The sequence below is a fragment of the Puma concolor genome, chromosome C1 (assembly GCF_028749965.1).
Source record: "Puma concolor isolate L17-30 chromosome C1, mPumCon1.1.hap2, whole genome shotgun sequence".
Classification (NCBI taxonomy): Eukaryota; Metazoa; Chordata; class Mammalia; order Carnivora; family Felidae; genus Puma; species Puma concolor.
In genome coordinates, this window is record NC_141674.1 from 41,954,087 (window position 1) to 42,026,175 (window position 72,089).

Sequence of the window (72,089 nt, forward strand, 5' to 3'; positions counted from 1 at the left end):
TAAAGGCCATGGTAAAGATTCTTTCTTCTGTGCCTTGGTTTCATTGCATATTTCAAATTCTTCTGTAAAATGGGGATTGTTATATATCTTTTCTTTTTTAAAAGTTTATTTTGAGAAAGTAAGCAAGCAGGGAAGGGGCATAAAGAGAGAGAGAATCCCAAGTAGGCTCTATACTGCTGCGGGGCTTGAACCCATGAACCGTTGAGGTCATGATGTGAGCTGAAACCAAGAGGTGGACGCTCAAACAACTGACCGACCCAGGTGCCCCTATACCTTTCTCATAGGGCTGTTAGGACTATAAACACATGAACTGGGATAACATACACACACAGCACCTAGAAGAGTGCCTGGCACACACTGAGGCCCAAATATTTCCTTATGTTAATACTATTTTCTTGAGGTGGCAAGAAAGGCTTTAAGCAGGGGAGTGACACTGTCACATTTGCATTTTGGAAAGATCACTGGGGAAAGCAAGGAGGATGGACTGTAGGAGAAGAGAATACTGGAGGTAAGTAGACAAGTTAAGAGCCTGTCACAATAAATCATCTACGAAGTAGAAAAAGCCTGCTCTACCTGAAAACAGTGACAGTGAGGAGAGAGGGAATCCAGCTATTTAACTAGCAGAAGACATGAGTTCTGATGCCCATGTGAATGTGGGAGAAGCAGGAGTGGGAAGAGTCCTAGATTAGGCCCTCAAGCCTAGTTTTCTTCCTGAAGTGATCTCCATCCCTCCCTCCATTCTCTAGTAACAAAAAGGCCATCACAACACATTTCCTTTCAAAGTTTTATTAAAGTTTAATGGAACAATTAATATCTTTCAATTTTTTTGTTAACCTCAGTACAAAAATACAGTTGACGACTTGACAAAAATGGCTCCACACAGGGCTTGAAGGTTTCTGTTTCTATAACAGTAACAGGGAAAAGCATGCTTCCAGCTGGGGCTGAGTCCAAGCACACAGCCATTCTTGCACACACATGCGTGCAAACAGGGAAGCCCAAGCAGTAGAAGAGGATGGAAGTTTCTGGGATTCAGGAAGAAGCCCAAGATTATTCCCAGGAAAAAATGAGAAGAAACAGGCTGGTCTCCTTGGTGGGGTAAAATTACTGATTTACATTTAGGTTTGTTGTTTTAAATGATAAACTATTTCTGAAGTTTTACTATTGTAGAAAAGATGCTACTTGTCTCCTTTCACCGCCAAGGTGAATAAAGCTGGAGGAAATGGAAAAAGATTCAAATACTGAAGTGTGAGGAATAAACCTCCAAATGGCTCAAGTTTTGTGTCAAAAGTGTCATCCTTTACATTCAATGACAAATAGACATCTTTAAGAGGGTGCGGGAAAAGGAAGTCTGCCACACTCTGCTGGATCCAAAGCACGGAGACCAGTTTCTGTTAGCAGAAGTCTTCCACAGTGACAGCGCTCCTTCCCATGTAGGCAGGAGCAAGGTTTCCTGGTTGGTTTAATTGTTCTGAGTGATTTCTCAATGTTCCCTCCCCTGCTGCTTTCCTTCCAGAACACTAACTTTGATGAAAGAAGGGATATATTCATGTTACAACTCATCTTCAAGATGTTTCTCTCTGAAGGCATCACCAGTCAGCCTTTCCTGAGCTTCCTTCATCCCCTGAACAACTGTGAAATAAAGGTGGGGGTGGGGGGAGTATGAAGTAGGTTTTTAATATCCGACATTTGACAACTAACACAGATTTTTGTTATAGGAGAAATATGACAGGATCTGGACTCGAGATCTAGTTCTGGATTTTAGGCCTGGAAAGTCATTTACCTCTTTGAATCTGTTTATAGCTTATCTATAAAATGAGCTAACACTACTTACTTCACACAGGCTTATTATAAAAATTAAAGAAATAATAAGAGCTTTATGATTTATGAAATACTACAAAAATATTACTAGTTACTATGGCTTACCATCCAGGATTAGGACTGTATCCCTGTCATAGACTACAGATGTTCACTTGACATTAAAGGAGTAGAAAACACCTTCCTACCATCCCCATCACATCGTTTTGATGAATGCTGCATTTATTTCATGTGCTGTGGAAGTTACAAGCATGTGTGTGCATGTGCTAGAAGGGGGAGTGGTCTTCAATGAAGTAGGTAGTCATTTCTAGTATCACCTATACATAGAAGAAGGCAGGTTCTCAAAGAGTAGACTGGAAGGAGGGCCCTACATAGATGAGACATGAAACTTCGTGTTTATCTCAGGACATCTCTCTTGTAGATTTAACTTCAAGGAGAGCAGGTGTTTTGGTACAGGCTCTCTAATACAGTGACAGGCCAGGAGCTAGATTGAGCCAGAGTCTGTAAATCTCAGAAAGCAAGCCTGTAACCTCATAAGAGCCAGGTAGAATAGTTGGTTACATCCCCTTTGCTTTCCCTAAGCCTTTAGTAAAGCCAAGTTTGAATGTTCCAGTTTCATGTCAGCTGAGCCATGGGGGATTCAGGCAAAGGTTTTGTGTCCACATTTGGACTAATGTGTTAAAAGATGATGGCAGTGTGGAGATGGCAATGGTAAGTTCGATGAAATTCTAAAGGGAATGTGAATCTCAAGGTTCAAGAATTGGGGACCTAAAATCTAGCTGCCCTTCCCATAAGGGAAATTTCCAGCTTTTAGTGATCTGCATTTGGGTAAGGAAGATGACATTCTCCTTACCCATGGGAAGGAGGTAACTTCTCCAGATCTTGTTCCTCTCCCTATTCTAAGAAATAAGAGTTCCAAGGACTCAAAACAAAGTGATCAACAACAACAGCAACAGCATGGCAATGCTGAACACATGGCAACTTAGCAAACAACCCCCTCTTATAGATGACACAGGGGAACTTTGGAAGGAAAACGGGCAGTACGTAGCATGAATTCCATCTCTGCCTCTAGAACGATTGTGCTCAAGGATCAGAGAACAAGAAGGCATGACTGACATGATTTCAACCTTCCTTCACCTGTTTGTGCTGATGCTGTTCTCTTTGCCTGGAACATGCTTTTTGCATTCTTCTGCTGGCTAGGTCTCACTCTTCAAGATTCAATCCAGTCACTGTGTCCTCCAGCAAGCCTTACGTACTCCATGCTGGGCTACACCTCCCACCCCTTGCTTCCATAGCTTGAAATGTCCTCATATCTGTCCATAGAGACAAATTCTTATCTTTCCAGGTCCAATTAGAGATTACGATCTATGAAACCTCTTAGACTTGATCAGCTAACAGCATTCCCCCTCCTCTGAATTCTTACAGGAAGAGTGGCATTAGTGCCGTGGGAAAAAACTTAAGTTCTGGACTGAAATCCTGGCTGTGACTTAATTGTGAGACCACAGGCAAGTGACTATCTCTGTAAGCCTCAATTCTTATTTCCTGTGGTTCAGTTAGCTCCAAACTAGATTTAAGCAGCTAGGGATAGGGCTCAGTCTCATCTTTCTCCTATATTCTATACAGATCCTAGCCAAAAGCTGGTCATGCAGGAGACGCTGAGCTAACATGCTGAATCGAGTCTCCTACCATAGAGCTAGTTAAATTTAGCAGCAATTCTCCTCCTCTCTCTCAACATAACATACCTTGTTCAGCACTGACGTAGAAATACTTGTAGCTGGGGTTTCCATTCTCATTGATGATTTCAGGATGCACCTTGCCACTGGGATCTATTATAGACATAATGCGACAAGGATTGCAGTAATTATAACGGAGAGGTGTTTCAAATGCTATATAGTATATTAGGCCTTCTAGGAAACAATACTTGCCCATCTTTGCAGCCCATTATCTCACCACTCTACCCCTTGTGTTTTATGTTGTAATCACAATGAATTCCTTGCAGCTCCCTGAAGTCAAGTCCCCCATGCCTTGGCATATGCTGTCCTCTTTTCCTGGCAGGTTTCTTTTCTGCTTGATGATGGGGGGATTCTGCATTTCTATTGTCTCCCCCACAGAATCCAGCAGAATGCTGAGCAAAGATTAGATGGTCATTAAATTTAGTATCTTTTATAAGTTGTTTGTGGAAAGACATTTGTTAAGTTATAGTATTCCACTGCCTCAGTTGCACTATGAAGTCAAGGGTAGGAACTATGGCTTCTCTCTGTCCCTGTAGTGCCTAGCACAGGGCTTGACATGTGGCTGATATCCGAATGAATGAATGGATGCTCAGTACTCTGTCATTGCTCACAAAAACAGTTAGTTAATAAAAAAAAATTTTTCTTCCAATTTGAAGTTCTAGCATTTAGAACTCCCCTACTCTCTTGAAACTGGTTTTTGTTTGTTTTTGTTTTTAGCCATCCTACTACAATTTCACTAGATGGAGTAAGTGCCTTGACTCCTTTACCTCTCCTTCCACATCACAGATCCCCAGATTAAGGTCTTTCACCTTACCCAGAAAAAGGATTCGCGGAATATAACCCCCATCAGGGCTGAAATCTTCATCCTTGGGCTCTTCTTCATCCTATTAAGTATAAATCTTAAGTCAGATCATGCATGTCTTTTCTTTCTTCAAAACCTTTCAGTGGCTTCCCCTTTCACTCAGGGTAAAACCCCAAGTCCTTGCATTGGCCTAAGAGGCCTTACATAATCTGCCACCTGGGCACTTCTCTAACTTTATGTCCTTCTACCCCTTGTTCAGTCTTTTTCAACCATGCTAACCTCCTTGTTGTCAAGGCATTAAGCCAGGCATGCACCTCACTCAGGCCTTTGTACTTACTCTTACCCTCTGCCAGGACATGCTTTCTCCATTATCCACAAGGCTCACTCCTTTTGTTTCAAATCTTTGCCCAAATGTCACCTTCTTTTCTATTTAAAATTGCGAAGTATCCCCTCCATCCCTCATTTTAAGCCATAGCATTTACCACCATCTGACATATTTTGTTTCACCTGTCCCACCATATTCAACTCCCCATATATAATTTCAATGAGGGCATAAAGGATACCTAATGAAGAAACAGGAAAGTTGTACATACAAGCCCAGCACAAATGAATCACATTTTGCAGAGATCTGTGTCCTGCATGTGTTACTATACCTTTAGTTCAGCAATACAAAGATGTAAAACATGTCATAATTATAGACTAAGACTGAAGGACCTTACAATGTGGTCTTCTTAGCTAATCTCTCCTCCCCTTCCTCCCACAAGTGGAGGCTGGATGGCCTTTTACATCTGACACAAGCTTTACTATTAGAAGTGAAGAGGAAAACACATACATACAGGATGCCTGCTCTGCTAAATATGATTTTACACCATTAATGATGTTAATTCTAAAACAGCAAAGACTTAAAATCATAGCAGAAAGGAGAAACCCCCAAAGTCTTACCTCAAGATTCACCATAACGAAATTATGGGAAAGTTCTGAAATTTCTGTAGATTCTGCAAATTTGGGCTTTAAAGCTAGGAGGGAAAAAAAGAGTTTGAAATATAAGAAAACATCATTTTCATACCCAAACCTTAATTTGCAGAGTTGATTCAAATAACTGAACTCTTTTTTGTTTTAAACTCCCAAGAACCAGAAATCAGGACGCCTGAATTCTGGCTGTGTTTCTGCTACTTACTCACACAGGTAGGTCACCTGGAGTGAATGACTTTATTTCTCTGAAACTTTTACTTCATTTATAAAATATAGATAATGGCATATAAATGAAAAAATTATTTCTATTTACTTTTTATAGCCACATGTCAGTAACTTCTATTGAAATAACAGAAAACATAGTAACATTACCGTGTGTGTGTGTGTATTTTATATATATATATATATATATATATATATATATATATATATATATATATATACTACACTACTCGCACTAATTTTCTACTCCTTTTCCAACTAGGATTCTGCTGAGTGTAGCATACCAAACAAAAGGAAAAACCTGACCGGGAAGTGGCAAGATGGCAAAGTAGAAAGAATAGGTGCCACAAATAACATTGGGTTCTAAATTTCATTCCCACCTCCTCCAAAAAGACTTCCCTAACCACTTCTCATGTTTCTGTACACTTCAGCTTCCTGTATTTACTGTCTATACAACTACTATAGCACTAATACTATACTCTCCCTAACCATATCTCAATTGCTTTACTCTCCAACCCCTTGCAAAGGTAACTGCAAACTTCTTGAGGGCAGGGAATCTATGTCGTATATATTTCTTTGGTATTCCTTAGAGCAATCAGTACTGCTGGGAAAAGTCTGTGCCAATGTTTTTTATTTATTTTTTTAAAATGTTTATTTCTGACAGAGAGAGAGAGACAGACAGACAGCATGAGCAAGGGAGGGGCAGAGAGAGAGGGAGACACAGAATCCGAAGCAGGCTCCAGATGTGAGCTGTCAGTACAGAGCCTGATGTGGGGCTCAAACTCACGAACCGTGAAATCATGACCTGAGCTGAAGTCAGACACTTAACTGACTGAGCCACCCAGGTACCCCTGTGCTAATTTTTTTAACTACATGTTAATATTTAAGAACACATTTGAGGTTTGATTATTTGTACTTACCTTTGCAAGCTCCACACCAGGACTTATGGATGATCACCATTAGGGGCAAGCCACTTGAAAAGAAAACAAAGGAATTATAATCTAGTAATTCCATTTCTTTAAGTCTACCCTAATAAAATGACCATATATAAAGACAAAGATTAATGTATAAAGACATTCAGGTAGTACGATTTGGATTAAGAAAATTTTTAGGCAACATAAATATTCAATAATAGATTATAATAAAATTATTGGTAAGTTCTGACATTCCTATAAATTCTGCAAATTTGGGCTTTAAAGCTAGGGAGAAAAGACTGTAGAAGAAACATCAAATTACAGTATTTCTAAATGTTATGGTTACATAATCATTGAAAACGTTAAAATTTTTCATTGGTACATCAAATTAAACAGAATGGGGTGCCTGGCTGTCTCAGTCAGTAGATCATGTGACTCCTGATCTCAGGATCATGAATTTAAACCCGTTGGGTGAAGAGCTTACTTTAAAAAAACCAAAAAAACAAAAAACAGAATATAAAATTATCATCTACAGTTTGGATTTAATTGTACAACTATGTACAGAGGAAAGACCCTAAAATGAAATGAAATATACCAAAACATAATAGTTATCCCTAGATAATGGGATTGTGGATTTTACTATACTTTTTCTATATTTTCCATTTTTTCTACAATTAAATGTAATCTTTATAATCAGGGAGGAAAAAACTTTTTCTTTTTTAAAATGATGAGCAACATCATCCACCTGAACCAGTCTTGGCCAAATGAAGTCCTTAAGCTCTCAAGGCTTAAATGCCAACTTGTAGGAAAGTCCTATGTAAGCAGCCATGGCTTTCTCAATCATACAACCCCTGTAACACCACACTACACAATACAATCATTGCATTTACTATATTTACTCTATTACTTACCCATCTCCCTGCAATAGACTCGGGAGTTCCCTAAAGCAAAGAACTCAGCTCTCCCTACATGCCTTACATGTGGCACATAGAATATTATTGATATTATTGAATATATTGATAAATGCATAGCATTTACTATGTATTAGACACTATTCTAAATACACATAATTAATTGTCAAATGAATTATTCAATACCTTATTAGAGGCCTACTACAAATCGGGGTGGATTTGTACCTCTAATAGTCGTAAAAACCGAATAAGCAGGAAAAACTTATGTGAGAAGTGGGATCTAAGTAACCATAATCATAATAATAATAATAATAATAATAATAACCAAAATATGCTACCCATTTATTATACATTGTGCTATGTGCTTTACAGGCATTATCTCATTTAAATCCTCACAACAATCCTAATGTATATACTACTAACGTTCTCATAATAGAAATAAGAAAACTGAGACTCCCAAGAGATTAAATATTTGGCCACATAAAATCTAGGTTCTGTCATTTATGACCTAATTCATTAAGTCTGACTCTAAAACCAATGTTCTTTCTGACCATTACTGTCTACTTCAATTTAGAATCGCAATCCACAACCAATAACTAACTCTGAATCTGAGAACAGAGGTTGGAAAAGGCATTAGAAGTTGCCTAGTCCAAACCTTCCTTTCACACAGGAATTCTAATATATATCATCTAATATAGCATATGTAAATATAATACATCCACTATATCAAATATAACAAAAGGTGGTCCAGACTGCCTAATGAGCAAGAAACCCACCACCAAGGTAGCCCAACCTTTCAATAGCTCCATGCACTTACAGAGTAGTTTGGAATGCCTTGCTCCCTCCTCCCTCTCTAGTAAACTCTTATTTATCCTTCTAGAGCAGAGATCAGCAAACCTCTGCAGACCTGATCCAGGCCACTGCCTGCTTCTGTAGAGCTGTAAGATACAAGCTATTTTTTTTTTTCATGTTTAAATGGTTGAAAACAAATCTAAAAATAGTCCCCCTTGTGATATGTGAAAATTAAATACAATACACATTTTGGTGTAGTTGTATTCAAGCACACTTATACTGAGGTGCCTGGCTGGCTCAGCTGTATTGTATGCAACTCATGGTCTCAGGGTCATGAGTTGGAGCCCTGCTTGGGTGTAGAAATCACTTAAATAAACACAAACACACACACATACGTACTCATATTCAGTTGTATACTTATTGTATATGGTTGCTTTTGTGCTAAAATGTGCTACAGCTAATAAGCTACAACAGAGACCCTATGGCCCACAAGGCTAAAACATTTACTATTTGATGCTTTGCTGACACATGTTCTACAGTAACAGCTCAAATATTAACCCCTCTACAAGCCTTCCCAAAACTATCTTCTCTCAACGGCTAATTAGTCCTTTCCTTTTCTGGGGTCCCAAACCATTCTGTCATTATCCTGTAAACACCGACATTTTTACACCATAATCATGTTTACTTGTATTTCTCACCAAACTATTAATTTCTCAAGGGCAAAGACAGTATCTAATTCATCTTTGAAAATCACAAGTGCTGATTTTTATTTAATAAAATCAGTGAAAGAATGAAAAAGCTTAAAGTGGTATTTGCCTTGAAATAAAGAATGAAGTGCAACACTTATGGAAGTTGTCATCATCACTCTAGGTTAGACCAAGTATCCAGTCTCTCATCAAGCACTGTCAAAGTACTATTTTGGTCAAAGGCATAACAGTGATACATGTGTCTCTAAATGTTACATTAAGTAAATTACATGAAGAACATTAAGTTACACGAAGCAAAAGAGATTCCAGCAGACTTTCTTCTAAAAGATTTTATTAGATGTAAACTCTAATAGTTATGTCTTTTGCTTCCACTAGAACCAAAGCTTCCCAAGGACAGAAACCAGTGGATTTATTGGTGACCCTTGGCCCCAGGACAGACTAGCAAAAAGTAGACACAGTACTTTAAAAACTGTGGTATGAAAGAAAGGCCAGTGCAGATGCAGAACTGTCTCATCTTCAGTTTCCACTCACAATTGTTTAAAAAAAAAATTCATCCATCCAGTCTGCTCTCCTACAATTCAGATGGGGGAAATCCTGGGCGTGTGACACCACAGGTAGAACCCAATCTAAACAAATCCTGTCCACCTGAGCTCTGTCCTGGAGAAAATTGCCAAGATCCTCCAAGCCAGTTCTCCATTTTCTCTAGTCTCAATTTATGCTGTAACTCAAGGCCTGTCACAACAGAGGCACTCAGAAGAAAATGTGAGTAAAATCAGTCACAACAGCTGTAGTACGACACATCAACATGCTCTGTAGACCTTCAGATTACTTTATCAAGAAACACAGAGAGCAGTGGAGGTTAGACAAGGAGCCAGGGCTTTCCCCCCACACCTCCTCTGTTTAGTGCAGGCTCTGGCTCAGATACTGCAGAAACATGTTGGCCAGCTGAGGCAGGTTCTCATTGTTGGGATGCATTTTGGTGTAGGAAATAAACTGGCGTCGGAGGCGACTCAGTTCTGCCATGGTCAAAGGCCGGGTAAACTGCAGGTGCTCCGTGGTGCCAGGAAGCTTAAGCAAGTCTCCAGGGACCGCGCGCTTCTGAGCTTCCATCAGTCCTGCCAACACCTGGCTGGTGACCTGATCCAACTGGTGCAGAAAGCTGCCGGAGGCAAGGGGCTGGGACTGTGTAGACTGATGCGGTGGGGGAGCCTGGTTCTCAAACAAGGCAGCCCGTATCTCTGCCAGGGGTAATGGCTCCTCTAAGCCCACCAAGGTGAACAGGGGCCGGTCCCAGCGGTTCCGAGAGTCGGGAGCCTCAAAGCGCAGCGTTAGTGCCTCCATAAGTTCAGGAGAGTAAAAGGTACTGACCATACGCTTTTCACATGTATCAAATTCTGAAGTCACAGGAGCTGGAAGATCTGGCACCCCGGTTTCCTCCGGCTCCAGTTCCTTAGGTACAACTGCTTGGGTTCTCCCGCTTGCTACAGAGTCCACTGCTTGTGGTTCCCTGAGGACAGGGGTGCCCACCGCCAGAGGTCTCCCTCTTTCCTCAGTGCGCGGCCTCCAACTCACACTGAGGTTCAGGCCTCGGTGGTCCACCGCATCAGCCACCCGAGGTCCCCCGCTCAGACCGCCCGGCCGTACGCAATATACCAGACAGAGCGGAGTGCGCGCCGCCCGCGCCAGGCAGTAGAGCTCGTAGCGGAAGCCCTTGATGTAGTTAAGCGAGTCGAGGATGACTACATCGTGGCGACTGAGGCGCCTCTCCACTGCGGCTCGCAAGGCCCCGCGCAACGCCTTCTCACGGGCCGAATCGCCATACACCGTCGCGTCCTCCGTACCCAGCACCAACGCGTCATCCACTACGTACACCGCGCGGCCCTCGGCCGCTAACGCCCCACGGAGCTCCTCCGCCCGCCGGCTCTTGCCGCTGTATGGCAGCCCGCAAAACACTACGAGCGGCATCCTTACGGGACGCGGCCATGTGCAACCGGGTAGCGTCACTTCCGGGTTGCTGAACTCTCCGGCGCAAACCGGAAGGGCAAAGTGCACTTCCTGTCCCTCTCTACTCTTAAAGGACTTATTGTTGCTGTGGAAACATGAGATCTACCCCAACTAAACCCAGGATCTGCTCTCAGAAAAAAGATGGAAATAAGAATGACATCAGTTATTTATGTCAAATAAGCCTCAAGAGAATGTGATCTGCTAAAGACTGCCCAACCGTTTATAATAGGGCCCTAATGAGCATTAAACATTGCAAAGCAGTGAGCACCATATTTATCATACAAAGACCATTCACAAATGCTAGTTCCCCTTCTTTCCTTACACCCAGTGATTCTCAGTAACTGTTTACTCAATAACCATTTCAATCATTCAACTTCTTCATGATTGGGAATTCAGATGAACATAAAACAGTTCCCCCATAGAAGTCTGAATGGGAAAAATAAAGCACCTTACATGGATAGAATACGTTGTTGGGATATAAAAGTATAAAAGAGAAAAAACAACATACCCCCCAAAGTCACTTAAGACTTCATCTAGGAACAGTCATTTGATTTAGAACTTGAAAAACTGGGGCGCCTGGGTGGCTGTCTGTAAAGCTGGGGACTTCAGCTCAGCTCACCATCTCCCAGTCTGAGTTCCAGCCCAGGGTGGGGCTCTGTGCTGACACGTCAGAGCCTGGAGCCTGCTTCGGATTCTCCCTGTCTCTGCCTCTCCCCTGCTCACGTTCTGTTTCTCTCTCTCTCTCTCTCTCTCTCTCTGTCAACAATAAATAAACATTAAAAAATTAAAAAAAGAAAAAAAGAACTTGAGAAACTAACATAAATTTTTCTCCTGGGTAAGGTTGCTTGATAATATACAGGATGCCTAGTTCAATTTGAATTTCAGATAAGCAACATGTTTTTAATATGTCTCAAATATTGAATGGGCCATATTTAAAATTACTTACAATTTACCCAAAATTCAAATTGAACTGGGCATCCTTATTTTTATTTGCTAAATCTGGCAACCCTATTCTACAGAATGTGTAAGACGCAAAGTCATTAAGCTGTAGGGTCTGTTCTAGCAAAAGCAAGCACTATACAGTTGACCCTTGAAAAACAGGGGTTTGGATTGCACAGGTACACTTATAATGCAGATTTTTTACAGTACAGTACTATAAATGTATTTTCTCTTCCTTATAACTTTCTTAATATTTTTTCTCTAGCTTACTTTGTTGTAAGAATACAATATGCAATACATATAACATACAAAATATGTTAATGGACTGTTTATGTTATCAGTGAGGCTTCCAGTCAACAGTAGATTATTAGTAGTTAAGTTTTTGGGGAGTCAAAAGTTATATGCAGATTTTGACTAAGCAGGTGGTCAGCATCCCTAAGCCCCCATCCCAGCATTGTTTAGGGTCAATTATAATTTTGTAGGTGCAGAAGTGTGAGAGTTTCTGTGCAAGTATGTGTGTGTATAAAGTAGATGCACAGGGGCGCCTGGGTGGCTCAGTTGGTTAAGTGTCCAACTCTTAATTTCAGCTCAGATCATTATCTCACAGTTCATGAATTTGAGCCCCGTGTCAGGCTTTGCACTGACAGCGCGGAACCTGCTTGGTATTCTCTCTCTCCCTTTCTCTCCAACCCTCCCCTGCTCATGCTTGCTCTCTCTCTCTCTCTCTCAAAATAAACATTAAAACATTTTTTTAATAAAGTAGATGCACATATTTTGGGTCTTTGTATCTCTCCAGTACAGTACAATAGAGAACATTCAAGTATTGGCTTTATCACTTAGTAGCTGTGTAATCAATTGACAAATTATTTAATCATTCTGTGTCTCAATTCCTCTCCCATACAATAACAACAGTTCTTATTTCACAGGCTGAACCAACCTCATAGGTTACGAAGATTAAATAAATTAATGTATGTAAAGCACTTAGATCAGTGTTTAGCCTTCCCTCCCCTGCTCTGCCTTTTCTTCTCCTTTGCATCAGTTATTTGCATCAGTGCATAGACTAAACCTAACTGAAACTTGAGACTATTCAACTTGAGACTGTAAGGCAGTGTGGTTTACTGGTGGAGTGCAGGCTCTAATGCCATAGTGCCTGGGTCTGAATCTTGGCTCCACCGCTTACTAGCTACGTGATCTTGAGGAAGTTACTTAACTGCTCTGTGCCTTAGTTTTCTCATCTCTAAAATGAAGGTAACAGCATTAGCCACCTCAAAAGAATTCTTGTGAGAATTAAATGAGTTAATTCACATAATTCAGTGTCTGGTGCATACTAAGCACTTATTAAATGTTAACTAGTAGTGCTTTTTTTTAAATATTTGGTTATTTTTTGAGAGAGAGAGAGAGAGAGAGAGCGAGCAGGGGAGGGGCAGAAAGAGAGAGGGAGAAATCCCAAGCAGGCTCCGCAATGTCAGCACAGAGCCTGATGTGGGGCTCAATCCCAGGAACTGTGAGATCATGACCTGAGGTGAAACCAAGAGTCCGATGCTCAACCAACTATGCCACCCAGGCACCTCGACTAGTATTGTTGTTGTTGTTATCATCAGGCAACTCCCCAGTTTTGGCTCTGTTTTGGCATAATCCTTCACCTGAAATTAATGTTAAGCTGATGGCTGGAAAGTGTTTTACCACCATAAATAACCTGCTGAATGTATTTTATTTTTACAGCAATCTCTAGGTCCAATGTGGGATTGTACTTGTGACACCAAGATCAAGAGTTGCATGCTCTATCTGATGAGCCAGCCAGGCACCCCTTCCACTATAAATAACCTAAAACCATATCTTGTACCTTGCAGCTGCTTCCTTCTTCCCATCTTCTAGTGTCCTCCAATGAATGTGATCTCCAAAACCTGGAAGGAAAGAGCCTTATAAACATTCACCGGTGAATAGAGACAAAGACCCAAAAAAAGAAATGTGGCATGTTCACAAGGTAGCCATAAAAAAGTTTTCCTCTGTCAAGAACATGGTGTTCAAGTCTCAGCTCTACCACTTTCTAGGTGTATGGGACCATGAATGGTCCCATACCTCAAGGCTCAGTTTACTTTCATATATATAAAACAGAGAAAACATGACCTAATTCATAATTTTTAAGAACAGCAAATAATGGTTGTGAAATTCTTTAACAGTGAGTATGCAAATAACACTATAAGCATGAATGAGAACTTTCCACAGGGTAAACACAAAATAGGTCACAACAAATCATTACTAGCTGGAGACAATACAGGAACATAGATTTAGGGTCAGAAATACAAGGGTATGGGATGCCTGGGTGGCTCAGGTCATGATCTCATGGTTTGTGGGTTCGAGTCCTGCCTCGGGCTTTGTGCTGGAGCCTCCTTTGGATTCTGTATCTCCCTCTCTCTCTGCCCCTCCCCTACTCATGCTCTCTCTCTCTCTCTCTCTCTCTCTCAAAAATAAACAAACGTTAAAAAAAAAACAAGGATATGTGACTCCACTTCCTATTAAATGTGTGAATTTTGTAAATGTAGTGAACTCTCCAAGTCCCAATTTATTCATCTTTAAAATCAAGATAATAATACCTACCTCCAAGTGTTGGTGTAAAGATTAAATGAGATAATGTATCCAAAGCTACTCTTATTATTCCCCTAACTTCCACCAAAATCATACCTCTGTTATGTCAAAACCTTTCAGAGGCTCTCCAATTACCTAAAAAGAAAGGTCAAACTCTGGTAGCAGGGCTTACAAAGCCTTTCAAAATATGGCACCTGTCCATCTCCCCAGGCTCACTTTCCACACTTTTTCTAAAATCCTCTACACAAAACTATTTTCATTTCCTTAAACTCGGCATGTACTGTCTCCCCTCCAGCCTTCATAATTACTGCCTCCTCTGCCTTTCCTTCCATCCTCACTTCCAATTTATTCTTCAAATACAAACCCAGAGGGCATCATTACATCTGATAAATCTTCCCTGACTCCCAAAGCAGCCTATTCTTGCTCCATCACAGCATTTCCCAGGCTGAACTATAAATGTTTATGTGCCTGTCTCCCTCACACTAAAGGGAACTACCTTAGGGCTGAGATCATATCTGTCTTATTCCCTCCTGTTTCTCCAGCATTGAGCATTATACATGGCCATAGTAAGTGCTCCATAAAATATTTTTTGAGTAAATGAATCTTATTTAGGCCATATCATGTAAATGACTTAGTTTTATTACTTGAAAAATGTTGAGTGATCACAGTAATACTGTCATTCATTGGCCCCTTTATATGTGCTCATGTTAACTACACGTTATCTCATCTAAATTTGGCCTTGGGGCGCCTGGGTGGCTCAGTGGGTTAAACATCCGACTTTGCCTCAGGTCATGATCTCAGTTTGTGGGTTCGAGCCCTACATTGGGCTCTGTGCTGACAGCTCAGAGCCTGGAGCCTGCTTCGGATTCTGTGTCTTCCTCTCTCTCTGCCCCTCCCCCACTCATGCTCTGTTTCTACCTCAAAAATAAATACATAAAAAAAATTTTTTTAATTTGGCCTTAACAATAACCCTCTCTATATTTCCCTAAACTTCTGTTTTCTCATCAGTAAAATACATAAAATAATAGCTGTATCTCATAAGATTGCTACTGGATATTACATAAGAAATAAGAATATATAGTACCTTAGCACACTGCTTAGCATTTATAAATGATCAGTAAATAGCAGCTTTTGTTATGCTTTTCATTTGAGACTTCTAAGGCTCTGAGAAGTTACATAACCTGTACCAGGTCACATAGCTGGTAAATGGCCAAGCTGGGATTTAAACTTCAATTCTATGACTTTTCAGTTATGATACTATCTTGCAGACCTTCCTTTCCCAGAAGAAATTCAAATTTCCATCAGTGTTACCACAGGGAAATAAACAGCTCATCTAGATTAGTGCACAGAGGCAGTATCCCAACTAATCATCATCATTTTTCATTTCCAACAGTGTGGGTTGCTAGCCAAGAGAAATATGTCACTTGCCTAGGGCCCAAAGTCTAATCCTGAAGGGTTAATGATTAAGTGAGAGTGAAACTGGGAGAACTGGAAGGTGCCTAATGTGACTGATCACCATCATTCTACCTGTCAATACCTAAACTCAGGCAACTTAATCCTGCCTTGGCGGGACTGCCCAAGTAGACAGTTTGGGGCGGTATCCACCTACAAAATAATAAAATCCCAGATAAAACAGACTTTCAAAATGTACTCACTGGGCTAAAGTAAGCTAAAACCAAATAGTGAGCAACAAATAAAAGGGAAAGCTGACCTGAAAGCAAATGTCTATTACAACTGAGCAAAATGGAGATAAATCTGAGATTCCATATTTAAACAATTTAAAAAAAGACTGAAATGATAATACCCCTAGTTTTCCAGATAAGTCAAATTTCAAACCTTTCTAGAGGAAAGTACTCCCCACTTTAGGCCTCCAGAATAGCCAAAGATGAACAGTTCACAATCATAGATTCCCCCAAACACATAAGAAAACAGGCCACCACAAGTAGGAATCAGCAGAGGCAACAAATAGATTTAGACCCCCTACGGACTTCAGATATTAGAATTATCAGCCATAGGACACAAAGATAACTACGTGTGAACATTTAAAGAAATAACACATGGAGGGTGCCTGGGTGGCTCAGTTGGTTAAACGCCCGAGTTGATTTTGGCTCAGGTCATGACCTCATGGTTTGTGCACTGTCAGTGCAGAGCCTGCTTGGGATTCTCTCTTTCCCTCTCTCTCTGCTCCTCCCCCACTCGCTCACTCTTTCTCTCTCAAAATAAACATTTTTTTAAATTAAAAACACATAAAGAAGTAACACATGGGATCACAAAAATGCATGCAACACATGAAATAAATAGGCAAATCTATAAAGGCACCTGGACTTCTAGAAATTAAATATATAGGGGCAGCTGGGTGGCTCAGTTGGTAGAACATTTGATCCTTGGTGTCGGGGTTGTGAGTTCAAGCCCTACCTTGGGCATAGAGCCTACTTAAAAAAAATAATGGTTGAAATATAATATCAATGGATATTCAGTGATAAAAAGAAATGAGCTAGTAAGCCACAAAATGACATGGAGGAAGCTTAAATGCATATTGCTAAGTGAATGACGCCAATCTGAAAATGCTACATAATATATGATTCCAACTACATAACATTCTGGAAGAGGCAAAACTATGGAGATTATAAAAAGATCAGTGGTTGCCAGGGGTTCACGGGGGACGGAGGGATGAGTAGGTGGAACATAGAATTTTTATAGCAGTGAAACTATTCTGTACGATTCTGTAATGGCAGATATATGTTGTTATGAGTTAAATTGTGTCTACCCCACCAAATTGGTATGTTGAAGTCCTAAACCACAATACCTGAGAATAGGACTGTATTTGGACAGTCTTTAAAGAGGTTAATTAAATTAAAATGAGGTCACTAGTATAGGTCCTAATCCATTATAACTGGTGTCCTTCTAAAAAGAGATTAGGACAGACACATATAAAAAAACGAAAGACCATGTGAAGACACAGAAAGACAGCCATCTATAAGAAGAAACCAATCCTGCCAACCACTTGATGTTGAACTTCTAGCTTCCAGATTTGTAAGAAAATAAATTTTTGTTAATTTATTAATTAATTATTAATTTATTTCTACAAGTGTGTAGAATTTGTTATGGCACCTCTAGCAAATTAACATATATGTCATTATACACTTGTCAAAACCCAGAGACTATATAGCACAAATGTAAACCATGGACTTTAGTCAATAATAATGTATCAATACTGGCTCATCAATTGTAACAAATGAACAACATCAATGCAAGATGTTAATGATAGGGAAAACCCGGGGAGGGGGAAAGTGGAGGGGTGACAGCTGACATGGAACTCTATTTTCCACTCAAGTTTTCTACAGACCTTATACTGCTCAAAAAAATAAATTCTATTAATTAAAAAAAATACAACGAGGGGCACCTGGGTGGCTCAGTTGGTCAAGCATCCGACTTTGGCTCAGGTCATGATCTCGTGATTTGTGAGTTCAAGCCCCGTGTCGGGCTCTGTGCTGACAACTCAGAGCTTGGAGATATTTTGAAGGGGCACCTGGATGGCTCAGTCAGAAGAGTGAGTGACTCTTGATCTCAGGATTGTGAGTTTGAGCCCCATGTTGGATGTAGAGATTACTAAAAAAATAAGTAAGTAAACTTTTTATTTTTTAATAAATGTTAAATGTTTTTTAATTAAAAAATAAAAAAATTCAATGACTAGGTTAAAACAGCAAATTAGAGACCAGTGGAGAGACAAATCAGAAGTTATCCAGAATGCAGTATGGAGAGATAAGGGGATAGAAAATGTGAAGAAGAGGCCAAGAAATATTGAGAAGATTAATAGAGCTAGTATAAAAAGAATTGGAGTTTCAGAATGAAAAGATGAGAGAAAAGGATATATTTGAAAAGACAATATCACTGGGATAGGGCACTGGGTGACTGAGGAACAAAAATGGGAAGAAAAAAATACCTTTTGAAATATCAAACCATGTGAATGTATTACTACTTAAAATACATTTGCATCTTTCAAAAAGAAAAAGAAAGAAAGAATGGCTGAGAATTTTCAAGAACTTAGAGAAAACATGAATTTGCAGGTACACAAAGCACAATCTATAGCAACTGAGACAAATTACAAAATCAAAATACATACACTTACACCGTAGTGAAACTGCAGAGCAGCAAAAATATTAAGATCTTTAAAGCATTTCAGAGACAAATGACATATTTCCTACAAAACATCAATAATTAGACTGACAGGAGCAAACTAGAAATCAGAAGAAAGCAGAATACCATCTTCAAAATACTGAAAAGGAAATATCCCTAAATTTAGAATTACGTGCCTAGCAAAACTATCTTTCAAGAACGAGGGCAAGACAGACATCTTCTGAAAAACTAAGAAACTTTTCCACCATCATGTATTCACAACTCATTATTATTTCAATGAATAAATATTTACTATGTAGTATTACATAGTGGTTAAGAGCATGAACTCTGGACCTAGACTCCCTAGGTTGGAATCCTAGTTGCAGCTTACTAGCTGTGTGACTTAGGGCAAGTTTCTTACCCTCAGTTTCTTCACCTGTGGATAACCAAGGATTACAACAGTACTTACCTGTTAGGGTTGCTGTGAGGATTGAAAAAATGAATACGTTAAAGAACTCTGAACAGTGTCTGGGACTGGAGAATTGCTACAAGTACCCACAATTAATATAATATGCAAGGCACTGTTCTAAGTACTTTATGAATATCGATCCTCATAATAACCCTAGAGGTAGGTACTCTTATTAATCCCATTTTACAGATGAGAAAACTGAGGCACAAAGTCTAATTAACTCCCAAGTTTATATCACTAATGAGTATCAGAGCTGGGATCTGAACCTAGGCAATCAAGGTCCAGACTCCCTGCTTTTAATCACTACACAGTGGTGTCCCTAAAACTAGAGGGAGGTAAGAACAAAGAGGGAACAAAGAGGAGGGAACAGACAATGCAGGGCCTGTTAGGCCACTGTAAAGACTCTAGCTTTTACTAGGCTCTTGGGTTTTGATCAGAGTAGTAACACAATGTGGTTTATGTTTTCACAGGATTGCTTTGGCTTCTATGCTGAAAACAAACTATAGGGGGTGTTATGAGTTGAACTGTATCCCTTAAAAAAAGATATGTTGGAGTCCTAACCCCCAGACTTGTGACCTTATTTGGAAATAGGGTCTTTACAGAGGTAATCAAGTTAAAATGAGGTCGGCGAGGTGGGCCCTAACCCAATGTGACTGGTCTCTATCTAAAAAGGGAAATGTGGACACAGATATGCACACAGGAAGAGCATAGCCATCTACAGATCCATCCCTCACTGTTCAGAAGGAACCAATCCTGCCGATTTCAAACTTCCAGCCTCCAGAACTGTGAGACAATAAATTTCTGTTGTTTAAGCCACTCAGTTTGTGGTACTTTGTTACTGCAGCCCTAGTAAACTAATATAGGGGGGAAAAGGAAAAGCAAATGAGACTAGTAAAGTGGCTATTGCAATAATCCAGGCAAACAATGATGATGGTTTGGACTAGCAGAGATGATAGAGGGTATAAGATACTACCGGATTCTGGATATATTTTGAAGGCAAAGTCAAAAGGATTTTGCTATGCATATGGGGTGAGAGAAGTTGAGGACAACTCTTAAGGTTTTTGGCTTGGGCAACTGGAAGAATGGAGTTGCCATTAACAGAACTGGGGAAGGGAGCAATTAGAGTGAGTTTTGGAAAGAAACATTAAGAGATTTGATTTGGGTATGTTCACTTTGAGATGCTTACTAGACATCTAAGTATAGATGCTGAATAAGCAACTAAATGTCTAAGGCTGAAATTCAAGGGACAAGTATCAGAATGTGGATGTTATTAAAGTCATGAGACTGAATAAGATCACCAAGGGAGTGAGTATAGATGAAGAGGGAGTCTAAGAGCCCTGGAGGACTCCTAGGTCAGGGGAGATAAAGAAGAACAAGACAAGGACAAGAGAAGGAACTGCCAAGTGAGACTGGCAGAAAACTAGCAGTGCATGGAGTCCTGGAATCCAAGTGTTTCCAAGATGTTTCAAGAAGGAAGGATGATCAACTGACTCCAATGTTCCTGTTAAATCAGAAATGACCTCAGCATTTAGCAACTGGAGAGCAATGCTGACCTTGATAAGATCAGTTTCAATTAGACGAGTGGGATGAAAGCATGATTAGAGCAAGATCAAGATAGCCCAGGGGAAGAATCAGAGGAGTACCTACAACTCTTGCACAGAATCTTCCCATATGGGGGGTAATTGTTAGGGGGAGCAGTGAGTTGAGGAAGGGTTTTTATTCAATATGGAGGAAAGTATAGAGATGTTGAAAGCTGATAGAAATGATGTAATAAAGGGAGGACAATTGCTGATACAGGACAAGAAAGATGAGTCAAAAATATCTAGAGGAGGTGAAAGGAGAAAGGAGTTAGTACTCCAATAGAGGGATCAGCTTTTGCTAGGAGCACAGATAGTTTATCCAGTAGACAGGGGAGGAAGAATATATGGACACTGGTGCTAGAAGGTGGGTAGATATAGTGGTAACAATTTTTGAAAGGCCTCTTCCAATTGCTTCTGTCTTCTGTTAAAGAGGAAACATGGTCACCAGCTGACAGCAAAGATTGTGGAGAAAGTATTGGAGGTTTGAAGAGACAAAGGGAAATTAAAATAGTCCCCTAGGAGGGAAGAACCAGAAAAACTAAAAGAATAAGTGAAGGTCACATTTCAGGAAGAAAATGATTCCAGAAGAAAGCCTAGATACAAGGAATAGTGAACAAATAAATTGGGAAACATGTGGATAAATCTAATTATTATCTTTACAAAGAATGTTAGTGCTCAATTGGTAGAGTTAAAAACAAACAAACAAACAAACAAAAAAAAAAACACCGAACAACTGCTTATAAGTAAAGAGGAGGTGACTGAAGTTGAAATGTTCTAAGACCCCTTTCCATTGGACGGTTAATATATTAATATTAGATTTTGTAAGTATGTAAGTAAAATTTCAAAAGTAATCACCAAAAGAAAAGAACTAGACTGTCAACTTCTACATTAATAAAGGAGACAAAACAAAATGAGAATAAGAAAATACTAAATCCCTAAAATAAACAAGAAGAAAAAACAGTAGCAATGCAAACCAGATGACAGAAATAAGACCAGCTCTGGCAATAACCACCATAAATATAAGTGGACTAAACTTGCCAGTTAAAGTTAAAAAATAGAAATTGTCAGATTTCACTTAAAAAAAAAAAAAACAAAAAACCTACCTCTATACCATTTAAAAGAGCACCTAAAACAGACAGACTTGAAAAAGTCTAAAGTAAGTTGATTGAAAAGTATGTGTTGGGCAAATGTCACCCAAAAGAAAGTCAAAGAAGCTAGATTAATATCAGGTAAAATTCAATTTCTCCATAAACTGGGGCTACTAAGAAGCTAGCTGACACAGCTAAAGGTCATAGGAGGTTCTGGCTAAGAATAGAGACCCTGTGGCAGCACCATTCAATAGAACTTCCTGCAATGATGGAAATGTTCTAGATCTGCACTATTTAATATGGTAGCCACTAGCCACAAGTGGCTACTGAATACCTGAAATGTGGCTAATGCAACTGAAAAGATGAATTTTTTATTTTGATTAGTTTAAATTTAAGGGTGACATGTGACTAGTACCACTGTATTGGGACAGCACAAACTTAAGAGATTAGTCCAATCCTTTAATACTAGGAAGGCCTAAAAAAAGGAAGAGGCTACCCAAAACCACAAAATCACAACCAGAATTTAGGTCTCCTGATTCCTAATTAACATGCTTTTCCAGTATCCCAACATGTGCCAACCTGCCTTACTGCATCATCCCTAAGAGTCAGTCTAGAGGTATTATTTGAAACAATTCACTACATGTACAAAATTGCTTTGAAAATTTGTATTAAAAAGTACATTGGAGGGCCTTGTGGGTGGCTCAGTTGGTTAAGCATCCAACTTTGGCTCAGGTTATGGTCTCGCGGCTTGGGGGTTCAAGCCCCACATCAGGCTCTCTGCTCTCAGTGCGGAGCCTGCTTCGGATCCTCTGTCCCCCTCTCTCTCTGCCCCTCTTCTGCTCGCACACGCACACTCTCCCTCTCTCAAATATAAATACACTTAAAAAAAAAAAGTACATTGGAGGGGCTACCTGGCTGGCTCAGCCGGTAGAGCATGCACCTCTTAATTGTGGGTTCTAAGTTCAAGCCCCAAGTTGGGTATAGAGAGGACTTAAAAATAAAATTGTTAGGGGCGCCTGGGTGGCGCAGTCGGTTAAGCGTCCGACTTCAGCCAGGTCACGATCTCACGGTCCGTGAGTTCGAGCCCCGCGTCGGGCTCTGGGCTGATGGCTCAGAGCCTGGAGCCTGTTTCCGATTCTGTGTCTCCCTCTCTCTCTGCCCCTCCCCCGTTCATGCTCTGTCTCTCTCTGTCCCAAAAATAAATAAACGTTGAAAAAAAAAATTAAAAAAAAAAAAATAAATAAAATAAAATTGTTAAAAAATAAAAATAAAAAGTACACTGGAATTTTTCATAAGAGTCATAATCACCACCATCATTTTCTGAATGCTTACTTTGTGATGATCACAATAATACAACGATAACAACAATATTAATAATGACTAATACTCACATGGCATTCATTGTATGTCAGGTCCTGTTTTCCATAGTTTTATACATATTAACTTATCTTCACAATAAACTTACAAGGTAGAAACTCTAATTATCCCCATTTTACAGATATGGAAGCTGAAGTCAAACACCTTGCCCAAGGTTGCACTGCCAGTAAATAACAGAACTGGGATTAGAATTTAGGTGGCCAACTTCTATAGTCTGTATTTTAACCACACACTATACTGCCTTTCCAGCAAAGATTAAATGAACAAACGAATGAAAGAATACAGTCTCACCAAAGGAGAATGAAAACACTGACTTCAGATCTGGAAAACCAGGTCCTTTTGTTTCACTTCAAATATAACTTGAAAGGGTACAGTGTTAACTTTGTTATTAAAATCACCTACTCTCCTGACACCCACCCACACTTATACACCCATGCCAACGTGGAACATTTGAAAACAGTCCAACTTCCTGAAGTGTCACATGCACAGCCACCTAATTTATGCCACTATCTGCAAAGTGAGCTGAAGGCTCCCGCATCAGTAGCCCTTTCCCTAAAACATTAATTTTTAAAGTGGGGTTGGGGAGGACCATTTCTAAACACAGCATTTACAGCAGAATTCCAACCCCTTCATCCTGAAAGTGTTTTCATGAATGTATGTGAAAGACATCAGGAAAGTATTATCCACCCACTCCTGCTGTTGAAACAAAAGGTCAAGTGTCAGAGCTGGCAGCCAAGCCTCTAAAACAAGCAACACTGTACCTCAGAGATAGAATAACACAGTAGCTAAGCAAAGTCCAACTACAGTAGAGCAGAACTGGACTGGAATCCCACTTCCACCCTCTTGGCATTTTCACAAATGCAAAATATGGCTAAGAAAAATATCTACCCCATAGGATTCTTGTGAATGTGCGTAGGACACTGACACTTCATGTGTCAGTGCCGAATTTTTATTCCAGAGACTTAACAAAGTCATCTATCTCTGTTTCAGGCAGTGACAGCATCTGAACCACCCCCATTGACAACTTTCTTATTTCTCCTGTGAGTCTTCAAAGGAGTTTCTGCACTCAGAGACAGGAATGGTATACTGGTTAAGAGGACGGGCTCTAGGATTTCTAAACCAGAGAGTCCATATACCAGCTGTGTGACTCCCTTGCCCCATTTTAGATTCTTCATCTGTGAAATGAGGATGATAAGAAAAAATATTATCCATCTCAGAGGGTTATTGTATTAAACTAGTTAATACATGAAAAATGCACAGAACAGTGCCTGGAATATAGTAAATGTACAGAAAATGTTAGTCATTACAATTCTCCCCATAGATGATATATCCCAAATTTTTAGGACGCAGAGAACAACAAAATTATAGTTGACTCCTGAACAACATGGATTTGAACTGCATGCATCTACTTATACATGGATTTTTTTACAGTACTATAAATATATTTCTCTTCCTTGTGATTTTCTTAACATTTCTTTTCTCTAGCTTACTTTATTATATAAAAACAGTATATAATATATAGAACATAATAATATGTGTTCATCAAATATTTATGTTATTGGTAAGGCTACTGATCATCAGTAAAGTTTTGGAGGCGTCAAAAAGTTATATGCTGATTTTTCGACTGTGGGATGTGCAGGTGTCAGCATCCCTAACCCCTGTGCTGCTCAAGAGTCAACTGTATTTGTTAATACCATACTGTTAATACCAACTGTATTTGTTAAAACCACTCCAATACCATACTGTTAGAGCTGAAATGACTCTTAGGAATCAATTCTAGTTCAACACTCTCATTCAATTAATAGTGCCCTGGTAAGACCAGAGCTACATGGTCTGACCAGCATTAAAACCCAGGTTTCCTGGGGCACCTGGGTGGCTCAGTCGGTTAAGCGTCTGACTTCAGGTCATGACTCGGGGTTTGTGAGTTCAAGCCCCGTGTGGGGCTCTGTGCTGACAACTCGGAGCCTGGAGCCTGCTTCAGATTCTGTCTCCCTCTCTCTCTGCCCCTCTGCCACTCATGTTGTCTCTCTTTCTCTCTCTCAAAAATAAACATTAAAAAAAAATTTTTAAACAAAACAAAACAAAAACACCAGGTCTCCTGATTCCTATCCAGTGCTCACACTTCTGTATTTCCTATTTTTAATGAAAATAGTAGGGTCGTTCAGTCTTTTCTCTCTGCAAACCAACAGGCCATCTTCTGGAAAGAGCCAGAGCTCTGAAAACATTTGGGAAGAAATCATACTCATCAAAATTTTCAGGAAATACTGCTTCAGGTAGCACATTTTGGGGGAGGTAGCGTAGGTAGGCTATAATTTATTTCCCAAGAATCCATACCCAAGAGATACAAAAAACAAAAATTTGAAACATTATTAATTCCTTTCAGGAACAATTAAATATTCTTCCTTGGGAGGGCATAATAATAAATATTAACTAAATCCTTTCTAAGTTTATAACACAATATTACATGCCTTTTTTTTTCTAATCCTCAGAGCACAGCCCCCCTTCCTCAAGTTGCCTTCTTACATACTGCTACAGTTACTGGTATTTTCCTTGCTCACCATACATATCACAGCTTATGCAATTGCTTGCTTACTTGCTTTGACAGTCCTCAGACTATAAGCAGAAAAAAGACAGGGATCTCAATGATCAGATACACCATTCATTTCTTCTTTCAACAGATATTCCTGAGCATGAATGAGACAGAAATGGTCCTGGCTTACTGGAGCAGACTATACTTGTAGCAATATCTCATTCCACATGCTTTTCTTACAAAGTGTCCTCAACATTCTTTCCATGGAGGTCCTTCCCCTTGAACACGCCCTTACAGACTACAATGGAAGTGATGCTATGTGACTTATAAGGCTAGATGATAAAAATGCAATGCATTTCCACCTTGGTCTCTTGGGACGGACCCTCTTAAGAGTCTGGCTGTCATACTGAGGAACCCCACACCTGGCCCATGAAGAAAGACCACATGGAAAAGTAACCAGACATGGAACCAAGGGACACACCTTCCCCACGGTGCCTTGTTTGAAATCCTGACTCACAGAATTATGAGCATAATAAAATGAGTTCCTTACACTATTAAATTTTGGGGTGGTTTATTATGCAGTAATGGCAACTGGAACAACCATTAATAAATATATGGCTTAATATCTACCAAGGAGTAAAGATACTGAACACATGACTCTAAGGTATTGCCTACACCTAATGGTAACTGGAACAGAGTAAATTATTTGTTGAGTGTCCAAGGTAGTTATTATTATGCCCATTTTGTAGATGAGGAACTGAGCTTTGAAAGGTGAAGCAACTTGCCCTAAGCCTCTCAGCTGGCCAATAGCAGAATAAATTAAAACTCAGATCTGCACCCACACTCATAACACCATACTCTGTCTCCCTTGGTACTTACATTTTTGTGCTAAATATACAGTAATGTTTCAAAATGAGATTGTCAGTACTGAAAATATTCTGGCCCACTAGAATTCACCATGAAGTTTCATCACTGAGATGGAAATCCACATATCACCTTCTCACAGAAGTCTTCTTTGACCTTCCTAGCTCAAGTAATGCCAGCTCCCTCACCCTCCCCAGCCATTCTTTCTACTCCATCACGATTTCATTTTCTTCACAATACTTATCCCTAGCTGAAATTCTCTTGCTTCTTACATTTGTTCTTGTTCACGTGTCTACTCTCTGTATCTCTGACTTGAATATGAACTCTGTGAGCAGGACCCTTATCTGTCCTGTCTATTCCAAGATCCCCAGTGCCTAGTACAGTGCCTGGAATATGGTAGGTGATCAAAAATTAATTATTTACTGAAGGAGTGACCACCCAACCTCATCACCTGCCAATAAATATGCAAATTGGAAGGATAAAGCAAAGTTTAAAACATCAGGACTGCATCAGAATCACTCCATCCAGTAAGGTTGGTACAAAAAAAGGAGAGGAGAATCCATGCTACCACTCTTCTACTTAGAAAAAGCATAAACCCTGAATTCCAAAGGAGATGTAGGTAAGGGGATGGGGTGGGGGTGGAGGTCACACCGATCTCCCATTCATAACCACTGTCCCCTCAACTCCTCAAAAAAAAAAATCAGTTTCTTCAGACACATTGACTGAAGCACACCAAGGACAACTGTTGGTGACCCTCTAACACCAGACCTTCTATCCTTCACCTGGCCTTTCCTTATATACCAGTCCTGGGATGCAGGTGCTGTTCTCCCCAAGGTCCGGAAGAAGCAGTAACCTAACTCTTCAGGGAGAAGGTGAGTAGGGGGATCTTCATAGCCAGGGAAAGGGTCTCTGCATGTGCAGGTCTCCAAAGACCATATTTCTCCCAAAAGGAAAAATGATTGTTCCTGAGGACCTACCAAGTGCTAGGCACCTATGCTGGCTCTTAAACCTGCTTTAGGGTCGTTCCTTACCTCCAACCCAAGAATTTAGGGAGGCCTCAAGCACAACTTCCTCATCTCACCATTTCCCAGACCCGCTACTCCTCATCCCCTAGAAATCCTCAAAATCCAGGAGCGGTTAGAGAGGATAAAAAGAAACCTGGCGTGGCCTAAGAGACAGAACGGGAGGGGGATCGTGTTAGCATAAGAAGAGGGTTATACTGGGCTGGGGCCCAGTATGAGTAAAGATTAATATAAGAAGGCAGTCTGACCCTTTCCAAGCCCAATATGTCCATCAGAAGAGGTGATGAGAAGCAGGAAACTGAAGCTCAGCAAACAAGTGGCCCCGAGATGAGACCGAAGCTCCATGGTGGTAGGTGCGCGGAGCCACCGGGCTGAGCAGACGGAGGAGGACCCAGAGTCCTAGCAGAAGGTCCGTGCCGTTCCCCAAGTGCGGCTCAGCCCAACCCCTCGCGTTCCCAGATTTTTTTTTTCCTAATCGTGAAGGAAGTGATGTTAGACGGATGTGGGTGGTGCCTCCGGGGTCTGGTTTGAGATGGAGTAAGTTTAAAGGTGCAGATCACGTAGAAGGGTGCGGGAATTGCTCTCCTGCGCGACCTGCTTCCCCTCGATTCTGGATATTCAGTCCGAAGACTGAGAAGGAGAAGGTGGGCCGAGATAGTGGGGGTGGGGAGAGGGCTCAAGAGAACCGTTGCTGGTTGCCTCAGCCTGCAAGCTAGCCCCTCCCCCCAAGAACCGCTGCACTTAATATTCACAACGCGAATTATTGATCGGTGAAGTCAGCTGCTCCCTACAGTGGGCGCGTTGCCCATTGGCCTCCCCTTTCCTCCTCCGCAAAAAAAACCAAACCAAACCAAAACAAAACAAAAAAATCCCAAAAACCTAGACTACGCGATTTCATTCTTAGGTTCCTGCTCTGGTCACGAGGAGACCTGGCAAACCTGTTCTGCAGTGTATTGTCTCGTGCCTTGCAAGAATGCCCCTTCCTGCTGGAGAAGCAGCGCTGGACCTTATTTTTCCTTGCAGCCGCAATTCGTCCACTCTGGGATGATGCAACCAACCGATGCAAGCTCCCAGAAAACCAAATTTCGAATCCCTTATTGCAAAACTAACCCAGATCTTCAGGGAACGAGGACAAAAGTCACTGCAGACATTTAAAGCGTAAAACTTCTTCTGGTTAAATCTACTTGACTTGTTTTTAAACTTTGTGGGTTGAGTATTTCTCCTCAAGTTTTCCTCTCTGATTTACATAACAAACGGTAAAATTTCCCATCTCTCCTCCCAGTAGAAGCTAGTTGAGTCAATACACTAGTGAGTCCGCACTAGTTGACTCCGACAGTGCGTAGTTAATGAGTAGTGAAAGACATGAGACAAAAATACATCCTCAAACAAAAATACACACCTCTTTTTTATTAGTACCCTTACAAAATTGTAGGCACAATGGAATCCTCGGGAGACTGCAGGCTCCAGAATGCAGTGCGGCCACCTGCACCTGCCGCATTTCTATTGGTAGGCGCAGAGCAGGCTGGGTTTTGTAGTTCTATATGCGCTCTCCACGATAGGCTGCTCTGGTGAGAGAGAAAGAGAGGCGGAGCCGGTTGTGTCACGTGGGCCCCGCTCCCGCCGCCGCTGCTGCCGTCGTCTTTCTCTGTCTCGACTGAGGCAGCCATCTTGCTCTTGCCGCGTGCTGTTGTTGGAGGACCCTCCCTGCTTCAGGTGAGACCCCCGGCGGTCCCGCCACTCCACGGCCATAGGCCGCTGCGCACGGTCTCCCCCCGCCCTCTTTTTCCGACACCCGCCAACCATTCGGGCTGCCACTTCCGCCGTGGCGGGCCGAGTGGGGGCGGAGGCGGCTGGTTTGGCTTGTCGGTTACCGGCGGCGCAGCTGGGGGTCGGCACCTGAGGGAAGGTCCCCAGCACCATCGCCCCCTATGGGGGCGAGCGGGGACCCGCGGTGTTGCCTCCCAGATCCAGTCCCAGGAGGCGGGTTACCCCCGCCTCTCTCCTGTTACTCTATTCACAACAACAATGCTGTGACAACAGCCTATCTGTTGTCATCTCGTTTGATCGTCCCACTCTACAGATAGGGAAACTGAGGTTAGCAGCCCCCGGCCCCCAAGCGCTTGGGACTGAATTCCGTTGCAGCTCTGTTCACCTCGCAATGGCAGTATTTACAATTCTGATTCCCTCTCTGAGACATTGCCTTGTCCATCTCGATAGCCCCATCAAACTGCCTGATGCATAGTAGGCTGTCAGGAAACAGATGATTGACCGACGGGCACCCTGTTACACCGCTAGTGAATGGCGGTTTCAACTTCCGTTCCCACGTTCTTTCACTTATACCATAGATGTTCCCTCGGGAGTGGTAACAATAGTTACCAGTTTTTGAATATATACTGTGAGCCATACCCTGTGCTTGTTAACTTAACCTTTAACCTTTAAAACAGCCCTATGAATTGTGTAGTGTTAAACCTTTTCTAATACAGAAGGAACACAAGTTCAGAAAGTAAAATACCTTTCTGAAGTCTTAAGGGGTAGAACCTTGATCCTTTTGATTACAAAACTTGTGCCTCTGTTAGAGGAACCCCACATAATAAAAAGTCAGGACAAAGGATTGAAATTACTTTATCTGTGTAAACAAAAAGAAAGTGCCTAGCATAATGCTTGGAACTTAGGCACTCAATAAATATTGATCAGAACCTCATTATTTACACTTTTCTTGAGTCCTTGAGTAAAGGGCTAACCGATCCTAGGATCCCCAAGGAAGAACGCAGTAATTTATATTCTTAGGAAGTTCTTCCTTTTGGGTCTAGGAAGTGACTTGTCCCTTCTGGACCTTCATTTCCAAATCTGTTAAATTAGGAGGGAGGTGAACTGTTTTATTTGTTCATAATTTTTTAATACCCTGCTGCTGCTTGCAGGTATTTGAGATGGCCTCACATACAAGACAGGAATAATGGGTACAATGAAGTAAAGGTTGGTCGAAGAATAGGGAATTAAGCCAGGTGATCTTTGAGGTCTAGTCCAGATTCTGAGCTTGACACCTCATCTCTCATAGACTGAGTCCAGTCCTCTTTTCTCCTTCAATTCCACATACCCCAACCTGCTAATAGACAAAGGACTGTCTTTCTTTCTCCCCTTACCCCTTGAGAACATCCCTAAAATGCTTTTTCTCTGAGATAATTCTTGGGAACAAGTTTTCTGTTACACTGATTACCTGGAATGGAAATCTGTTCTTTCATCAACACATTGATATAAAGAGTTAATTTTGTTTTTGCTTTTGTTTCAAACAAGTCAAGACTCTTTATCTTGACTTCATTCTCTTGTTTTCCATCTCTTCTCTTGGGGATTGTTACTTCAAAATGCAGAAGAGCCCCTAAGGTTTACATTGTATCTAGTTCTAATATTTTTCACTTCGTCCCTTTTTTGTAAAAAAAAATTCCTTAGGCTCTATACTAAGTTCACTATACTTTCATGGCCACATTCCTTTGAGAAAAGTGAATATTGGTCCTCTTCTATGGATATTGAGTATAGACATTGGGATTTGCATCAGCAAATTTAATTAAGTCTGGCAGAGTTGAGATTGACCTACACCTAAGCCTTCTGGCTTTGTACTCCTCCTGTTAAAGCGTGTTTTTAGCTGCTTGAGCATTGTGATACAGTGCTGAGTAAAGATTGAGGAACTATAAATTCTGAATGTTATTTGGGAACTGGACTTTATTTGGCCTTGAAGCATGTGTATGTGTATATATATATGTGTATATATATATATATATATATATATATATATATATATATATATATATGCATACACACACACACACACACACACACACACACACACACAGGTTAGTGCTCCAGTAGTGTCAGAAAACAGAACAATTAGTACTTATATAATCTTTATTCTCTTTCATCTCTCAAATGAAGACATTATCTTTTTCATGTGAATGATAATTATAAAGAGGTTAGAGAATTGGCCAAAAAAGGTTTGAGAACAGCCTTTATTCCCTCTCTCACATCTTGGTAATGATCTGTTGTTCCACAGAACAAGTAAAACAAGACTTTTAACCTTGGCTTTTATTTGTTTATATAGTGTGGAATGTTACAACCCATTATAAACTTAACTTTTTTTCTCTAGTCAGGAATGTCACTGACCAGATTAGGTTTTATGGCTTTATAATTTTCTTAAGAGTTTTCAAAATCAAAATTGGCCTTAAAAAGGCTATTTCTAAGACTCTCCTCCCCACTAAGCACTCACAAAAATTTAGTATTAATGTAGCAGAGATGTTTTTGTCAAATTGTGCAGTGAGGAATTTTACCTAGTGTGCAAGAATATCTTGACAAGTCTGACATACTATATCAGTGCAAGGTACTGAATGAACTCTGTGGAAAGGGCTGCTGAAGTGCTGAATGTCTGAAAATCTGGCTCTCTTTTCCTGTTATTAACATACCATCTGACCTTGAATAGAAGATGTGACTCCCTCATATCTTGACAGCTAGAGAGCCTACTGTTGAATTTCTTCTTTGTCCTGCTTTTTCTTCTTCTTCTTTTTTTTTGTTTTCTATTTATTTATGGGCACAAGGTTATTTATGGCTCATTTATTATTTGAGAGAAAAAAATCTACTTAAAGGTTGTGCTGGTAACATTTGGTAACTGCTCTCTGTTGTAAAAACCTTTGGGGGAAAAACTGGCTTGTCTATAGAGATTTTCTAATTGGTTAGGTTTTACTGAATGCCCAAGAACTGAATTATGCATTTAAGGAGGGATCCTCAAATAGGTAACTTTGAATCCTATTCTATTTTATGTTTGTGTATTTGACTCCCTGGTGGTTTTATTTAATTTTCATTCTCTTAATATCTGGTTTATGAGCGAGAACAAGTTATTAATATTTATTAAGACTATATAGACAGTATTAATATGATCACAGTGGTAATGCCTATTGCAAGCCTAGTGAACCAGAAGGTACTGTTGCATAAACAGTTATTTTATTTTGGTAAAACAGTGATTTTAACAAATGTATTTTTCCCCCCCTAGATTTACCAACAGCATGAATCAAGAAAAGTTAGCCAAACTTCAGGCTCAGGTCCGGATAGGGGGCAAGGTGAGTGTGGCATAAGAAAAATTGATAGGAAAATGTATTATCAGAAAGTAGTATTATTTTGGATTTGTGGTCATTGAAAATCTAAAATCTTTTCAATAATCAAGATCAAACCACATTCCAATTTGAAAAAACTTGTCTAGATTTAATATAGGTAACTAGAAGACTTCTCTCTCTGGTGGTGCAATGTTAATAGCCACCTTTGTTTGAATCCTCTTAACATCTGGTAGTTATGTGACATGAACAAGTTACCCAACCTTGTTAAGCTTCCATTTTCGCATGTGCAAAATAAAAAAAATCCTGCATAAGATACATCTAAAGATTAGAGTAATACTTACAAAACACCTATCTGGCACAGAATAGATACTTAATAAATGACAGCTGTTATTATGTTAGGCTCATTTACAGGGCATCCCAGATGTTGAGGTTACCTTATCTTGACTGGATACACCTATTTGTACAGTTAGGCTTATAAGTGGTTTAACTGGAGATGCTCAGACTGATTATACTTTTTTCATTGCTGGGTTTTCCTCCCAAATTCCTGTCTGTTCTTTGTTGGTCAATATAAGCATGAACATTCTTATTCCATGTATTTTGAAGCCCAAAGAAAAGCTTGTTCTGAGAATCTTTGATTCCCTTCAGCTTTTGCCCCAGGCTTAAGGAGAATACTCTGCCCTTATCTCTGCCTAGTATAATATTTGTAAAAGGAAAAGAGATAGTACTTAGCTCAGACCTGGAAGGCGGTAGGTAGGACACTATGTAGCAACTCTACCTGTCATTTACTTTGATGATTACCACAACTCCTAAGAATGGAGATAAAAGGGGAAGGAAAGAAGTGACTAGTACTTTCTCCTTCTTCCATAGTGACACAGGTATAGGACTCTGGAGTCATATTAACATACTCATGTAACTAAAGTAGTCACATGGTAGCATCAAGTCTAATGCAATGTACAAATGAAAAAACTAGGGATATTCAGGAACCATAGAATATACCTGGAAGAGCTTGATGCAGCACATGACTGTTACACATTTTAAACCAGATGGTTCACACATTCATTCATTTAACTAGTTTACTGAGCACCTACTATGTGCTTGGCACATAGTAGATAACCTAGTCAGGGTTTTCTTCTCTTGACATAACTAAGCTTGGAAGAGAGACGTGCTCACAGTTACACTACTGGGTAGTAAATGTTAAAATGAAGTACAAGGTGCTTTTGCCTAGGAGGGACAAGGAAGTCATCCCTGAGCCGAGATTTGGAAAACAAACAAGAATTTATAACTAGGTAGACTGGTGAGGGTAAAGGTGTGAGGTGACGAGGGGATTGTTATTCTCATACATGCTAAGGCACCTAAGATGCTGAGATAACATGGTGCTTAATGGAATGGCTTGTTTTAGTTTGGTACAGTTAGAGTTTAGACTATCCAATGGATAAAGAATGGTAGGAAACTAAACAACCAGGTAAGTCAAGGTTATATCGTAGTCTTATATGCCATATTAAGGAGGTTAGGATTTTATCCTATAGGCAAGGGGCAACTATTGAAGGATTTTAAGAAGAATAGTCATGGGGTGCCTGGGTGGCACAGTCGGTTGAGTGTCCGACTTCAGCCAGGTCACGATCTCGCGGTCCGTGAGTTCGAGCCCCGCGTCGGGCTCTGGGCTGATGGCTCAGAGCCTGGAGCCTGTTTCCGATTCTGTGTCTCCCTCTCTCTCTGCCCCTCCCCCGTTCATGCTCTGTCTCTCTCTGTCCCAAAAATAAATAAACGTTGAAAAAAAAAAAATTAAAAAAAAAAAAAAGAAGAATAGTCATTTTAGAAAGGTAGGTGCTAACAACATGGAAAATGGAAATGAAATAGAAGTCTGGCATAGAGGAGAATGATTGAAAGGCTGCTGCTGTAGTATATGGAACACAAATTTAGGAGTTGGAATTGACATGACTCAGAATACAGAGGAGGGATGACCCCCAGATTTCTGGTTTTAAAGACTAAATATATGGTGGTACTACCAGCTACAAATCTAGGAAGAATAGTTTGGTGGACTGGTAAGCTTTTAGACATATTGAATTTGAGGTACTGAGGATCATTTCATTTGAGCAAGCGATTGAGCTTTCCCTGAGTCAGGAATGTTTCACAAATAAACGAGGATCTATGAAAATAGTCCTCCTAGTCCATCCTCCAGCAACTGGATTTTGTCACATCCTCTGCTGCTACTCACAGAGCTCTCTTTCACTCCCATCGGCATTGCTGAGATGGTAGCCCCTGCCTACTGTATAAGGCTGGTTCCCTGAGTACTGCGGGAACTACCCAGAGAATTAAATCTCTCTTCCTTTCCCCTTACTCCTGCCAGGTGTCAGAAAGATTTAGCCCTCAAGACGTAGGCTTCTTTTGGTAATGTTTTATTTTTGCTGTAGGTTACATTTTTGTAAATTGGCCCAGGAATTTAATCCATTATTTTAAATAACTTTTCAATGGAAATCTATATTAAGAGTTTCGAAGTATCCATTTAGAAATGAGCTCTTTCTGTCTTTGTGAATAGTGTAATTTTCAACCTATTTGCTCAGGCCAAATTTCTAAGCATCATTCTAGATTCCTTTTTTCCTCATATCCCACATCCAGTCTATTAGTATGTTGGTTCTTCTGACAGTCTAAGATCTCACCATCTCCACTGCCAGAACCCTCATCTCTCGTCAAGACTGCTACAGTAGCTTCCTGATTGATCTCATTGTAGTCCATTTTCTACAGCAACTTCAGTCATCTGTAAAAATCATAATAAAAATCATAAATGAGATCAAATCATTCCCATGCTTAAAACCTTCCTATTGCAATCGGAATAAAATCCACCTGCTGCCCATGGCATTCTAGGCTACATGATTTGGCCCTTGCCTGTCTTTCTGATTGCATTTTCCTCCTCCTCCTTTGTTCACTCTGCTCTAGCCATAACTGACCTGCTTTCTCTCTGTAGAAACAATAGGTTCACTCTTGTTTCATTCTGCTTGAATCACTCTTCCCCTAGATCTTCCCATGGGTCTCAGCTCATAATGTCACCTCTTCACTGAACATTCTAATAAAATAGTGCTTTGCCTTCACCCAATAAATATTCTTATCACTGTTTTTTTTTTTTCCCTTACTACCCTTATCCCATTTGAAAGGGTCTGATTTGTTTATGTATTTATTGACTTTTCCCTCTCATGTATGCTCCTTGAAGTAAGAACTTTGTCTTTTTCATTGTCAGGGGGTGGTAGGTACTGTAAAAAAACATTCCTTGTAATGTTTGGAAGTTGTTATAAAACACTAAATTACCTTGAAGTTATAAATTATTTTTATTAGAAAACTTTTGAAACATTGAAATGATAAATGGATATTTAGAGAATAAGAACTGGCTAGAACTGACCCTCAGAAATCTGGGTTAGGTTGACAGTCACAATTCTGAAAAGTCTTCTTCGTTGTTACTATTAAGTCAGCAATTTCTTACATGGATTTTAATTAGAATAGGAAGTCATGTGACTGTGGTTACCAGATGCAAGCATCTTAACACTTCTGTTTGGTTATTTTTCAGGGTACAGCTCGCAGAAAGAAGAAGGTGGTACATAGAACAGCTACAGCTGATGACAAAAAACTTCAGAGTTCTCTAAAAAAACTGGCTGTGAATAATATAGCTGGTATTGAAGAGGTACGGTCATTTTGTAAATTGTTAAATTGTGTGGACATATGGCACATTCACAAATATCCACACTTTTTGAATGTAAAATATCAGCTTAGAAGAATCTGATGTTGTCACTTAGGTAGCTTTGAAGAACTAGCTGTTGAATTTGCTGATTGTATAAAAATGGCTGATTGTAAAAAAAATAATTTTAGTGGACGGTTAAGGAATTCATCATACTTTTTGGACTCAGAATTTGCACATAAGACAAAATTATGGAACTGCTCTTGAATTTTCATGCAAAGTAACATTTTTTTCTAATAATATAGAAATAAAGAAACTCCAAGATTTCTTCAAATAAGGTGGACTTTTTTCCCATAAGAGCACCTTTCTACTCAACAATATCTCTTTAATTACCTCAGCCAAGAAGCTCTAGTAATAGCCTTACATGGATTGGATTTCTTATTAGACCCTTTCCAGAAATTATTGGCTACATTTTTTAAATCATTTTATTATATGTTGGTGATACTGCTTTTCTCAAATATGAAACCAAAGACTGATGTTATTTCAAAAGATACTCAAGAAAAATGATGATAACATCAACTATTTGTGATCTGTTACCATCTAGAGTCACTTCTGCCTGATGATTCATTTCCCATAGTAATCAATGTTTAAATTTTCACTGCCATAAATTACGTTGAATGTTTAAATTATACTTAATGATATCATTACTTTGTATGGTACCACCCCACAATTTTTAACAGATTGTTAATGCACACGTGCTGTAAAACAGATCAGAAATAATGTGGAGTCAAGGATCACTAAGAAATAGCAGAGTACCAAAGAAAAGGCAGTGAAATGGCCACATGTTCCTTCTAATATGCATGTATGAATAAATTTTACTACACTATTTAATTCTGCATTGTACTTTCAAAATTAGTATACTGAAGTAGTAGAAAATGTAAGCCACATGTATCTTTTTTTCCTTTTAGCTTGATGTGCCTGTGCATTCTTACTCTGATAAAGATAAGAACTTCATTTGCAAGTCTTGAAATTAAGCATTTTATATGCATTTTTCCTTCTGAGTTATTGAAAACTTTTATATATCTTTATTGACCTAAAATAATTTTCAGAGAGATCATTCTCTTTATCTGGGGTATATATGAGAGAAAAAAAAAATCTCAGCCTCTCTTAAAAAATCTAAAGCTTGGTAAAAAAGAACAATTTGTGGGGTGCCTGGGTGGCTCAGTTGGTTAAGCGTCCAACTCTTGATTTTGGCTCAGGTCATGATCTTACAGTTGTGAGATCAAGGCCCACGTCAGGCTCCGCACTGAGCATGGAATCTGCTTAAGATTCTCTCCTAGGGGCACCTGGGTGGCTCAGTTGGTGGAGCATCTGACTTCAGCTCAGGTCATGATCTCATGGTTTGTGGGTTCGAGCCCCACGTTGGGCTCTGTGCTGACAGCTTGGAGCCTGGAGCCTGCTTTGGATTCTGTGTCTCCCTCTCTCTCTGCCCCTCCCCCACTCATGCTTTGTCTCTCTCTCTCTCTGTCTCTCTCTCTCTCTCAAAAATAAATAAATGTATAAAAAATTTTTTTAATGAAAAAAAAAAAAGATTCTCTCTCCTTCTGCCCCTCTCCCCAGCTTGCTGTCTTTTTTTCTAAAAAAAAAAATACACAATAAGCTGCAATAATAGACAATAACTCTAATAATGCTAAACCTAAACAACTTGAATTTGTAAGTGTTTTGGCAGTCTTACATCTTCACCTACATTTCTACTCTCCAACTACCACCCACCCCACCCCACCACTTCAGCACTACTGATATTTTAAATCAGACAATTCTTTATTGAGGGAACTGTCCTGTGCTTTGGAGGATGTTTAGCAGCATCCCTGGCCTATACCCATTAGATACCAGGAAGCCCCCCCCCAAACCCTCCCCCCAATTATGACAACCAAAAATATCTTCAGACTTTGTCATATTCCCTGGGGGACAAAGTCACCCTTGGTTGAAAAATAACTCTTTAGAGAGGAAAAGATTCCATTTATACCACCATGATGTATAGATTTAACTATGTAATATAATATCTCCAAGGGCATGTTTTTCTTTTTTTTTTTTTTAAGTTTATTTATTTTGAGAGAGAGAGTGTGAGCAGGGGAGGGGCAGAGAGAGAGGGAGAGAGTGAATCCTAAGCAGTCTCCATACTGTCCAGAGCCTGATGCAGGGCTACATCCCACAAACCATGAGATCGTGACCTGAGCTGAAATCTAGAGTCAGATGCTTAACTGACTGAGCCACCCAGGCACCCTCAAGGGCATGTTTTTCTAAATGTTTGTTTTGTTCAGATTTGGGACACTTTATGGTTCTTATAATTAATAAAACTTTTCATGGTTGGATAGCATTAATTTTATAAATGTTTTATAATAAAATAAGGAAATCAGTCAACTAACAGTTTTTGATTTTTTCAGTATGCAGCTAAACTTGTTACAATGCTGTGCTGAGTTGATGGTATTACTGCAGTTGAAATTTTCTTAATAAAATATTTAATGATAGTCAACACTTAGTGAACATCTACTGTGTGCCAAACATTTTGCCAAGGACTTGCTAGGCAGTAGTGGAGCTTATTATGATCTAGTAGGGAAACTAATTGGTTAACTAGACAAATACAAATTATCCCATTTCAGCTTCACAATATCTCTTTGAATCAGTTGTTGTTGGCTACAGATGAGAAAGCTGAGACAGAATTAGGTACCTGCCCAAGATCACATAGCTAGTAAGTATTGGATTCCAGATTTGAACTAAAGTGTGTTAAAACCAGAGTTCATTCTGTTCATAAATTTATCCTGCTTTTGGTCTTTTTAGTTGTACTTTCTTATATCCACTCTTGGCCTTTTCCTCTCCTATCTCCCTGTTCATCAATACCCACCCCCTTCCCACCTTATGCCCTGTAATATTGAGCACCTACCATGGAGAATTCATTAGTTACACCATAACAGATAAATTCCCAACAGTATTTCCAAGGACATTGCTGTTTCTTTTTTTTTCAGGTCTTAATGCAGACATTATTTCTTCCAGAAACCTTCTTGTTAGTACCCATATACACTTGTGTAAAGAAGGGTTAGATGCCTTTCCTATGTGCCTTCGTAACATACTTATATTTTACATAATATACTTTTATTTTATATAATATACTTTCATTATAGCATTTATTAAACTGTAGTGTGAATTCGTTTTTGTTGGTACTACTGATGCAATTCCAACCTTTTGAGGAGTCATAGCTCCAAAACATTTCACAGAAAATTGATGCTACATAATAAGCATTACTACTTTCATTGCACCCCTACCCTGTGTGTGTGTGTGTGTGTGTGTGTGTGATGTATTCCAGCCCTCACAGACTAATTATACAGAGAAAATATGTATAAAAATAATTAACAATGCAAGGTAACAGGTATAAAATTTCTGAGTATTTGAACCTAAGATGGGAAGGAGTTTTACTTTTTTCGTACTTCTCCCTCTTTCTAAAATTGATTTTTTGAGAACTAAGATATTCGTACTTTATATAACACTTTGCAGATTTTGTGTAGGAATATCTAGTATACTATATATAACACGGTTTGCCTCAAACATTATGTTTTTTGTTACTATATTTAGAGTTTTTTTTCAAGAAAATTTTTTAAACAAAATGATGACACATACTGGGTTTAAAAACAGCTCTTCAGAGGGAGAAAAGAAACTACTGCATTCAATGTAAACATGAAGACATGTACAGAAGTTTTCAGAAACACAAAGATGTGAAAAAATATATCTTAGAATAGAAGAAACACATTACTGATTACAATTTTGTTATCTTTAGTTTCTTTAGTTTCAAACAATGTTTGAAACTTGTTTCAAAGTGCTGAACTCCGGGGTGCCTGGCTGGCTTAGTCAGTAGAGCGCGTGACTCGAGCTCCACTTTAGGTGTAGATTTTACTTTATTATTATTTTTTAAGAAGTTTATGTATTTTGAGAGAAAAAGAGAGACAGAGGGGATGAGGGCAGGCAGAGAGAGAATCCTGAGCAGCCTCTGCACTGTCAGCACAGAGCCCAATGCAGGACTTGAACTCATAAACAGTAAACTATAGAGTTTACTATTAAAATAAAAATAATGCAGGGGGGCACCTGGGTGGCTCAGTCTGTTAAGTATCTGATCTGGATTTTGGCTCAGGTCCTGATTTCGTGGTCATGAGAATGAGCCCCATGTCAGAGTCTGTGATGAGAGCACAGAGCCTGTTTGGGATTCTCTCTCTCCCTCTTCCTCTCTCTCTCTCTCTCTCTCTCTCTCTCTCTCTCTCTCAAAATAAACATTAAAAAAAAAGTGCTGAACTGTGAGGAATATGCTGTCTTTTTGTTTTTTGGCAGTTTAAGAAAAGCAGATAAAAACTTTCAAAAAGATAAGACACCACTGCCATTGTTGTAGAACAAAAATAATATTACTATGTTTTCTGTACTTAGACATTCAAAACATCAAACAAGTAGAAAGTACTCAGTTTATTGGGTGGGGAAGAGGAAGATTGACCGTGGGTTCCAAAAACTCATGGAATGTACTTCTGCCAAGTAAAGTTTTAATCTTACTTTCTAAGCTGTTGGTATTGGCGACTTCCCCCCCCCCCCAAAGCTTAATTTATGTCTTTAGAAACTTTAAAAACTGAAGGACTATTTGGATTATGAGTCTCTTGTCTTTTATGTATTCACTAGTTTATTGATTTGGTGTAATAAATTAGTCATCTATAGATCTTTTACATGTTACCAAAGAGAAATACACAGCTGTCAAAAAGTAAGGGGCAGGGGAGTGTCAGAGACTGTCTCATACAAAAACCAAGTAAATAACCAGGTTTTTGGAGGGAATTCCTAGGCAGACTCCAAAAGATTTATAACCCAGAACTAAATTTCTAAAAATGGTTTATATTCTATGACATTTGAAGGTATTTGGATGTGCTTCTTATTTGGTATTCTGGTTGAATATAGTGACCTGTCTTCATCTGATAACCTAAATCTATCAAACAGTGGGATCTGTTGCATTTCTCAGAAATGATTAATTTTATCAGATTTATTTGGTAAGAAACATCACCAAAAATCTGAATTTCAGATTCAGATGGCCTAGTTGCTTTGTAGAGTTTTATGTTCAGAGGACATCTTCTCTTGTACCTAGGATATAATTCTGCCTCTATGAAACTTTTCCTATCTTTCCAGGCATAATTAATCAACCCTTTTCTCTATACTTCCACTGCCCTTACCTTAAATTGCTCTGCTATAATACATTTATTATGACAACCTCATATTGTGGGATATAATGGTTACTTATTAACCACCAATTAGTGTCATCCCCCCCCCCCCCCCCCCCCCCCCCCCAGATTATAAGAGTCTTAACAGCAGGGATTGTGTTTATTTATCATTTTATAGTCTGTAGCATGCTGGCTCCCATGATGAATTTGTTTGGGGTCCATTAAGTTTAAGGGATACTGATTATTTGAGATGGAATTGTTCTCAAGAAGTTAGCCATTGGGGTACCTGGCTGGCTCAGTTGGTGGAGCATGTGACACTTGATCTCAGGGTCGTGACTTCAAGCCCCACGTTGGGCATAGAGATTACTTAAAAAAAATTTTTTTAAAAAGGTAGTCATAGGAAACTGGAGCTCAGGAGAACGCATAAGGCTAAGAAATGTAGATTTTGTAATTGTACATATAAGTGTTACTGTTTATATTTTCTTCTTCCTGAGTCTTACTTTTCCTGAACCACTTCTATCAAAGGAAGACCTAAAGTTCTTGGTGACTCTTCACTACAATTTCTTCTCCCTCCAACTAGAGCCTCAGATACCAATTGGTGGACAGCTCTGAGTACCGGAGAGTAAAAGGGAAGCACCATGTCCCATTCACCTTATTCCATAGCAGCCTTACTTTATCTTTTAAGATCCTGCTTTTTGGGTTTGTGTTTTGTTTTTTACTACTTTTTTTATTATGGTAAAATATAACATAAAATTTGCCACTTTAACCATTTTTAAGTACAATTCAGTGGTACTAATTACAGTCACACTGTTACTCAACTACCATCATTATTTATTTCCAGAATTTTTCATCATCCCAAACAGAAACTCTGTACTCATTAAGCAGTAACTTTCCATCCCCTCTTCCCCAGCCCCTGATAACCTCTAACCTACTTTTTGTCTCTGTGGATTTGCCTCTTGTAGTTATTTCATGTAATACAATATTTGTCCTTTCGTATCTGGCTTACTTCACTTAGCATAATGTTTTCAAGGTTCATCCACATTTTAGCATGTATCAGAACTTCACTCCTTTTATAGCCAAATAATATTCCATTGTTTGGATAATACCACATATATCCATTCATCTGTTGGTGAACATTTTCTGATTTTGAAATAGCTTCCCCCCTCCAATATGAAAATATATTATCATTGTAGAAAATTACAGGTATATAGAAAATATGAAGAATGTTAACATTCAATCATAATCCCACTACCCAGAAGGGACTACTATTAGTTTTACATTTCTTTCCCATCTTTATATGCATATATTTTTAACATATTTGAGACTACAGCTGGAAGCACAATTTGGAATCTTTTTTTCCCAAGTAGCATTATATCATAAAAATTGTTTTGTATCATTAAAAACTCTTCTTAATCATCACTGTAGATGTCTACATATATTCAGTAAATGGATATACCACAATTTAGTATTTCTTAATTTATAGTACATTAAATGCTTTCATAATAAGAGAACCATATGTTGGACTTCAATATACATAATATGTATCTTCAGCTCTGATTTCCTTCAGAGAGAGTCTTGGAAATGTAGTTACTGGCTGAACAAGCATGAACATTTTAGAATTCTTCATCCATGTTGCCAAATTGCTTTTCAAAAAGGTTATGCCATCTTACTCTATAGCATAGCTGTGGAGAATCACATCTCATCAGACTCTTGCCACCAGAACATAAGAGAAAATGATCCTAGCTTATCATACAGTTTAATGACAGCTGTTAGCTTTAGCTCATATCAACAATAGTAGATTATGCTTCATATTACGCTTTAGAAATAAGCAGGTGCTGAGCTTAGAAGCATTGAATGTGAGGGGCGCCTGGGTGGCGCAGTCGGTTAAGCGTCCGACTTCAGCCAGGTCACGATCTCGCGGTCCGTGAGTTCGAGCCCCGCGTCGGGCTCTGGGCTGATGGCTCAGAGCCTGGAGCCTGTTTCTGATTCTGTGTCTCCCTCTCTCTCTGCCCCTCCCCCGTTCATGCTCTGTCTCTCTCTGTCCCAAAAAAATAAATAAACGTTAAAAAAAAAAATTAAAAAAAAAAAAAAAAAGAAGCATTGAATGTGAAAGATACTGATTTATGAGAGTGCGCCCCAAGCCCATAATCTTCAAACTCGTATATCCCTTAGCCTCACAAAACCCCACACTTGTGTGTCCTCTTCTTAAAATGTTTACTATTTCACCTTATTAAGATATAGGAGGAAGGCAATAAAAGGTGAAGTACCTGATAAACATTTAAATGCTACTACAGGGGCAGCTGGCTGGCTCAGTCAGTAAAGCATGCGACTCTTGATCTCTGGGTTCTGAGTTTGAGCCCCATGTTGTATGTGGCAATGACTTGAAATTAAAATCTTAAAAATAAATACATAAATGCTACTACATACAGGAAGGAGTAGCAGAAAAACTTGATTTTTAAGACAATTGTCAATTCTTAGAAGTGCAACTACCTGACCTAGTGGGGACTTGGATAAAAAAAAAAAAGGAAGAATTTAAGCTTCCTTTCTGAACTGTGAGGGCAATTGTCAGCAAGAGATGTAGAGTCAAGTATAACTTTGTGAGCCTCCTAGAACCATAACAATTTACTGCTGTGTAGGAATAAAGCAAGCATCAAATTTACCAGCTAGAAGGGTTGCTGTGATTAATATATGTGCCCTACTCAGAGGTGAGCAAAGGTAGGGGTTGTTAAGATTTTGATAGCAGCATAATGGGGCCACTCAGCAGTTGCTAGGAATTACTTAAAATTCCCCTGAATTCTGTCAGGCATTCAGGCTGATTCTGAAAAGTCAGAACAATAGGAAAAGTCCAGCCAAAGATGCAGCTCAGCGGGTTCTGGGCATTTTCATCAAGACCACTACTGGAGTTATTTCTAAAACTTGAGATGACCCCTCATCTAGCATTTGGGGAGTTCAATTCTGACAGTATCCAAGATTTGAAATTGTATTGGAGGTGTCCATTCATTTGGCAAATGTGAGTGACTATTATGTATTGGACACTTAGGGGCATACTATGTCTAGTAAGGCATGGTCTCTGATGGCAAGATGTTTACCTTCTAGTAAGGTCAAAGACTTGCAAACACAATTATCGTACAAGACAATTCCATATAATTGCAATACCCATGAAGTACAGAAAGTGCATAAACAACCTTAAATTTTCACAAAGAAGCATCTGACTCAAGTCTTGGATAAATGAGAATTTACAAGGTGGAGAAGCATAAAACGGTTCTAAACAGTAAAAACAGCATATGTAAATGTACTAGGCATGAGAGACCATTTTTTAATAACTACAAGACACATCAGTACTGTCCAAGCACCACCCGGTGCCTGGGTGGCTCAGTCAGTTAAGCGTTTGACTTCGGCTCTGGCTCCAGTTGTAATCTCACTGTGAGTTCCAGCCCTGCGTTGGGCTCTCTGCTGTCAGCACGGAGCCTGCTTCAGATCCTCTGTCCCACTCCCCATCCCCCCCCCTCCTTGCACCTCCCCTGCTCGCTCGTATGCTCTCTCTCTCTCAAAAATAAATAAACAAAAAAAAGAAAATTCTACTTCCTCCATAGCTCAAGTAGCATCCTTTACCTTAAACTACCTGTTAAAGTGGAAAAAACATTTTTTTTTCAACGTTTTTATTTATTTTTGGGACAGAGAGAGACAGAGCATGAACGGGCGAGGGGCAGAGAGAGAGGGAGACACAGAATCGGAAACAGGCTCCAGGCTCTGAGCCATCAGCCCAGAGCCCGACGCGGGGCTCGAACTCCCGGACCGCGAGATCGTGACCTGGCTGAAGTCGGACGCTCAACCGACCGCGCCACCCAGGCGCCCCAAGTGGAAAAAACATTTTGACATAAGGGGTTGTTTGATTGAAAAGGGACCTGAGTGCTGGCACAGTAGCTAATTTAATAGTCTTTGTTTCCTTGTCTGCTCCTTATTTTTATACTGTATATAGACTATGTATGACTTATTCTGACTAAGCAGTGGTAACTGGAAAAGGTGAAGTCTCCTTATGAAATGTGTACAATTTGTATTGTGAATTTAACAAGGTCCTTAATCCCTTCTTTTGCTTCTAAAAGGGTAGGGGAAGTGTCTGATCTTCCTCAACCCAACAATTCATCCTTTGATAGTTTCTAATAGCTTGAGTCTAGAAGCCTTATATAATCATGTTATTTGCTCAGTAGAGAGGAAGGAATGGTAGATAGAAATAAAATATCTTGGCCTTCTTTAACTTAAAGTACTTCATTTTCTATTCTAAAATTAACTAAACTTGGGGCGCCTGGGTGGCTCAGTCGGTTAAGCATCCGACTTCAGCTCAGGTCATGATCTCACAGTCTGTGAGTTTGAGCCCCGCATCAGGCTCTTTGCTGACAGCTCAGAGCCTGGAGCCTGCTTCAGATTCTGTGTCTCCCTCTCTCTCTGCCCCTCCCCTGTTCATGCTCGGTCTCTCTCTATCTCAAAAATAAATGAAAACATTAAAAAAATTAAATTAACTAAATTCTTCACCCCTTTCTGGACCTTTCTCTTCATGAAGCTACATCTTTTGTGCAACCCCATTTAAAACAACCATTTATAAATTTATTTCTGTTTTACAGTCTGAGATGGAATTCATCCTGCTTTTCACACTAAACTCAGCATATTTTAAACTACTAAGATATGACTTAATATTTAGCCTTTGATAAAGAAGCTTGAACAGAAGAAAAATCATGGTTTTTTTTTTTTTTTGGCCCTGTGTTAGCTTTTTGTTTTGTAGCTAGCAAGATATATATTATCCATATATCTGTGTCAGTTTTCTTTTACATTCTCCACTTAGCCTATATTCTGAGATAAATAATTGCTGGCAAGCTTTCATGGGGCCAAAGAATTGAATTCTTAAAGGCAAATAAACAATTTTAAGAATGAGAATGACATATCCAGAGGGAGAGAGGCCAACCAAGAAACAGACTTTTAACTATAGAGAGCAAACTGATAGTTACTAGAGAGGTGCATGGGGGAATGGGTTAAATAGTTGATGGGGATTAAGGAGGGCACTTGCTATGATGGACACCAGGTGATGTATGTAAATGTTAAATCACTATGTTGTACACCTGAAACTAATATAACTATGTTAACTTGAATTAAAATAAAGTGAAAACTTTAAAAAATTTTTAAAAAAATAAAAGAATGACATCGTAGGAAGGAAACTAAACAAAGTTGGGAACCCAGGTTCAAGTTCTAGGTTTGCATGTAACTATTTATCCTTGAATATTTGCTTAGCCAAGAGCTCTTGCCTTTAGTATTTATTTCTCTCACGAGATTTGAACTAGAAAACCTCTTAAGTTCAACAAATATACGGCATGACTTTTGGAACAATATTGATTTCAAAATCTCTTATGACTTTAACATCTGTAAATAAAAAATATCTCAAATGCTAATATTTCAGACTTTTCAGTCCTGGAAATATTGTAGAAATCCTTTATTAAAATTATGTGATTTGGTCTTGATTTGGAAAATGGAGTCCTACCCTATCTTTATTCATTTCCCAACTAGAATTATGTGATTCTAGGATAGATACGGAACAACATCCCATTTCATATCCACTATGCCACCTCCTTCTCAAGCCGTTCCTCTTCCAAATTTTCAGCCACTTTAACATTAAAAACTTTTCTACCTAAACTTATACCTTCAGAACTATATAATTTTATCTTTTTCTAAAGTCAGTATAAATTATTTTTAACTCATAATGGTATTTGTTCAGAACAGTTGGATTGAATGCTTACTGTGTGTAATATGCATAATGGAACCTTAAGTACAATACCGATACTGGGAAAGATAAAGAATTCAAATAGTAATTTTTGTCAGAGAAAATTTGGGAAATTATTTGTGGAGCTTAGTTATAATTTTCCAGGGGATATGCCTTTATTTTCTCTGTGTTCCAGGTCTTTCCTGAAATTTAGAAGCCCCTTTGTTCCCCTTCCTTTCTGATGCTATCAGTGGTGATGATCACCTTTGAGGAAGAAAAGCCCACTTCCACTGACCATGGAGAATACACAGCATCTCTGCTTGATTGTGACAAGGGTAGTTTTTGGATGGGTCATGAAATGCTTCTAAATTAGCCAAGAGTTAACTCTCCTAGCCTTTTTATATAATAAGCATGTTACCACCAAGGTAACTTATCCAAGTGGAATCAACTACATAGTGGAATCACATTATTTACACTTTTAACTTATACAAATTTAACACCACTAAAACACAAATAAGAAAGTACATGAGTGAGAGAGAAAAATAATATTTTAAATAGCACATGTTTAACCTTCCTTTTCAGCAAGTCCCAGGCAATGGATAAAATCAAATCTGAAACAGTTGATTCATGTTGGTGAAAGCTACCAAAAGAATGTGAGGATGGTTTTAAAGATTTCCTGGTAATTGATAAAGCATGTTCAGGTGGCCAGGCAAGTTTGGAGAGCTTCTTTGACATTTACAAGGGTTATTAAAGGTTGTTGAGAAGCTACATTTAGGAGTTAGAGGAACTGACAAAATCCTTTTCACAGAATGACATGGTGAGAACAAGTTGAAATTTTTGTAAATTTATTAAGTGTTCAAAGGAGTGAAACACCTGATTAAATTTCTGATGCTCTTTATGGATCTTCCGTGGTTATTTTTACCATACGCCATTACCCCTTTACAACCTGTTGCCTAAGTAAGATGCTACCCCACCAAATGGTATCTGTACCAATTTAGTTTGATAGTGTAAATTGATTAAGATACTGGGTAATTTCATTAACAAGGCAGTTCTTGGCTGATAACTTCCATTATTTTTAAAATATGGTCATAAACTTCTTTTTCATAGTAGAAGTCTTTGAATTTAAAATCTAGATTCTATAATAAAATGTAATCTGTGCCACCTACACCATTTTGTCATTAGGGTCTTTTTCCACCCATATCTACTGCTTACTACCTTGGGATTGTTAAAAAAAAAAACAAAAAACAAATGTAATTGGCTAAATCGTTATTTAAACAGATACTGTTTTAGTTGTACCAACTATGTGATGTACATTTTGCTTCTGTGATCATACAGGTGAACATGATTAAAGATGATGGGACAGTTATCCATTTCAACAATCCCAAAGTCCAAGCTTCCCTTTCTGCTAACACCTTTGCAATTACTGGTCATGCAGAAGCCAAACCAATCACAGAAATGCTTCCTGGAATATTAAGTCAGCTTGGTGCTGACAGCTTAACAAGTCTTAGGAAGTTAGCTGAACAGTTCCCTCGGCAAGGTAGGTATTTCAGTTTAGTGTCTTTCCTTCTCCACCTCTGTTTAAAGAACCTAATGATTTAAAAGGTGTTCCATTTTATACTGGAAGGATTTGCTTGCATGTAAATTTTACTTTTAAAAATGTTGCTTTGCTTATATGCTTCATAATTTTTTGAGTTTGTTTCTTTAATAATTATGCAGTGTAGCATACTGAATATTCAGATACATTTCGGTAGTAATACAGATATGAGAGGTAATTACCTAAAAGGAAGGTGCCAGGATCTGCAGACCACATTTTATGGACAATATTTACTATTCACTTCTGACTAATGACAAGAAGATACTGTTATTACAGAACTATATTTTTGTTTAATATTGTTGATTGTACTATAGGTGCAGCAACCATAAGTTCTGAATTTCCAAGATAGTCCTGGTTTCAAATGTGTCTTCTCACCCCTAAAAATCAAAGAGCCTGTTATTTCAGTAACTAGATACTTTCTTACACCGAAAGAGATGGAAAAGGTCTTGAATATCGACTTTTGACTTGGAGCATATGGAATTTAAAGAATAAATTAACTGTAATGTGTTTTTATTCCAACTCATCCTGAATTATTTCATTTTTCATATAAATTTTACCTTCACTACCCATTGAAATTGCCAGCTATATTTAGTATATGCCTAATGAAGTTAAAGTTTTATTGATTTTACTATTAAGTAAAAAATATGGTATTAGATCAGACAATCTTTAGCTTTTTCCAAACAACTATATAAGATTTAGACACAAAGAATAAATATTACAAGTGTTCTATGAAGGCCTTTATTCTTCAGGACTAATTTTAAAATAAACTTTTCATAGTGTTGGATAGCAAAGCACCAAAACCAGAAGACATTGATGAGGAGGATGATGATGTTCCAGGTAAGTGACATTTCTTTAGCTTTAAGATTTTTAGCAGCCTGTTTATCACATTTAATTCATTGTATAATGAGTTTCAGTTTTTGTTGATGGTAAGCTCATAAATTTAAACTGATTCACGACAATATGGATACATCTAATGAAAAAGAAAAAAAGCCCTCCCATTTAGAACTTAGAATCAGAAATTGTAACACAAAGCTCTGCTACCTGTGTTTATTAAATTAGAATCACTGTGATTAGAAATTTGCTTAGTTATTGTTACATTTCTGTGGGAATTATGATTGGCATATAAAAATGCTGTTCACCTTAGTAGTTTGCATAGACTAAAAAAAGACTTACATTTCGTTAGGATTACTGTTTTAAAAACAGATAAATGAGGGGCACCTGGGTGGCTCAGTCGGTTGAGCATGCAACTCTTAATACCAGCTCAGGTCATGATCCCAGGGTCGTGGGATCGAGCCCCGTGTTGGGCTCCACACTCAGCGTGGAGCCTGCTTGAGATAGAAAAAAAAAAAAAAAAAGCAGATAAAGGAAGCATTATTAATAAGTGAAATGCCACCAGTTCATTTCTGCCTCTTGTCCTATATGTTTTCAGGCTAATTCTAGTAGCAACAATTTTGTTTTTATTAGGATTAGAAGTTAGGAATTTAATTTACCACTTTTTTTTTCTTGTATCTTTTACTCATTTCCTTTTTTATTTTTTTCCAGATCTCGTAGAAAATTTTGATGAGGCATCGAAGAATGAAGCTAACTAAAAAATTTTTTCTGGTGTTTGGAAGCTGGCATGGACTAGATTTAACAAATCAGCTATGTGGTTCCAAAGTTTTACAGACATGGAGAACATCAACTGTTACTAGTTCAGTAATATAAATATTTTGTATATTAATAATGCTGTTTGTTCAGCATTTTTCGGTCATTTGATTTTGCATTTTGCACTTCCTCCCAGGATCTATTCTTTTGGTCAAAATACGAAGTATTGGTGCAGTTTGAGGGTGTTTTGGTGTTTGATTCTCAGTTTTTTGTTTTGTTTTTTGTTGGAGTATTTTTGGTGTGTGTATGTGTATGTATGTGTGTGGGTATGTGTGTATACAGTGGAGAGCAAATTGGAAAACAGTTCTATTTATCCTCCTTCTTCCCCCAGTAGAAATAAAGCAAATCTTTACATTTGTTACTTTTTATTTTTTTCTAATAATGCAGAGAATTAATGAAAAGTGAGTATCTTGGATTTCAGATCTGAGGAGATTTTACCCTTGGAAGTTTGGTTAATTTGCTTGGTTAACATATTTTTCATACATTTCTCTGGGTTTAAAATGTCTTGAGATATTTTGCCACCAGCTCCATGTTGGCATAGTGGATAGCATATCTTTGGTGTGGTTGCCTTAGATTCACTTACCTAGTCAGACCCAGAAGATTTTCTTCTAGCTTTCTTCCTAAATGCCTTTTTCCCTCTCCCTTTGGTCTCCCAGTGGCCTGGTCAGCCTTTGGTAATGCTCTTCCTCATCTTCTACCTAGCCTGAGAAGGATGTTCTCCATATAGAGTTAAGTGAGTGCCTAATCCCCTCTTTTTGTAAAACATTTTCCCCCCATCTTGAGGAACAACAACTCCATCTTCAACTTTTTATTTCCCCATTAATTTTATAGTTTGGTAGATTTCAAACTGGAATAGCTAGCATGTGCTTGCTAAATAATTTTATGCCAGCCTTATCCTGTATACTAGCTGTTCTTAATAGCAGGTGCAAAAATACCTGTTTCCAGCAAGGTTAAAATGAGGAATGTTCTTTTGAGTCAGAACAAGATAGGCCATAGACTCATTCCCCAGCACAAAATGTCATTCTATGAAATGGTACTGGCCCCAGGAGGATTTCTTCAACCACTCTCCTACTATTGGTCTTGAACCTACCTCTGGATTGGATCTTACTGTTGTAGCTGCTCACAGCATCCTCCTGCATGCTTAGAGTAATGCTTTTGGGGGGACACTGGTAAAATACAGTATTTATTTTTTCACCTCCTTTCAGAAGACTTGGAGGTAAGTTGCATTCATTAATTCAAGATTCCCTCTTGCTGTCTGATGATAAAAGCTTGCATTTTGCCATATCAGCATTTGTTATAGCCAATATTTAAGGATAAGATTTAGAAAACCTGTCATTTCCTGGCCTACCAGCAAACTAACTGTGGCTTAACCTTGTAGCATATCAGCTTTTGTTTCAAGCTAGATATCTTTATTTGATATCTAAAGTGCAAGACCAACAACATATCAAGAGATCTATAGACAAGAAGGCAAAGCTCTTGTATTTTTTTCATCCAGACACTTCAATTTATTTTATAAATTTGTTCATTTTTCCTGTTCTGTTTTATATAATATATGGACTTAACTACAAAATAAAGTAACAGTAATAAAATAACAAAAGAGGATAATATTTCCTCTTGTGCTTCTCTTATTATTGTCTACAGAATTTCCTTCTTTTGTATTTCCTCTCTACTCCCCACCCCCAGATGAATTTTAGCCTAGTCATTATTTGACATAATGTTTCATCCATTGTTACATCAGTAGCTCTAAATATTCTACATAGTCCAGAATTCTGTTCTTCTGACTGTCCCTAAGGGGTACATTGTGGGGCAGAGAGGGTTATGGATACTTCCAAGTGGTTAAGGACATATAAGAGATAGTATAGCAAATTTTTAAAAACAGAGCTCTCGTCTGGAAGTCAGGAAACTTGGGTCCTAGTCCAGACTGTGCCATTAACTGTGTGACCTCGGGCAGGTGACCTAACTACTCTGAATTTCATCATCAGGAAAGTGAGATGTTTCTAAATCTTAACGTTTTTTCTGCTCCTGCAGTTTGGTGAATCTCATTTCTGAAAATTCTCAAGGAAGTGATTTTATGTTTTCAGAAATGTCTGTTTTTATCAAGATCCATAAAACTATGTATATACATATATATATATATATATATATATATATATATATATATATATGAAATGGTATTGGCCATTTTTTGTACTATGGTACAGTGGTACTGTACATACAATGGTACTGTGTGTATATATATATATATATATATATATATATATATATGTATGTATACACACACACACACACACACACACACTGCTCTTCTTCCTTTTGATCACATTTTAACTACTGACCCAGAGGAGCTCCAGTCAGTATTTCCTTTTATCCTATTGACAACAACTCTGAATGGCTGGCCTCTCTTGGGTGCAAAGAGCCAATATTCTTTTTTGCTTTATATTTTCAAACCTTCCCCTTTCCTGGACAAAGCATATTGAGATCCTGACTCAATCCAAAGAAATTGTTCCTGCCTTTAGAGTGAGTAGGCATAGGTAAGAGTATGGATGAAACTTTTGTAAGTAGTGTTCTTGGCATAAATACTAGTTCTATAGTTTTTAATATATGAAGCATAACTAAATGTATACTTTTTACTAAGATCATGTATTTATTGCCGCGATAACTATAGAAATATTTTCTGGGGAAATTCACCTTAAAATTTTGGGATAATTAAACGTCTGTAGAAATTCATTCATGGTCTTAATTTTTGTGATTAGTCCTTTCCAATCATGTAAAGCTACTCATTTATCTGTCTTGGGAAGCCCAAAGTAAATTGTTGGGACCCATACTTGTTTTATCCTATTTTTCCTATTAAGTAATGGTTTAAGACTACAAGCAAGGAGTGCCTGGGTGGCTCAGTTGGCCAAATGTCTGCCTCTTGTTTTTGGCTTAGGTCATGATCTCGTAGTTCGTGGGTTTGAGCCCAGCCCTATGATGGGCTCTGCACTGGCAGTGCGGAGCCTGCTTGGGACCCTCCCTCTCTCTCTGCCCCTCCCCTGCTTGTGCTCTCGCTCTCCCTCTCTCTCTCTCTCTCTCTCTCTCTCTCTCAAAATAAATAAACTTAAAAAAATACAACAAGCACTTTGATTTGTTGTCAAGTAACTAGTATTTGTGGGATTCCATTAAACTAATTTTAATATGCTTACCAGGTTCCTGTGAAGACCCATATTGGGGTGTTTTGATTTGTTTCTTTGTTGTAATTCAGTGTTTAACCTAACTATGCAATATACCCATAAATAGTAAGACCTAGTATAGTATAGTATAGTAAACATAACACGAAATGCACAGGTTTTTAGTTGGAGATCAGTTCCATTACCTACCGTGCTGTAACCTTTACAACATGGCTGCTACAATGCACAACTTCAGGGGCCATGATTCATGTTTGTCTTCCAGGGAGGGCCATTTTCATAGAATACAATGTGAATAGTGCCCCTGTAATAGTGCAATAATGGCCTTGATCTCTGAGCCTGTTTTCTCCTCTATAAAGTGATGCCTGAAAAATGGCTGAACAGGGTTCCTTAGAACCCCCTAAATGGTTAAGGTGTGTCGTGTCTCAAGCCATGGGAGAAAGGAGCTCATGTTTCGAGGCACAGCAAGGCTCTATTCTACACTGCTACCCTCCCAGTTCAACCTTTTTTGCTCTGTCACATAGGAGTTTGCCTGAATTATCATAGCCTCCCTATGGAGTCACTCCCTTCAGTTCACAAACTACCTAAATCTCATATCTGAGCATGTCCCATCCTTAACATTTATCTCCAACATGCCATTCTGTTTCAAGCTTCCATTCCTTTACACACATTTTTACTGTAATATTATTTTATTTGTAAATAAATTTTCCCCTTTTTATTTGTAAATTATATTTTCCCCTTCTAGATCATGAACACCCTGATGGCAGGTGGGGTGTCATACATCTTTTATCCCCAATATCTAGCATAGTGCCCAACATGTAGTCTACTCATAATAACTAATACGTATTGAATACAGAGTTATTTAACAGTCCAGTGGGACAGATATTCCAGTCTTATTTTATTTTTTACAAAATTTTTTGTAATGTTTATTTTTGAGAGAGAGAGAGATACAGTGCACCAGCAGGGGAGGGGCAGAGAGAGGGGGGACAGAATCTGAAGTAGGCTCCCAGGCTCTGAGCTGTCAGCACAGAGCTCAACGTGGGGCTCAGACCAATGAACCATGAGATCACGACCTGAGCTGAAGTCGGACGTTCAACCAACTGAGTCACACAGGCACCCCATATTTTAATTTATTTTTTAAGTAAACTACTCCCAACATGGGACTAGAGCACGAATAGTGGGCCATGTGTAAGCTGGGGAAGCTGGCAAGAATGAAGTGGACTTGATAGGTTATATAACCCTAGAGAGAGAGATCAACCTCAGAAAATAGCTTCAACATTCCTGTCCTCATGAAGCCTAGTTACCCTTTTTCTTTCCCTGGGTTGCTTATTTGCCAGTGAGATTTTTTTGTTCTTTAAAAAAAAAAAAAAAAAAAAAAAAAAGTCTACAAAAATAGAACTAATAAATCTGGCAAAGTAACAGGGTACAAGACCAACATACAAAAATCAGTTGTTTTTTTATATACTAACAATGAACAAGCCAAAAAGGAAATTAAGAAAACAACTCCACTTACAATAGCATCAAAAAGAATAATATACTTAGAAACAAACTTCACCAAGGAGGCAAAAGACTGCTACCCTGAAAACTACAAAACTTTGCCGAATCAGGGGTGCTTGGGTGACTCAGTGGGTAAGCCTCTGACTCTTGGTTTCAGCTCAGGTCTGCTCTGTTTCAGCTTCCATTCCTTTGTTGTTAAAATACCTCCCTCTGCCACCATTACTATTTGTTTAAGCTAGCTTGAGTGAGTGTTCCCTTTAACTAAATGATCCTAGAGAGAAGACATTTGCATTTCCTCTATAAGGATCTCCTGATCACAGATGAAAAGGAGTGCTTTGAAGAGCTCTCTGGTCACTGGAGGGCGGCAGATATGTTAAATGAAAGAGCTGGAACAGGGGCGCCTGGGTGGCGCAGTCCGTTAAGCGTCCAACTTCAGCTAGGTCCTGATCTCACGGTCCGTGAGTTCGAGCCCCGTGTCAGGCTCTGGGCTGATGGCTCAGAGCCTGGAGCCTGTTTCCTGTTCTGTGTCTCTCTCTCTCTGCCCCTCCCCCGCTCATGCTCTGTCTCTCTCTGTCCCAAAAAAAAATAAATAAGCGTTGAAAAAAAAAAAAAAAGAGTTGGAACAGATTAAGATATTTTTAGACCACTGTGGACTGCTGCAAGTAGCACGAAGGTAGTAAGGTGTAATGGTAAAGAGGGTTTGAGGTGCTAGCAGTAGTCATATATTCAAATCTGAGCTCCACCAGTCTGTATGTGACTTGGATGTTCTACTTAATTGCCTAATAATCCTCCATTTTTCCATGTGGAGAGTGAGAGATGATAATACCTTGCAGAATTATTGGGGAAAATAAATGTATATGAAGTGTGTGCATATAGTATGGACTCAGTAAATGAGATTTTATTGTTAAAGCATGACTGGGATGCCTGGGTGGCTCAGTCGGGTAACTATCCAACTCTTGGTTTCCACTCAGGTCATGATCTCACAGTTTGTGGATTTGAGCCTTGCATTGGGCTCCACACTGACAGTGCTGAGCCTGCTTAGGATTCTCTCTTTCTCTCTCTGTCTCTCTGTCTCTTTGACCATCCCCTTCTCATGCTCATGCTCACTCTCTCTCTCTCTCTCAAATAAACTTAAAAATAAATCATGACTAATATGGATTGTTCAAATCAAATCATGGTGGTCTTGGCCTAATGTGTAGTATATTTTTAATTAATAGAATTGTTCTCAAGTTTTTCCCCATCTGACCCCTCTTTGTTACTACCTGAATCTTACTTAGCAAATGCCAGGAAGGATAGAAGAATGGATGAATCAAACAGCATACAATAGTAAGAGTAAAATGGACTCTGAGTTACTTGGGAACAGGGGATGGGTTTTATTACATCTTTGTGTCTTTGGTGTCCAGGACAGGGCCTGGAATACAGTAAGCACATATGAGGTAAACTTGAATCAATTTAATTTAGAAATCCATGGATGACCAAATATTTGAATTGACTGGTAGGTAGCCAGAGGTTTCATACCGTGTTGTTGTCTACCCCAGATAGCTCAAGTATCATGGGATTTATTGAGTTATATAGCATTTGCTTATGCCTCAGCCTTGACCTTTCAGAGCCCCTTCTTGCTCTGGGCCCCAGTCAAAGGTACCAACTTGTATCCACTTATAAATGGGTCATAGCAGTATTTTCCAAGTGCAGAATATGCTGCCTCCAAAACCCAAATAGGTCTACCAAACGTGTTTTCTTCTTGGTGGTAAGAGGAACTTTGTGCAATGGCTTGTTCTTTTCTTTGGAGGGAATGTCCTGGAAAATTTCAGATCATTGAACCCCTAAAAACTTTACTGATGTGGTAAGCCTCTAATCTTTGTGTAGTTTCTGCCTCATGTTCTGGAGTACATGTGCCTTACTTACTAAGACATCCAGACCAATTGACATTTACTTCTTATTATGTCTGATTAACATGACGGTATTGGCATACTGGGCCAATATGATGTTTTGCAAAAAGTTTAGTTCCCTTTAGACTATCTTATGGACAGAGAGCATGTGAATTAACATGACAGTGGGTCAAGACCATGAATGTATACTGTTGCCCATCCTATGTGATCATCTTTTCAGATGGGTGTGGAAAAGAATACATTTGCCAGATCAGTGGCTGCACACCATGTACCTGTTAAACTCTTCTAGAAAGCTATCACATCTAGCATAGCAGGTGTAGTTGGAGCCACTTCTTGATCAAATTTGTGTTAGTCTTCTTGTTATCTGCCATGGCCCATCAATTTTTGCAGAGGACAGACTGGTGAATTAAATGTGAATATGACAGGGGTGCCTGGGTGGCTCAGTCAATTAGGCGTCTGACTTCAGCTCAGGTCATGATCTCATGGTTCGTGGGTTCAAGCCCCATGTCGGGCTCTGCCAACGGCCCATATCCTGGACCTTGCTTCAGATTCTGTGTCTCCCTCTCTCTCTGCCCCTTTCCTTACTCTCTCTCTCTCTCTCTCTCTCAAAAATACATTTTTTTCAACGTTTTTTATTTATTTTTGGGACAGAGAGAGACAGAGCATGAATGGGGGAGGGGCAGAGAGAGAGGGAGACACAGAATCGGAAACAGGCTCCAGGCTCCGAGCCATCAGCCCAGAGCCCGACGCGGGGCTCGAACTCACGGACCGCGAGATCGTGACCTGGCTGAAGTCGGACGCTTAACCGACTGCGCCACCCAGGCGCCCCTCAAAAATACATTTTAAAAAATTTTTAAAAATTGTGAATATGACAGTGACCATCATTCTTGCATTCTTTAAAGTTTTGAGGGAGGCACTAAACTCTGCCAGTCCCCTAAAATGTGACAAGTTTTTTTATTTATGTTGGCCATTGTCAAGGAGCTGTTTCAGGGGCTTCCGGTTGGCCTTTCTTACAACTACTTAGTAGCTCATATTCTACAGATCAGAAACTAATGTGAGAGTTCTTTCATTTCTATGTATGTCCATTCAATTATACATTCAGGAACAGGGGAAATAACTGGGTAGGTCTGTATCTAGTAGAACCTGGCCAAAGACTCCATTTATTAACTGATTCACTTATGCTCCTATTTCAATAAAAGAACGATGTTAATGTTTTAGGTCCCCGGGTATCAGTGTTAATTTGGATCCTGTATTCATCAACACTAAAAAGATCTGGGTATTTTTATTCAGATAACTAGAATACTAGAGTTATAGTATATAACATAAATATATAAGTATATATTTAATATTAATTTTATATTATATATTAATATATATTTAATATTATTATATATACATATAAATAATATACAAATGGCCATAGTTCCCTTTGAGGAAGGACTCGGGGAATCACTACCATATTTACTTGCTGTGATTTTGCAGGGTCCTTCGTGATGGGAACCTGGTCTCCTTCAGTTGGTAGCTTCTGAGTCTGACAATAGGCAAAGATTTTCAGCCTTTTCCTCCTCCTCCATTTTTTTAATAATTAAAAAAATTATGGTGAAAAAACAACATAACATTTACTATCTTAACCATGTTTAAGTGTGCAGTTCAGGGGCGCCTGGGTGGCTCAGTCGGTTAAGCGTCCGACTTCAGCTCAGGTCATGATCTCGCGGTCCGTGAGTTCGAGCCCCGCGTCAGGCTCTGGGCTGATGGCTCAGAGCCTGGAGCCTGCTTCCGATTCTGTGTCTCCCTCTCTTTCTGCCCCTCCCCTGTTCATGCTCTGTCTCTCTCTGTCTCAAAAATAAATAAAACGCAAAAAAAAAATTAAAAAGTGTACAGTTCAGTAGTGTTAAGTATATTCACATTGTTGTGCAAGAGATCTCCAGAACTTTTTCATCTTGCAAAACTAAAACTCTATACCTATTAAGTAACTCCCCATCTACCCCTTCCCCAGCCTCTGACAACCACTATTCTATTTTCTGTTTCTATGAATCTGACTACTTTAGATGCCTCATATAAGTAGAATAATATATTAATTGTCTTTTTTGTCTACTTATCCATTCTTGATCTCTTTTAGTTATATATAATAGGCAGTCAATCTATATTGGCTCTGAGAACAACATGTTCTTTGAGCTATCTCCAAAATCTGTCAGCCAGACCTTCCTGGCTACCATTCTGACATTAAGTCCACCCTTCTGAGGGTTAAGTACTGCCATCTGGCCTCTAGTCTGAAGTCTTATCCCCACTGCTACTAGGGAGCCCACTTCCTACCATCAGTCCTGACTTAGAGACAACAGTTGCTACAAGATTCTCAATGATGCTAGTGCTTTCCTTATCTAGTGCATTCCTTGGTGCTTCAATAAATGGAGTATCTTCCAGGCCCTTCCAAAAAAGCACAATCAACTGGTGGATTTTTCAGTCTTAGATAATAGATCCATTATAGCAAGTCTACCTCTTTGAACCTTTTGATTCCTTTAGCCACAGTTTTTCCTGGCAGTTCTGGCATGTCTGTTTGATTTAATGCGGATATGGGTTATCGTTTTTTTCAAGCTTCAAAGAACCATCCCAGTAGTGTAGAACCATCTCTTGGGGTCCTTGCAGAGTATTAAATCCTGTGTCATAGCACAGGATGACTCTCCCTTATCCAGCCTTAAATCCCACACCCATTTATCGAACTCTCAGTTATACTCCCCTACTACTTGCCATTATATGGAAGTCAGGTCCTATAGCTACTCTGGGATATAATCTTGCCTCATTGGGCTATTTGATCCTAGTTATGGATCCGTGACCAGGAGGAGAAATCAGGGCATATCCTCAAGAGGACTTGCATTGTTTTATAAGGTACCTACAAAGTGCGGAGGGATGAGTCTTTATCTTCCTTCCTGAGAGACAGTCACTTATATAGGCCCAGAGTGTCACCAGCTAGACCCCAAGACCTGATGTTTACTGCTCACCTGCTTGTACCCACTGACATTTGTTCCACATTTTCCCTTAAGCTTTTTTTTCTGGCTCATCTCTTAACTCAGACAAAAGACCCTACAGGCATAACATCTCATGATGGAAACTGAAACCATCCCACAGGCAATAACAACTACTCAGAGGAAGAGCTGTGGTGGCCCAGATCACCCGGACCAGTTTGAGCTAACTCCCCAACTTGCGCCTGCGCAGATAAGCCATGGAGTGACCTCTGGAATGACTGACAATTACTTTTACCTCATTATAATACTAAAATCTCCACCCAAGAAGGAGCACAAGCTTCGTTTACATAACATATACCGTATGTACAGGCATGTTTCCTTAAGGAGCATGCATGACCTTATGCCTGCCTCTACATATATGACAAGACTTCCCTATTTAAATATTCATCCTAATCCTAAATGAAAGGAGCCCATTCACCCTTGCTCAGGGAGTCCTGGCTTTGGAAGTTATTCCCCGTGATCTCCTTATTTGCTGCAAATAGTTTCATTCATGCAACAACTCACCTGGTGTAGTTTCTATCCGTGATTCACCAAGAAGCAAACTCATGTTAGTTTGGTTACTAGAGGATTCAGAGGAATCTTGGGATTCAAATTTCTCAAGGACATTTACTTAGATATCTTTGCCTCAGATCTCGGGGTTCTACTTTTTCCCTATCAGGACCCAAGTTTTATGAGGAGACTCCTATACTGAAAATTCAGTCTTTTCTAAAATTCTCCAATTCTCATGTTTGCTTTTGTTTCTCTTGCCTTCCGTGACATGTCTATTGAGAAGTTGCCCTGGCCAAGGTCAAAGAGGTTGCTGCGGGTGTTCTCCTCCAGGAGTTTGATGATTTCCTATCTCACATTTAGGTCTTTCATCCATTTTGAATTTATTTTTGTGTATCGTGTAAGAAAGTGGTCCAGTTTCGTTCTTCTGTGTGTCATCATCCAGTTTTCCCAACACTTTTTGTTGAAAAGACTATCTTTTTTCCACTGGATATTCTTTCCTGCTTTGTTGAACATGAGTTGACCATATAGTTGTGGGTCAATTTCTGGTGTTCTATTCTGTTTTACTGATCTATGTGTCTGTTTTTGTGGCAGTACCATAATGTCTTGATCCCTACATCTTTGTAATATAGCCTGAAATCTGGAATCGTGATGCCTTCAGTTTTGTTTTTCTTTTTCAGGATCACTTTGGCTCTTCAGGGTCTTTTGTGGTTCCATGCAAATTTTAGGGCTGTTTGATTTAGCTCTGCTAAGAATGCTGGTGGTATTTTGATAGGGATTGCATTAAGTGTATAGATTGCTTTGGCTAGTACAGACATTTTAACTATTTTTATTTTTCTAATCCATGACCATGGAATGTTTTTTCATTTCTTTGTGTCTTCTTCAATAGCTTTCATAAGTCTTCTATAGTTTTCAAATTACAGATCTTTTACTTCTTTAGTTAGGTTTATTCCTAGGTATCTTGTTTTTGGTGCAATTGTAAATGGGATTGATTCCTTGATTTATTTTTCTGCTGCCTCTTCATTTGTGTGTAGAAATGCAACCAATTTCTGTGCATTGATTTTACATCCTGTGACTTTGCTGAATTCATGTATCAGTTCTAGTAATTTTTTGGTGGAGTCTTTCAGGTTTTCTAAATAGAGTATCATATCATCTGCAAATGGTGGAAGTTTGACTACTTCCTTGGTGATTTGTATGCCCTTTATTTCTTTTTGTTGTGTGATTGCTGATGCTAAGACTTCCAGTATTATATTAAATAATAATAGTGAGAGTGGACATCCTTGTCTTGTTCCTGACCGTAGGGGAAAGGTTCTCAGTTTTTCACCACTGAAGATGATATTAGCTGTGGGTCTTTTATATATGGCCTTTATGGTATTGAGGTATGTTCCATCTCTTCCTGCTTTGTTGAGGGGTTTTGTCAAAAATGGATGCTATATTTTGTCAAATGCTTTTTCTGCATCTATTGGCAGGATACAGTTCTTATCCTTTCTTTTATTAATGTGATGTATCACATTGCTTGATTTGCAAATATTGAACCAGCCCTGCAGGCCAGGAATAAATCCCACTTGGTCATAGTGAATAATTATTTTAATGTATTGTTGAATGCAATTTTCTAGCATATTGTTGAGAATTTTTGCAGCCAGTTTCATCAGAGATATTGGCCTGTAATTTTCATTTTTGGGAGGGGGGTCTTTATCTATCTATTGGGACTTCATCAATATAAAAAGCTCCTGCACAGCAAAGGAAATAATCAACAAAACTACAAGGCAGCCTACGGAAGAAGATATTGGCAAATGACATATCTGAAAAAGGATTAGTATCCAAAATCTATAATGAATTTATAAACTTGACACCCAAAAAACAAATAACCCAGTTAAGAAATGAGCAGAAGACATGAATAGACACTCTTCCAAAGGAGACATCCAGATGGCTAACAGACACATGAAAAGATACTTAACATCACTCATCATCAGGGAAATACAAATCAAAACCATGATGAGATACCACCTCATACCTGTCAGAATGGCTAAAATTAACAACACAAGAGACAAGAGGTGTTGGTGAGGATGCAGAGAAAGGGGAACCCTCTTGCACTACTGGTGGGAATGCAAACTGGTGCAACCACTCTGAAGAACAGTATGGAAGTTCTTCAAAAAACTAAAAATAGAACTACCCTATGATCCAGCAATTACATTATTATGTATTTACCCAAAGGATACAAAAATACAGATTTGAAGGGGTACATGTACCCTGATGTTTATAACAACATTATAAACAATAACCAAACTATGGAGAGAGCCCAAATTTCCATCGACCAATGAATGGATAAAGAAGATGTGGTATACATATACAATGGAATATTACTCAGCCATCAAAAAAATGAAATCTTGCCATTTGTAATGACATGGATGGAGCTAGAATGTATTATGCTAAGCAAAATAAGTCAACCAAAGAAAGACAAATATATGATTTCATTCATATGTGGAATTTAAGAAATAAAACAGATGAACATATAGGAAGATGGGGAAAAAAAGAGGAGAAAGGGAAACAAACTACAATAGACTTTAAACAATAGGCAACAAACTGAGGGTTGATGGAGGCATGTGGGTGGGAGATGGGCTATATGGGTGATATGTATTAAGAAGGGCATTTGTAGGGGCGCCTGGGTGGCGCAGTCGGTTAAGCGTCCGACTTCAGCCAGGTCACGATCTCGCGGTCCGTGAGTTCGAGCCCCGCGTCAGGCTCTGGGCTGATGGCTCAGAGCCTGGAGCCTGTTTCCGATTCTGTGTCTCCCTCTCTCTCTGCCCCTCCCCCGTTCATGCTCTGTCTCTCTCTATCCCAAAAATAAATAAACGTTGAAAAAAAAAAAATTTTAAAAAAGAAGGGCATTTGTTGTGATGAGCACTGGATGTTGTATGTAAGTGATGAATCACTGAATTCTTCTGAAACCAATATTTTACTGTATATTAAATAATTAAAATATATATAATAAAACAATTCTCCAATTCTCACTATTCTGCTTTATAATTAACTGTCTCTGACCATTGGCTACAAAAGATGAGGGTTTCTTTAAATGCTAACAGTGAGGTCCTTTGCTTTGAATTGTTGATTAACAGATCTGAGCCTGTCATTTTCTTTCATCAGTTAACCAATGGCTCTTAGCAATAGTCACCCACTTCCACAATCCTTATAGTTGTTATTTCCCAAATATCTTACAAATGCCTGAGACATTGTACCTGTTACACTGAGCATCCCCTTCCTTCTACCTGTGTCCCACCCCAATTCACTACAGGCGAAAGACTGCAATTGCATCTACAGTATGCCAGAGAATTTCATGCTCCATCTACCACAGTCTGTATGATCCAACTCCAGAATTCCATCATTTAGTATCCGCTTTTGAGGAGCATTCTTGGCAACAAATGTCTTAGGTTCCCTAGAAGCAGAGCCTGAGATAGGGATTCTAGTTCAAGTGACTTATGGAGGGATTTGCTCTTAGGAAAAGAGGAGAGAGATAAGCAGTAGTAGAGAGGGGAGAAAAACTAAGGAACAGTGTAGATTTTTTTTAGGTTTATTTATCTATTTTGGAGAAAGAGAGAATCCTGAGCAGGCTCCACACTTCCAGCGTGGAGCCTGATAAGGGGCTTGAACTCATGAATGACCTGAGCCAATACCAAGAGGTGGACATTTAACTGACTGAGCCACCTAGGCACCCCAGAACAGTGTAGATTTGAAGACCAGCTTCAATATAATCCCACAGGGAAACTGCGAAACAAGAATTATACTCTAAAATTACTATCTTCAGACGTGGGACTATGTCAGACAGCCATTGACAATTCTCCCCACTTCCTTTGCCCCCGGGAGAGATGGCTCTTGTTTGGTTGAGGACAAGTTTCCAAGAAGGGGAAAAACTGTGAGTTGTTATCAACCAACACTGGTAGTTACTGGAGGTTGGATGCATCAACTGGGAAAAAGGATTTGAATGTGGCACCAATATATCTTTCATCAAAAAAAAAAAATACATATTTTCTTAAACTTTGGAGATCTACCTATATATAGCAGTCATATTATCTTCAAATAATGTTTACAATTCCTTATCCACAAGTCCAAATTCCCAAACTAAATGCAAGATGGTTTGAAAAAAGTGTATTTTCAATAAACTTGGTACAAACTGCAGAAACATAGATGTGTTAGATTATAGAGTACTGCCTTAGACTCAACTGGATTTTACTTATATGACCCATTTCCTATATTACATTTTCTAAATCCAAAAAAAAATCCTAATTCTGAAGTAAATCTGGCTTGGAGTACTTTGGATACAAAATTATGGACCTATAGCTACCACTTGTCAGTGTGTAAACAGTTACATGTGCTAAAAGTAATCCTTAACAACCCTGAAACAGGGATTTACTTTCCTCATTTTTCACATGAGGCATCAGTGGTACAAAAAGGTTAACTAACTCGAGTAATTAACTTACTCAAAGTCACAAGCTAGTGAATGGAAAAGTCAAATCTGTGAGACTTCAAAGGCTGGTCCTTCCCGTTACACCATGCTGTGTCTGCTAGTGAAATCATTTCTTGTTTATGTAATGATATTAGCTCTCAGTAATCTGTGATGTTTTGCAAAGAGCACTGTGACTTCTAGAAGCTCTATTACCTGAACATATTTGAAAATCCCTAGATTTGATAACGTTAATGGTCTTTTCTACCCCCTGGAATTCTGTGTGATTCTGTAATTCTAAGCACACTGCCACTGGTGGGCTACTACAAAAATGACAGCTATTTTACTCATGAGCATTTATTCTTCTCACAGGATAATTTTCATGGGATTTAGAAAGGACTGCTTATAAGTACATCATGCCCAAATAAAATGAAAATGGGTTTGGGAGTTAGACATAAATTCAAATCTGGTTTTTGCTACTTCATTCATTCAATAATATACAAAGGAACTACGTCACTGTGAGACACAAGGAACAAGTTGGTCCTTAGATGTCAGACTTCTATGTTACTGTCAGGTTTCTATTATGACTGACTATCATATGTTGGATTTTAATATTTGTCTTCCTAATGTTAGCAAAATATATACCAAATATATACCAAGTAATAAATCAAAGTTACTTTCTGCAGCTAATAAAAAATGTGAAAGTGTGACATTTTCCTTTCACAAAATGAATATAAGAACATTCATATCTTTTTTTTTAAAGTTCATTTATTTAAATAAGACAAGGACACAGAGAGCGCAAGCAGGGGAGGGGCTGAGAGAGAGAGAGAGAGAGAGAGAGAGAGAATCCCAAGCAGGCTCTGTACTGTCAGCGCAGAGCCTGATGCAGGGCTCAAACTCACAAACCGTGAGATCATGACCTGAGCTGGAATCAAGAGTCAGACACTTAATTGACTGCATCACCCAGGAGTCCCAAGAACATTCATATCTTATGTATTCTTTGTGGAATGACTGACCACCAAGGTCAGGTTATTTTGACTATGACTGAATCCAGGGAGCCAGAATCTAGGTCATTGATAAACTTGCCAATGCTCATATTATCTAATTAGACCTTATAAGGATATTGCCCACCCCCATCTCCTGGAAAAAATGGGACAGCAACTAGGACACATGGCTTCCTCAATGAAACTCCGCTACCCACCACAGGCACTGGTTGTCTGCACCAGGGGCTACTCAGAGGTGACATTCATGAAGGGTACAAGAGGATTCTTACCTTGCCACTTGTATTATTTTGCCTTTTATCTGACTTTTCTTCCTTCCCTTGGAGGCCTGAGGGATGTTTTGGGGTGGTGGTAATAAAAGAGAACAATGAAACTTTCATTTGGCAGTTGCTCCTGAGAGTTATTTCCTTAACCTTATTGCCTGAGCCTAATAAAATAGAACTAAAACCTAAAGATAAGAAGTTTTCCACAGCTTTGATTATGTCCTATCCCCCAGAACATTATCTAATCATGACCTCAAATTTATGAATTCAGATTTACTCTTTATATCACTGATGATCTTGTTCAGTGAATTAGAAGAATTTAATCTTGACTTATTTTTGCTTTCAGTTTTACATATACAGATCTCTAGGCACTTTAAAAGTCCTGTTTTAGAAGCAAAATTGGAAGTGGCACTGAGTTGGAGGCTTGCAAGTCACATTCCTGTGGCCTCAACGGGGAGGTAATCAGAAAAATATTTTGCAATGCATACATACATAGGCAGGGGTCTGCTTTACTTTTTTTGTTTTAATCAGCATCTAAGGTGAGATCAGATAGATTTACACTCATCATTCTATTTAATTCCAACAACTTTGAGATAGGTACTATTGTTACACCTGTTTTGTCAGTGAGGAAAATACGGATCAGAAACTTTGATTAACTTGTCCAAGTGTATTTTCAATAAACTCGGTACAAACTGTCCAAGATCACACAGCTTGCAGGTGTCCTAACTGGAATTTAAACACAAATAGGTTTGTGGAACTCCAAAGCCAAGAGGTTTGTGTTTGGGCTTGAGTTAAGAATAAAGTAAACAAGGGGCACCTGGGTGGCTGAGTCGGTTGCGTGTAAGACTTTGGCTTAGGTCATGATCTCACCCTTCGCGAGTTCAAGCCCCACATCGGGCTTCCTCCTGTCAGTGCAAAGCCTGCTTCAGATCCTCCGTCCCCCTTCTCTCTGCTCTTCCCCAGCTTGCGCACATGCTCATGCTCTCTCTCTCTCAAAAATAAATAAACATTAAAAGAATAAGATAAATAGTACAATCCTCAGGGAATTAGCTGTACTGATAATCATCCCAGTAATCATGTTTCTCCTCTGCCCCCCGCCCCCCAGCCTTGAATGACAGCATTTAATGATTGCTTCTCTGTGCTCACCACTATGCTAGGTGCCTTACAGGTATTGCATCACCTAGTCCTCAACAGCTTCCCTCTTGAATGGGTATTACTAGCCCTCTTTTACATACGAAGAGACTGGAGTTTGGAAAAATTATAGAGTAATTACAAAGTATTATTAATAATATAGTAATTATAAGGTACAGCTAACATTCACTGAGCTCCATGTATAAAGTATAGCTAATATTTCTTGAGTCCTTACAACAACTGTATGAAATAGGTGCTCTTATCTCCACTTAACAGATGAGGAAACCGGAGAACAATTGATTTAGTAACCTTCTCAAGGGAATACAGCTAAGTAAGTGGGGAGACAAACCTAGATGCTCTGGTTTCAGAGCTCATTTGCTTAACTACTGTGCCAAATTGCCTAATGCCAGGAAAACTGGATTCATATCCCAAGTCTGTCTGACCCCCAGTTATTCTCTGTCCAGGCCATATGTTGCTTTTCTGCTCAGTTTTCCACATCCACTTCTTTCATCCTCCTTTTTTTTTTCTTTTCTTTTTTTTGGAACCACCCACTTCCTCAACAAACACTCACTGAATACCTACTGTATTTGCTACATACTAGGGAAACAGGATACCCAACCAATGAAATATTGTGCAGTCATAAAAAAAAAAGAAGGAAATATTTCAATACACTGATAGAGTATAATCTCAGAGCTACATTGTTAAGTGATTAAGCAAGGTACAGAAGAATATGTATACTTTTTTATGTGTAAAAAGGAAGACAACTATCAAAAGAATGGTCTAAACTCTTCACAAGTGTTGGTGTAATGAATGACAAAGAAAGGTTAAAGGGTGAATATTAAAAGACACTAAAGAGACTTGACAAAGTAAATGCAACACGGGATTCCCCAATAAGATCCTGGATTTAGGGAGGAAAAAAGTTATCAAGTGTTAAGTCCTAAATTATAAAGGGTCTGAGATGCTACCCCAGTTGCACAAACACACTTACACACATGAAACCTCCAGATCTGAATCAGAGATAAACTGCTTTTACTGATACAGCAATCTTAGTCCCAGTCTCCTATGCCCTGTTTTCCCATGGAGTGACAGAAAAAGGGCCTGGTGTCACCTACATGTACAGACTACATAAAAATAAGTCTAAAATTATTGGTCTCAGAGCTTATCTAGCATGGCTTTCACAGCTGCCCATCCTTCCTTCCAAAGATGGACAGAGAGATCCTGGCTCTGGAATGTAAACAAAGCCTATGTGGGAAAAGGTAGGAAAGATCTCTAATTCACCTTTTTGGAATGTAAACAAGTGGCTGGGGAGGGAGGAAGGTAAGACTTTTTGTCACTCCAGAAATCTTTCTCTTCAGGATTTCTATTCAAACTAGAATTTTTTTTTTTCTCAGAAAGCCCTAACCATGCAGAAATGTAAAAGTATTTGTGGAGAATTGTTTTTTGACCTTAGGGACATCAGTGGGACAATGAGTGAAAATTACATAAGGATTATATGTTAGACAAAAATATGGAACGAATATTAAATTTCCTGAAATTGATCACTGCGTTAATATATACAGTAAAACCTTGGTTTGCAAGAATAATTCATTCCAGAAACACACTTGTAATCCAAAGCACTTGTGTATCAAAGCGAATTTCAAGAACAATTGGCTCAGTTGTGATCATGTGACATTTGGTGTCACAAACTACTCGTATTACAAGACTTCGCTCATTTATCAAGTTAAAATTTATTAGAAGTGTTTGCTCATCTTGTGGAACACGTGCAGAACAAGTTACTCACAATCCAAGGTTTTACTCTATTTGAAAATGCCCTTTTTCTTAGGAGATAAATGCTGAAGTATTTATGAGTAAAGGTTTGTGATGTCTGCAACTAATTTGTAAATGGTTCAGCAAATAATAATACAACGAGCCTAAAATAAAAAATACAAGAAGCAACAAGTGTTGGTGAGGGTGTGGTGAAAAAACACAATCCCAACAACAATCCTTTAAGGAAGGCATCATTATCCTCTTTGTGTAAAGGAAGAGACTAGCTCAAAGATAAAAAAGGACTAGCTTAGTCGCATAATTAGTAATTTAAGGAGACTGCTTTTCAAACCGAGGTATGTCTAATGCCAAAGTCATTTTATTTGTTTTTCCACATGATTTCCTCAGGGGCAGAAACTACTTGTGATTTCTTTTTATATTTCTAAGGCCTACATTGTGCCTGTGAGTAGTAGCCATGCCATAAATATTTCTTTGCTGAAAAATTGCTAGTCCAAACCATGTTAGATCATACCTCTGTGTTTTCTTTGAGTATTTTCCCATCTGAAATACTCTTATTCTTTGCCTATTTAAACTCTACCTATCTTTGAAATGCCTCTTCTTGGAGTTTCCCTGACTGTTGCAGCCTATATTGATCTCTTTCTCTTTGTTTGAATAATGCCAGCCCATACATGTTAGCACTGGATTGCATTCTGCCCTATATTGCCTGTACTGTCTTATTCATAGCTACCATCTCAGGACAGGGTCTTCTCTTTGGAATGCATCAGAGCACATAACATAGGAGGAATCACATGGCTTATTGATTGGAATACTTCTTTCATCTAGAGCCAAATAGCCTTTAGTAACACTGGACGTTACATTCAATTCTATAGACTTCTGAGATTAGCAGTTGAAATCCTATTCTCTGATTAAGAGTCCTCCCTCACTGAGGGGTGCCTGGCTTGCTCAGTCAGTAGAGCATCTGACTCTTGATTTTAGGGTGGTGGATTCAAGTCCCATGTTGGGTGTAGAGATTACTTAAAAATAAAATCTTAAATAAAAAAGAGTCCTCCCTCATTGAACAGGAATTGTTGCTGAGGCACAATAAATTCACTATTAATATAGGATAAGGGTTGAAAACAGAGATGAAAACTAACTACATCAAGATCCCACCAATATAACTCCAAGTTCTACTTTCAGTCACAGAATTATTTAGTGTCTCTAGATTGTTCTACTGGAATTCCCAGGTTCTATTCTATCAACCCCAGATTCTAATATTGGACATCCAGGTCTACTCTGAGAATATCGGATTCTACTATTGGGAATCCATATTCTCCCATCATTCTACTGTTGGGCTACAGATTCTACTCTAGGAACCTAATAATTTATGTTTGGAATTCCAGGTTGCATTCTTTGAGTCCCACATTCTCCCATTGGACAAACAAATTCTGCTATTAGAACCCAAGATGCTGCTTTTAGAATTATAGCTTCTATTTTGGCAACTCGAGATTCTATTTCTTAAATTCCAGATTCTAATATTCTAACAACCCCAGATTCTATTGTCAAGGCTCAAGATTCTTACATTGGGGGGCAATTGGGTAGCTCAGTCAGTTAAGCATCTGACTCCTCATCTCAGCTCAGGTCCTCATCTCAGGATCTTGATCTCAGGGTTGTGAGTTCAAGCCCCATGTTGGGCTCCATGCTGGCAGTGGAGCCTACTTAAAAAAAAAAAAAAAAGATTCTAACATTGGAACTCCAGGTTCTATTTTTGGAATCACATATCTCACTTTTGGAACAAAATGTTGTACTCTTTGAACTCAAGATCTTAATATTGGATATTACATTCTGCTATTACAATTTAATATCTCATTATTGGAATCCCAGTTTTTGATCTTGGAACTCAAGAATCTAATAATTCTAGATTCTATTATTAAAATGCCTTGGTTTTGTCTCCCCTAAAGTTTCTACTATTAAAACTCAAGGTTTCATTCTCAGAAACTAAAATTCTACTTTAGTAACTTACACTTTAGTCTCAGAAACACAGAATCCACTATTGGGATTAGATGTGACAATTCAGAGTTGAAGCAGAATTTTGGAATCTCATATTGAGATTAAATCAAGATTCTTCATCTGGAACTCTAATTTCAGAAATGAATAATTTTTTTTGAAACCCCAGATTCTATTGTGTAAGCCCCTCATTCTATCATTGGACATAAAGATTATTCAAGATGCTGCTACTGGGACTATAGTTTCTTTCTTGCTTGCTTGCTTGCTTGCTTTCTTTCAATGTTTATTTTTGAGAGCAAGAGTGCTCATGAGCTGGGGAGGGGCAGAGAGACAGGGGGACAGAGGGTCTGAAGCAGGCTCCATGCTGACAGCAGTAAGCCCGATGTGGGGCTCGAACACATGAACCGTGAAATCATGATCTTAGCTGAAGTTAGACACTCAACCGACTGAGCTACCCAGGCACCCGGAACTATAGTTTCTATTAGGGTAACTCTAGGTGCTATTTATTAAACCTCAAGTTTTCCTAATGGAATTCAAAGTTCTAGACTCTAGTATCTAGAGATACTTATCATGTGGTTGGAAGCATGAGCTGTAGAGGTACACAGCTTATGGTCAGATACTATCTCTGTGCTTCCCAGGTGTGTGACCTTGGAAAGTTACTTAATCTCTGTGCTTCAGTTTCTTATTTGTAAAACAGGAATAATAATAGAAGTTTTGTGAGCATTAAATGTAATAATAATAATACATGCAAAGCACTTAGAACAATGTTTGGCACATAGTAAGCACATAGTTAGCTATTAGCATCATCACTATTGAAGGCTGATTATAACAGTAATCTAATAAACTAGATTCCAATTTCAAAATTTCATAATTTAATATTGCACCATTATGGCACCTCAAGATTCTCTACTGAAACTCAAGTTGTGCTATCTGAATCTCACACTTTATACTTGTATTTCAGGCTAAGCCTTCAACCTTCAGCACTATATTATTGGAACTTAAAGTTCTAACCTCAAAATCAAAGATTCTAAT

At 39.0% G+C, this 72,089-nt stretch overlaps 3 protein-coding genes across 6 annotated transcripts; 1 reads left to right on the plus strand and 2 right to left on the minus strand.

The window, feature by feature from the left end:
- Positions 1-770: 770 nt before the first annotated feature.
- Positions 771-28,086, minus strand: TXNDC12 (thioredoxin domain containing 12). The gene is made up of 7 exons (XM_025934773.2): positions 27,692-28,086; positions 13,655-13,715; positions 6,465-6,517; positions 5,293-5,366; positions 4,363-4,432; positions 3,558-3,641; positions 771-1,629 (listed from the first exon to the last, which is right to left on the minus strand). Exons 1-7 carry the CDS (start codon positions 27,786-27,788, stop codon positions 1,550-1,552), a joined length of 519 nt encoding a protein of 172 aa, XP_025790558.1. The 5' UTR covers positions 27,789-28,086; the 3' UTR covers positions 771-1,549.
- Positions 8,898-13,615, minus strand: KTI12 (KTI12 chromatin associated homolog). The gene has a single exon (XM_086716961.1). It carries the CDS (start codon positions 10,831-10,833, stop codon positions 9,769-9,771), a length of 1,065 nt encoding a protein of 354 aa, XP_086573087.1. The 5' UTR covers positions 10,834-13,615; the 3' UTR covers positions 8,898-9,768.
- BTF3L4 (basic transcription factor 3 like 4) lies at positions 28,023-50,778 on the plus strand. 4 transcript variants are annotated; one of them, XM_086716963.1, is made up of 6 exons: positions 28,023-28,087; positions 32,476-32,542; positions 36,093-36,206; positions 48,519-48,720; positions 49,555-49,614; positions 50,320-50,778. In XM_086716963.1, exons 2-6 carry the CDS (start codon positions 32,489-32,491, stop codon positions 50,364-50,366), a joined length of 477 nt encoding a protein of 158 aa, XP_086573089.1. In that variant the 5' UTR covers positions 28,023-28,087; positions 32,476-32,488; the 3' UTR covers positions 50,367-50,778. The 4 variants fall into 4 exon arrangements, with proteins under 4 accessions (XP_086573089.1, XP_025789670.1, XP_025789679.1 ...); XM_025933885.2 differs by lacking the exon at positions 28,023-28,087 and adding an exon at positions 29,034-29,156; XM_086716964.1 differs by lacking the exon at positions 28,023-28,087 and adding an exon at positions 29,427-29,537.
- The last annotated feature ends 21,311 nt before the right edge of the window (positions 50,779-72,089 follow it).

Coding starts and splice junctions, on each gene's coding strand:
- KTI12 (XM_086716961.1), bottom strand. CDS start 10,833: ATGCCGCTCGTAGTGTTTTGCGGGCTGCCATACAGCGGCAAGAGCCGG.
- TXNDC12 (XM_025934773.2), bottom strand. CDS start 27,788: ATGGAGCTTCGGTCTCATCTCGGGGCCACTTGTTTGCTGAGCTTCAGT. Junction 13,716..27,691: donor ACATATTGGGCTTGGAAAGG/GTCAGACTGCCT, acceptor CTTTCCTTCCAG/GTTTTGGAGATCACATTCAT. Junction 4,433..5,292: donor TCGTTATGGTGAATCTTGAG/GTAAGACTTTGG, acceptor TATACTTAATAG/GATGAAGAAGAGCCCAAGGA.
- BTF3L4 (XM_086716963.1), top strand. CDS start 32,489: ATGAATCAAGAAAAGTTAGCCAAACTTCAGGCTCAGGTCCGGATAGGG. Junction 32,543..36,092: donor AGGTCCGGATAGGGGGCAAG/GTGAGTGTGGCA, acceptor GTTATTTTTCAG/GGTACAGCTCGCAGAAAGAA. Junction 49,615..50,319: donor GGAGGATGATGATGTTCCAG/GTAAGTGACATT, acceptor ATTTTTTTCCAG/ATCTCGTAGAAAATTTTGAT.